The sequence below is a fragment of the Ruditapes philippinarum genome, unplaced genomic scaffold (assembly GCF_026571515.1).
Source record: "Ruditapes philippinarum isolate M1 unplaced genomic scaffold, ASM2657151v2 ctg6519_1_1_1_1, whole genome shotgun sequence".
NCBI lineage: Eukaryota > Metazoa > Mollusca > Bivalvia > Venerida > Veneridae > Ruditapes > Ruditapes philippinarum.
The window spans coordinates 1-52,265 of record NW_026864032.1 but is presented as its reverse complement, the minus strand read 5'-3'; the positions used below and the strand labels follow the sequence as shown (position 1 = coordinate 52,265).

Below are 52,265 nucleotides of genomic sequence, written 5' to 3'. Positions count from 1 at the left end.
TTAGTTGATATTTTACTTGAAAAAAGATATATGACCGGCGATGTACCCTATTTGGACAGCTTGTCTCTAGCGAAAATTAAGTACAAAATAAAAGGATATATCGTCAATTTGAAGAAGTTTCTCATAGTACCCAAAGTAAATTGATGGTTTATCTTTGAAAATTAAGCAGTCATTGCTTAAATCATGTGGTGGGATCATCAGCAAGCTTGAGTATCGGGCAAATGATAATTAATGTCGCGGCGTCTTCAATTAATTAATTAAAGCAATTCAGTTCCATATGATGTTTTCATAAATAATGTATAATGTACGCAATTGAATTAATAAGTTCTTCATCAAGATATATTTCAGTTGTAGCAGCGTGTACAACTATACCGGAAGTGGGTATTACACGTCACAATCTCGGTCTCGTCTGTCTCGCGAGAATGACAGAACGCCAAAATGGCGGCGCCCATGAACTTATTTCTCAAGTAAAAAATAGTGTCTTTAAACACGAATTTCTCTCTTATAGGGTTGATGTCAATAGGGAAACTGTCATGGTTCCTCTTTTTAAATGATGAATACTTATATTAGACAGACATCAATCCACCCATTCTTATTCCTTTAAAGTCAAAAATCTAAAACACTACAGTTACATATAGCTACATACATTTTGAAAAACTGTAAAAAAACAATTGCATATTACAAATGGTGAAGCTTACAAAAAGGGAGGTAATTTGCAGTACTAAGATATATAAATTTTACCAGCACGGGATTAAATATGACTCATTCATTCATCATACACACCTATGCTCTATGTATTTGACCAGGAAAAATACTAATGCCTGTCAAGCTCTATCATTTTCAAATCAAAATCTCTAAAACTTATTTTAAAATGCACAGTTTCAAATAAGTAACAACATTTGTATTTGGTACGCAAATTAAACAACCATTCTACCATGGAGCTTTATATTATCTGTAATAAAAGTTTCTGATTCTACTTAAATACTTAATATACAAATAAGATAAACTTAACTTTTGAGATAATCCCTTTCTCCTAAATTACTTAATATGCAAATGAGATAAACTTAACTTTTGAGATAATCCCTTTTTTCCTAAATTACTTAATATGCAAATTAGATAAACTTAACTTTTCAGATAATCAATTTTTTCCATTATCATTTTCGTTGTATATTTGTATATATTGCATATATCTTTTTAACCTTTTAAGTTTTAAAACATTATGAGATTAAGTGAACACATTACATTTTTAAACTGATAAATGTATAATATCATATGCCCTATAAAGAAATGACAAAGGTGTGCCCTAATATACCCAATGATTAGAACTTAAAACAAAATCACATAAAAATTAACATAATAATTTCAAATAGTCTTCTTTGAGCACTTTTTTTCTCACTTTTACACTAAACTACCAAAATCCTTTTCTGTTTATAACAGGTCGTGTACATGTATATACATAGCAAATGTATCACAAAAAGTTATCACATAAACTGCATACACATGTTCTAAATTTAGAATCAGAACATGTTCTATATTTAGTAACTGAACACTCGCACAGAGCCGCCATTGAAGCTGCTACCTTAAAGCCTAGCTAGTTTTTCTGTTTCCGCAAGCAGGGCTCCGGTCTCGTTAAGACACTCTTGAATCATATTGCCGAACTCTACAGCGTCAGTCTGAATACAAGACTTCCACGCCGACACAAACATTGAAATACTGAAAAAAAAAAAAACAACAACAAATAAACCAAAATTTACAGTTATATTGACTAAAATATTTCCTATAGAACAAGAGGTATCTTTTCAAAGCACAAATGACTTCAACACTTTATAAGCTAAATAATACAGCCAAACTTATTCTGTACTGTATTTCATGGATTTCAGCCATATACCTGCGTATCCTCTTTGCTCCGAGCGAGCATAACGTCAAATTTCAGCCATATACATGGAAGTAAACAGTACTTATTCTTAAAGTAGACTGGTCTACAATGGGCACATTTTCCATAAGTATTACAAATATTGATAAAAACAATACAATGCTGAATACATAATTACATGTGTACAAATGTTATCAATATACATATTAACCTTAATACTAGATTGTAACTAACACCTAATAAATACACATTAAACAATTCATAATTACTTTTGATATTTAGAGTACGTGTATATTTTGCTCATTCTGTTTCATGTCTTTACAAATATTTCCATGTAACCTAATGCATAAATATTGACACCTGTATTGTTATTGGTAAATAATCAATAGTAATGTTACTGTAAATCTTGTATTTTTACTGATGTTTCAATTTTGCTATTACATGTAGTCACGAATTGGTTGTGTTGCGAATTTGTAATGGCACTTATACACACTATGATGCCCATAGCGATGAAGTTAAGATGTGAAAATATTATTAAAACCATACCAGTCTTGCTCTATCTTATAGAACGTGCCATAACCATGTTCAACCATGGGTACGACACCACCATACACTGGTGTGTAGCCAACAAAACTAGTTGACAACACAAAATTCCCACCACTGCCACTGAAATGAAGAAAAAAAATCTGATAAATTAAAGTTAACTTTTAACAAAGTCATTAAATTCAGGATGTCAAAAGAATAGGGGAGCGGTGGCCAAATGCTTAGGGTGTCTGCCTCTCGGCCTAGGGATAATGGGTTTACCCTAATTTGATCATGATCATATTTCTTCATATGACACAAGTACTGGTTGGTTTCAGGGAGCTGACTCAAAAGTGATTAATATAAGTTGTAAGAACTTGCTTTGCAATTGAGCTTTATAAATATGTTTAAACCAAAAAAATGCCAAATAAACCTTTTTAAAATTTACTGAATTTAATTAAACAGTATGCAAATACTTGGGAAATTGACTTTTGACTGCATTTACGCATTGTTGCTAGAAGTAAAAATTTATTTCATAACTCTCTGAATTCTAACAGTTATATATGAAGCAAATTGTCATTGCTGACAGAATATAGCTGAACCAGTCTGCAGATAGTGGCCTGACACAGTACTGGTGTTAGCACAGGCCTGTTATTCTTGTAACTAATGCTAAATAAGTAGAATAATTTTAAAGGGACTCCACTGAGGAAATATTTTTCCTAGATTTGAACACATTTGATTGAGGTTTGGACCAATAACTTGTCTGATCATTCCCTCATCCCGTTTTTCCAGAATAATCTTTTTCATTGTGTAAAATGACCAAAAATGAAAAGTGTTCAATTGTTTTTCACGAGAATTAGGCTAAGAATTGCACAAACATCAATATTTCATTCTGAGTATATTTCCTGCATATCAGACTGGTTTTCCGTTAGTTTTACTCATGCTGGAAATTTTATAAGATATTCCAATCTAAACCACAACATAGGGCAAATATTATTCTTTATCATGCTATTTGTCCTTATTAAGTGCTTCAGTTGAACTATGTAAGAACGTCAAATTTCATGTTTTTAGGCTTTTTGACCTCATTGAAACTCCTATAATAAGTTGAGTACTATTAACACACAATTTTACCTTTTAGTATATGCTGGATCTGTAAATATCTGGGGCATTGGTAGTCCACCTTCAACTGCTAGAATTTGAAGGCCAAACAAGTGTCGGTCACAACCTGTCAAAATAAATATACTTGATAAAATGAGACAAAAGTCACAAAACTTGTAATGAAGGTACATGTATGTTTTTTTAAATGTACATGTACCGTTATAGTTATATAAGATAAATTATAGAAGATAAATGCATATCATCATATGATAATGAAAAGATGGTATTGTCATAGAAAGGCATTAGATAAACAGTAAAGTGAAACTTAATCAACACAGATATGAAATTGCACACAAAAATTTTATCCACTAAATCAATATTTAGCTGACACCAAAACCAAGGTGAGTAGGTTAGTCCTACCATTCTGTGAATAGATGAACTTAACCCTTACTATGCAAAATATCTGAAAGAGACTTGTCAATGTTCGATCTCAACTCTGCTATCGGTTGGTTTCTAGGGGAAAATTTCAAAATTTACACTGACTGAATAGGGAATAGTGCAGACAAAGAGCAGATGGTGTGGATGCTCACAGATCCTGGTCTGCACTGGTTGCACGAATAAATTTGAAGCTGCCAGCAGGTTAACAGTTTAAAGGCATACAAAATTTACCAAATACAAAATATATACCTTGATTTTCTGTAGCCTCTGCCATTAATTTGTTGTGCTTATCAGCTGCTTGTCTATATAACGCAACTTTTGTTCTGTTCTGTAAGAAAAATAAAATAAAACATTTGTAAATGAAGATTTTATCTGAAAAAATAAAGAATATAAAATCATTTATCAAGTGAAAGGAACTAGAAAGAGGACACTTTCAAAATTTAATGTTTTACAAAGCGATACTCAAATATAAAATCTTTAGCAAGGGTTTGTGCTAATTTTGCATATAAACAAATTATTCACTATATTTTAAATAATATCAAGGTTATAAGGTAAAATTTAAATTTTACATTTATATCTGGATTAAGCATAGCTTTTGCCCATTCTATAGCCTCTGGTGAACATGATCGAACAGTTTCCGTTCTTGCATTATAATACTTCCTGGTTGTGCCTGTCTGGTAGGTCGGAGCTGGTCTGTAACAAAAACATGACATGAAAACGAGTTATACAAACATTTGAGCCGCGTCACGACAAAACCAACATAGTGGGTATGCGACCATACTGTTCGCTTACAAACCCTATAACAAGTAGTAAAACTGATAGCGAACAGCATGGATCCTGATCAGACTGCGCGGATGCGCAGGCTGGTCTGGATCCATGCTGGTCGCAAACCCATTATGTTGGTTTTGTCGTGACGTGGCTCATTTTTGCATAAGGGTCATACTTTGAAATATGGTAAATAGCTTTATGCAAAGTCAACAATAGAAACTGAACTGAGGCAATCTGTGAGAAGAAGGGTATCAAAATAACACCAAATTGAAACACAATTTAAGCAAATAAGTCTATTATTTCATATAAAGGAAAATCATTATTTGTCATACTATTTCTTAATATTTTGCTGAGGCACAAAGAGTGTAAATATGTCTGTTTTGTATTTTTATGTTATGGAAAATCATTATTTGTCATACTATTTCTTAATATTTTGCTGAGGCACAAAAAGTGTAAATATGTCTGTTTTGTATTTTTATGTTATGGAAAATCATTATTTGTCATACTATTTCTTAATATTTTGCAGAGGCACAAAGGGTGTAAATATGTCTGTTTTGTATTTTTATGTTATGGAAAATCATTATTTGTCATACTATTTCTTAATATTTTGCTGAGGCACAAAAAGTGTAAATATGTCTGTTTTGTATTTTTATGTTATGGAAAATCATTATTTGTCATACTATTTCTTAATATTTTGCAGAGGCACAAAGGGTGTAAATATGTCTGTTTTGTATTTTTATGTTATGGAAAATCATTATTTGTCATACTATTTCTTAATATTTTGCTGAGGCACAAAAAGTGTAAATATGTCTGTTTTGTATTTTTATGTTATGGAAAATCATTATTTGTCATACTATTTCTTAATATTTTGCTGTTAAATTTAACTACTAAATTTTCCCTGCTTTAAGTTTTGAATGCAAGATCAGTAGTAACAGGGATTTCCATATCAAAACATTAAAACTAAAGAATTGACAGTAACCTGCCATATCAAAACATTATCAAAACTCAACTAGAACTATCACTAAATGTGATTAATACCCCCGCAAGACTGCTTCGGAAATGAGGATGTTACTAGTAACAGAATACCTTGTAAAACAATTGAAATACAGTTATGGTTGTGGGCAAATAAAGATAGTTGTGGTTCTTGTATGTTGCATTTCCTTTCAATGTGGTTGGCCATTGATGAAATTTTATTGATTTACTCTGTAATAAGGACAAGGAAAAGGAACAAAGGGCAATAACTCTATAAATACTGAAGATGGAGTAATGGTTTTTGTACACTGTACTTCCTCTCATTGTGCTTGACCATTGTATAAAGTTGTATTGAATTTCAACTACCAGTTTTCAAGTTATGCACTGGACAAAAAAAAGTAACAAAGGGCAATAACTGTAATTAGTCCAAATAGAGTTATAGTTCTTTTGCACTGCACTTCATCTCACTGCCCTTGATCATTGTATATAGTTTCATTGAATTCCAACCATTAATTTTCAAGTTATGCACTGGACAATAAAAAGTAACAAAGGGCAAAAACTTTTAAATAAGTCAAGAAAAGAGTTATAGTTTCTGTGCACTGCACTTCCTCTCAATATACTTAACCATTGTATGAAATAGTATTGAATTCCAACTAGCAGTTTTCAAGTTATGCTCTGGACAAGAAAAAAGCAATGGAAAAGTAACAAAGGGCAATAACTCTATAATTACTCTGGACAGAGTTATAGTTCTTGTGCACTGCACTTCCTCCTATTATGCTTGACCATTGTATGAAGTTGTTTTGAATTCCAATCAGTATGTTTTAAGTTATGCTCTGGACAATGATAAGTATCAAAGGGCAATAACTCTGTAATTTGTCAAAATGGAGTTATGGTCCTTGTGCACTGCACTTCCTCTTAATGTGCTTGACAAATGTATGAAGTTGTATTGAATTCCAACAAGTAGTTCTCAAGTTATGCTCCAGACAAGGAAAAGTAACAAAGGGCAATCACTCTGTAATTAGTCAAGATGCAGTTATGGCTCATGTGCACTGCACTTCCTCTCAATGTCCATAACCATTGTATGAAGTTATATTGAATTCCAACCATTAGTCTTCAAGTAATGCTCCGGACAAAAAAGCAATGAAAAAGTAACAAAGGGCAATAATTAGTCAAGATAGAGTTATGGTTCTTGTGCAACCCCTTATTATGCTTGACCATTGTATGAAATTGTTTTGAATTCCAACCAGTAGTTTTCAAGTTATGCTCCGGACAAGGAAAATAAACAAAGGGCAGTAACTCTGTAATTAGTCAAGACGGAGTTATGGTTCTTGTGCACTGCACTTTCTCTCAATGTGCTTGACCATTGTATGAAGTTATTTTGAATTCCAACTATTAGTCTTCAAGTTATGGCCCGGACAAAAGAAAGCAATGGAAAAGTAACAAAGGGCAATAACTCTGTAATTACTTTAGATAGAGTTATGGTTCTTGTGCACTGCACTTACCCTTATTGTGCTTGATAATTGTATGAAGTTGTTTTGAATTCCAACCAGTACTTTTTAAGTTATGCTCCAGACAAGGAAAAGTAACAAAGGGCAATAACTCTTTGGGTAATAAGTCAAGATGGAGTTATGGTTCTTGTGCACTGCACTTCCTCTCAATGTGCTTGACCATTGTATGAACTTGTATTGAATTCCAACCATTAGTCTTCAAGTTATGCTCCGGACAAGGAAAATGCAACGGACCAATGGACCGACCGACCAACCAACCGACCACCGAGTGACTCCTATATACCCCCCCAAACTTCGTTTCCATATCAAAACATTAAAACTGAATAACCAACAAACAGTTGCTTTCCATATCAAAACATTAAAACTGAATAACCAACCAACAGTTGCTTTTCATATCAAAACATTAAAACTGAATAAGCAACAGTCAATTTCTGCATCAAAACATTACACTGAATAAACAACAGTCAAATTGCATTAAAGAACATTAAAACTGAATAGCCATCTAAAATTCCATATCAAAACATTAAATCTGAATAAACAACTGGCAATTTCCATTTCAAAACATTAAAAGTGGAAAATTGAATAACCACCATTCAATAGTCTGGCCATACTGCAATGGTCTGGATATTTACTAGTGACATAAACCATTTATTAATTGAACATTCACTCCATGTTACATGGTATTCATGACTGTTTTTTGTCAATTTTCAGCCCCCTCTTTAACAACAACATATAATACAGTTAGCCTAAACAATGTTTTGCTTTGTTTTTTGAAAATTTTACTTCTTATACAGTTCATAGAAGTAGTGAAAAACTTACTTCTTATTCAGTTTATAGAAGTAGTGAAAAGCTTACTTCTTATACAGTTTATAAAAGTAGTGAAAAGCTTACTTCTTATACAGTTTATAGAAGGCGTATTGGAGCATCATTTGAACATGTGTGTCTGGGTGGAGTTTGAACTGGCGCAGAAATTTCTTACCATACTTATTGTAGTTGACAACATTACTCTGTAAATTGTTGGCCTGAGGGGAAAAAAAACAACATACTTTAATGGAAGAAATGCTTTAACTCTAATTTCAGAAATATCATAGCATCTTGCACAATAATCTTCAAGATCTAGTTATAAATGACTTATACAGAATTTATATTACCAAAGTAAGTTCAAGCTAAAAGAGTAATACACGTCAACACATGGTCAGGTTTACAATACTTTATCAGTGTCCAATAATATTTATTTTCGTTTGATAATGTAGGAAGATATAAGCTTATAGACACATTTTTCAAATTCATTCCTGGAACCAACCAGTACAGAGCAATGAGTGTAAAGTTTCTTGCTCAAGGAAACAACAACTTGCCGATTACTAGTCTGATGCCATAACAACTTGGCCATGTCACCACTAAATGATTTGGAAACTTAATTATAGTGTAAAGTTTTAAATAAACTGATTAGATATTCATATTTAGTTTTCAATATTTCTTTCTGTGAAAGAACAGTGTATAAAAAATTAATGTCATGAATTTAATAAGAGGACAGGAAAGTTGTATCAGTTTAGGACATATACCATCTGGCACAAAAACCTTCTTGTCCTGAATTTGGAGAAATCCGTAAGCAGTTAAAGGGATTACAATATCAAAATACATTGTACTGACACTGAACAATAATCAGTATCAAGAATGGTCCAAAAGCACACCGGTAATATTGGCCTAACAGAACCCAGGCACTCTGGCCTAACAGCACTCAGGCATACTGCCCTAACAGCATGCAAGGGATTCTGTCCTTACAGCATGCAAGAGATTATGTCCTAACAATACTAAAGGATTCTGTCCTAACAGCACTCAGGGATTCTGTCCTAACAGCACATATGAATTGTGGCCTTACAGCATGCAAGGACAAGATTGCCTGGCTCTATACTGGTAGCATAGGTCTGTTATATTCCCCATGCATTTAAATGGTAAATAACATGTATACTTACAATTTCATTGTAGACACGTTTTGCACTGACAATTCCTCTTTCAATGACATCATCTAGCTTAAACACAAGCTCCTGTGGAGTTTCTAATTTCCTTACTTCTTTTGTTCCCTAAAATCACAAAGCAAAATGCAGTTTTGCTAAATAGTAAATTTCTAAATTGATTTTATGAATATTTCAACCACTATGATACAGAAATATTGGTCATATCTATGGATGTTCCGAGATGTGGCTTGGACATAGCTAGAATTTTATGGTCTTGCTGCGACAAAAAGTAGGAAAATCTATTTTTACCCACTGAGACCGCGACATCGACCCAAATTACCTTGAAACAACCACCTATGGGTGTTATGAGAAATGTTAAATAATGTGATGGCTGGATATACAGATTAAACCAGTACATACGAAGTTTTCAATGGCATAAAAAGCCTAACTATGTTTAAGGAGAAAATATTTCCACGTGTTTTGCTATTAAGGAAATTATCACTACAGTGCAACCTATACAAAGGGCCCTCTTTATTTCATTTTTAAAAATTCCTCCCAAAGTATAACTTCATAATACCAGTAAATTCAACCTCTATAAAGCAAAACCTCTCCGCAGCAACCAATTGTTTTGTCTCCTAAAGGGTGTTCCTTTGCAGAGGTGGTACTGTATTTGAATATCCAAAGGAAACAATCATAGCTAACAAGAAAATCAAATTTCTATAATAAATAGCGACAAATCCATTCAAATAAACAATAAATCTTCAGACAGGGGATTCTGAACTAACAGCACTCAAGGGATTCTGTCCTTATCACATTCAGGGATGCTGTCCTAACAACACCCAAGGGATTCTGTTTAACAGCACACAAAGGATTCTGTCCTAACAGTACTCAAGGGATTCTGACCTAACAGCACTCAAGAGATTCTGTCCTAACAGACTCAATGAATTCTGTCCTAACAGCATTCAGGGATTGTATTCTAAAAGCACTCAAGGGATTCTGTCCTAACAGCACTCAAGGGATTCTGTCCTAACAGCACTCAATGAATTCTGTCCTAACAGCATTCAGGGATTCTGTTTTAACAGCACACAAAGGATTCTGTCCTAACAGTACTGAAGGGATTCTGGCCTAACAGCACTCACGGGATTCTGGCCTAACAACACCCAAGAGAGTCTAACATAACAGCACTCAAGGGATTCCATCAATAAATCTTCATCTGAACTACAGTCTAACTTGCCCATGCGACCACATGTATTAAGCGACTTTTGTCTTATGCGGCCACTTTCAATTCCCCCAATCATTTTCTCTCTATATCTTTACTGTATTAAGTGACTTTTGCTCAACGCGACCAACGACCGCTAATTAGTCAGCCAATTGAGATCAATCTTTTCATTAAACAACCACTTTTATCTGTCAAGTAATTGTGTTTTTAGAGAATGCCGCCTAGTATTGTTACAAGTGTCAACAATCAAAACACAATTTATAAATGTGTGAAATGTTTGCCAAACTGTTTTAGCGTATGCAAATGAAAGTATACGTGTGATGTGTATCATCCAATACTATCGATTAAACAATGCAACGCTCCGCCCCTACTAAGATGGTGTATACACTTCTCTGTTGATATTTAGACTGCATTGAATTGACCTTGAACTTGATCAGCAATTAAATTAATCGTTACAATCAGATGTAGTTTGTTTATTTCAAATGAAAAATGCAACAGAAAAAAGCTTCACTTATTAGGGTTTTCGTGTTAGAGACAAGGAAATACAAAGGAGAAGTTTTAATGAAACGGTCTGTTTCTGGAAAAATGTCAAACATGTACATAATGGATCAAAACTGTTTTGTCAATAAATATCAGAAAGTTATTTTTTTGACATTTTTAGCATCCATTAAGATTATGGGAGCGTTCTAATTATTAAACATTTATATAAATGAAGTTGAAAAACATTCTCACCGCAAGAAAGATGTCATATATTTTGACTTTTTAATAAGACAGACCGTTTCATTAAAATCCGTTTTGGGTGTTTCCCTTGTGCAGTGGCTTAATACAAGTTTGACTGTATTTAGATTAGCACCAATCCAATGATCTATGAAATGACTTTACACTAGCAGTGAATAACCCAGGAAAAAATTTAACATGATAATGTAAGAAAAGAACAAACCTGCCATTTCCCTTTACATTTTAACACACATTGATCAACATAGTATGTGGTGGTAACCAATGTCATGGCATCCATAGGTGAGTGCTAAAATAAATATCAAATCTGGGTATAATTTGTTCATATAAAATGTGTTCGTATCACTGCTTAAAAGAAGAATATGAATCTGTAAGAATAGTACAGCAGGCCCAACATAAGTAGTCTCAATCTCTGAGAAAGAACTAAATTATTATTTCAATTTGTTTGTTTGTTTGTTTCATTTTACGCCTTTTCCCAACAGAATTTCAGTCATATAGGCAGGTAGTTTCCTCACCATCGTTCCTGGGGAGTTATACCAGTACCTTCCTCTGATTATTTCAATAACACTTCTCACTACTATCTGTTTTTGTTTCAGGTTCATAAATCTCATTATGATATCATTATAAATTCTGTATCAAGTTGAAAAGATTTTAGTTTCTTATCTGTTTTGTATCAAGTTCAAAGATTTCACTTTCTTATCCGTTTGTATCAGGAAATTCTGAACCAAAAGCACTGATAAATAAATATACATGTAATTTGAATTGCAATCATATCTGACTGCTTTATAAAAACATTTTCCATAGAAAACTGTTACACAAAAAAAAAACACCATCAAAAATCTTACATCACAGTTCGAGGCAGCCAGTCCATTCTTAAAGAAAATCATGGTCAAAGATTTGTCAAACCATCTGTTTGTAGAATCACCAGCTAAACCTAACTGGAACACCTAAAAACATTACAAAAAGTCAAGTTTAAACAAACATAAATTAATTCAAATTTTTATGAAATTACTGTATATTTATTTACCAAAGTTTTCTAAGATTCCATTGTATAAGTTACCTTTTAAAGAAAAATATATCAAAACTTAATATTGGAGATAAGCATAACATTCTATATAAAATTTTACAAAGGATTTAACATTTTACTGTCATGGTGACAAAGGGAGACGCTGACCACATTTTGTCACGTATGAGACTAAAAAAGTGTTGGAACACTAAATACCGTATATACCAAACAAAGCACTTTAATGATGGAATCCTTTACACCTGCTGATTTATATATGATCAAGAATGAAAAATGTAAGAATCACCGAATATAGAAATATTTTTCTACTTTGTGATCATGATTTCTGCAAGCGTCTAGAGGTTCTGCTCCAACACTGTAGTGAGTTAAATCCTATTTTCACTATGTGTATAGCTCATTTAGCACTAACTATGATTTCATTTCAAGTTACGTTTCGAGGTCATGGCAAACATGGAAGATAGGAAACCGAATGTGTGTTAGCCTCATTAAAATTAATAAAGTCTTTACTTACTTACTTACTTTGTTGAATGAACACATGAAACAAAACTTGACCAGAATGATCAATTACTTATAGAATATAAATTAATAAATAGCCGTGAGGTGGATGTTGCTGTTATTTTTCAATCTGGAATACAGATATAAACCACATGTAATACTGACCTCAGTTTCATTAGCAGGACAGTTGTCATCAAACACTACACACATTATACTTTGTTGGATAATTTCCAGGTTAGTAAAGTTCTGTGGGTGTAAGGCCACAAGATGGCTTCTTATCTGTGAGAATATATAAAATATGTGGGTGACAAATCGTATCCATAATATCTACTGGGAGTTAAATTATTAACCCTTAGCCTGCTGGTGACAACAGATTCTGCCTATGTAACTATATAACTATGTATCATGGTCATGCACCAGGAATACATTCTAATGTTTCAATGTACAAAGTTTAATAATTAACTAACAGCAAACATTTATGACTTTAAACCAAATAAATTCTGTACTTAATTCACTTAATCAACAAAATATTTGAAACATTCGAAAAAACAATGCATTTTCAAAGCAATCACGTGGATTAAATTTTACCTGTGCCCACGTTGTTCTATTGTCCCCTGTAAGAGCCCCCAGACCTGGCCCCTCCCGCTCATTCGCACATTTATCGGTGATATACTGGAATTGTTGTTGTAGTTCCGGAGGTGTTAGGGGAACCTCGTTCTCGTCCAGACATTTCGTAATAAATATACGTCCACGACAAAATACTGTCAGGTGCAACGGCATTGATCCTTCAGATTCTGGTAATAAAACAATATTTTTGGTTATAACAAATCTTTTTTTTTTATGGTTCAGGCTGACAAGCAGGAAACCCCATTCATTTTGTTCTTCTTTCATACATATTGTCGAATAAAACATTTTTTTAAGCTTCAGGTCCTTAAGCAGGAAACCCATTTGTTTTGTTCTTTAGCATGCATACAAACATACGTATGGTACAAAGTACATAGTTAATTCTGATATACATCTTAAGAAATAAACAAGATTTCATTTGTAAAAAATGCTATGCCACCACATTAATACAACACTAAATAGTAATGTAGGAACAGAATTTTATTGTTTTTATACAAATAAATATTGCCATAATGCATAGATCACTGACCTATCTAATTCTTATTATTAGATTAGTGGTTAAATCTATTGTTATTCAAAAAATGATCAGAGTAGGAATCTATCAATGCAGTTGAGTTAAGTGAATTTGGTGGTGAAGGTTATATTTCACATGGCCAAAATTCCATGACTGTACATCAAAGGACAACACAGTAAGACACAATCTAGGCCAGCTGATATCAAAGTTCACGTTACATCTTAATCTGTGCACATGGTTCAAATTTCATAGCTGCACATTAAAGGATAAAAAAGTAGGTCACATCATCAAAATCTAGGTCACCTGATATCAAAGTTCAATTTTACAAATAAAAATGTGCACATAGTCCTAATTTCATGGCTGTACATCAAAGGACAAGAAAGTAGGTCACTGTCCCCTTGGGCAAGGCAAATTTTTACCCAAGGGTTTAATTCAAACAATGTTGATAAAGGTCCACCAAACAACATTTCATGTCAAATATCTAAGCTGTAGCTTTCTCCAATTCAGAAAACATTTGTTTAAGTTTCTGTTTTTACAATTTGTATATAACAAAAATCAATGCCCCCGGGCAGGGCCAATTTTGACACCAGGGGCAAAATTTGAACAACTTTGGTAGAGGTCCTATGGATGATATTATAAAGCAAACATCAAAGCTCTAAGCCTTGTACCTTCAGACAATAAGATTTTTTAATTTTTTACTATATGTATATAGTGAAAATCTATGACCCCGGGGAGGGGCCAATTTTGACCCCAGGGCTATAATTTGAACAATCTTGGTAGAGGTTCACTACACAAAGTCTCATGCCAAATATCTAACCTCTAGCCTTTGTCAATTCAGAGGAAAAGGTTTTTTCTAAGTTTTTACAATATACAATATAAGGAAAACTCATGACCCCCGGGACGGGACCAATTTTGGTAGAGGACCTATTAATATTATTATATACTAAATATCTAAGCTCTAAGCCTTGTACCTTCAAACAAGGAGATTTTTTAAGTTTTTACTATATACATATAAGGAAACCTATGACCCCCTGGGGCGGGGCCAATTTTGATCCCAGGGCTATAATTTGTAGACAAGTAGATTTTTTAAAGTTTTTACTAATTATACAATTATAAATTTATAAGGAAAACCTATGACCCCTGGGTGGGGCCAATTTTGACCTTAGGGCTATAATTAAACAATCTTGGTAGAGTTCCATTACATAATTCTTCATGCCAAATATCTAACCTCTAGCCTTTGTCAATTCAGAGGAGAAGGTTTTTTCTTAGGTTTTACTATATACATATAAGGAAAACCTATGACACCCGCAGCGGGGCCAATTTTGACCCCAGGGCTATAATTTGAACAACTTTGGTAGAGGACCTATAGATGATATTATATACCAAATATCTAGGCTCTAAGCCTTGTACCTTCAAACAAGGAGATTTTTTAACTTTTTACTTTATACATATAAGGAAAACCTATGATTCCCTGGGACGGGGCCAATTTTGACCCCAGGGCTATAGTTTGAATAACTTTGGTAGAGGACCTATAGGTGATATCATATACCAAATATCAAAGCTCTTGGCCTTTCACTTTCAGACAAGAGGATTATTTAAGTTTGCATTTTTTAAAATCCTTTTCTAGCCCCGTGACCTACTTATGCAACAGACCGGAACCATTTGAACAACTTTTGCAGGGGACCACCCAAGGATCATTCCTGTAAAGTTTGGTTACTGTGCAGTCATTGATTTTTGAGGAGATGTTGTTTAAGAAATTGTTGACGATGGATGACGGGGGATCACAATAGCTCACACTCAGGTGAGTTAAAAAGTATTTCATCAGTGTGATATACCATATATCACACTCCTTCATAAAAACTTATTGTTTCTCCATACAGGTTTTAACTTAAATATGATATGTATCAATGTAAAAACCTTAAACAGTATTCTTACTATGCTGAACTTGCCATCTCTTGAATTTGTAACTGTCAGTTAAATATTTCAGTATTTATGTATCAGTAACACCACCATTGCAAATAGGGGACATAAATATACACTCGAATGGAAACTTGTTTCAGACATAAAAAATAACCTTTCAACTTGTGGAGAGACATATTCAGGAAATTTATCTGAAACATGTTAACTAACAGAGACATTATAGTGTTGCAACTTCTTCATGAACTGATAGTAACGTTATGGAAAAAAAAAAACTATCTCATGCACAAAGTTTATCAATCGTCTACATTTCGAGGGGTTCAAGCCCTCTTTATCAAGGAGTTTGCTGTTTATTTTAGGAATCACATATCAATCTTCTTTTTTCTTACATTTAGTTATTTATAAAAATTACAGGAAATGACATCATTGATGTCAACAATAGAAATTCTGCAAAAAGTGATGATTCAAATTTGCAAATCTGCATAATGAAGGAGTCAAGTACATATCACTAACAGCGAGTGAAATTTCATTCTGAAAATAATTGTTTTTCTTTGAAAAATATGATGTTTTAACACATTCTATATTATTTAAATAGACATAATTATCCTATATTATCATGTTTTTATAGAATACATTGAAAAATGTAAAAAGGGACATTATTCAATTAACACTCATAACAACTGTTAGGAAAAGGAAATGAGTTATTTCCCTTTCATTTCATTCAAAACCAAAAGAGGAAGTAAAAATAGCAAAATTTCCACCTAGCTGGTCAAAAGGAAAGAAACAGTTTTTGTTGATTATTTCTATGAAATACCATTAAATACAACCTTCAAAGTAAGTTTAAAACTCTATTCTAAATACACAGTTTCTCATTTATATAGAATGAATTATGTAAGAAAGTAGTTCAGGCAATATTTTAGACAGTGTTTTTAATTTTTTTGTCTCCCTTTCATCAATCTCAAAAAAATAAAATACTTGTTAAAATAAATTATGTATTTTAATTAAATAGAAATATACATAATTATATTTAACATTATCATGTACTTTTTACAATATATTGTGGCGTTATATAAATCTAAATTTTCACATATCTGGTCAAATGACAAGAAATATTTTCTCTTGATTATTTTCAAGAAATTTAAATCCAGAATTCAAATTAAATTTAAAACATTATATTATGTACACAGTTTCTCATTTGTATTAAATGAATTATATAAGAAAGTGTAACATGAATATTTAAATGAGTGTTTAATTTAAGTGTCTACCATAACCAAATAGAGAAAAATATGCAATATTCTTGATCAATTGATATCTACCTCAACTTATTTATTTTATGTTTCATAATGTCCAGATTCAGGGTCTCCTGTTCTGTACTGTTCTAAGACACAAAGGACAAATAAATAACAAGTAGAAGTATGTGATAAAATTAATTAAAACTGCTGACTGATATATTTTTTTTCTGTATCAATATATTACAGAATGTTTCAAGAACCTGACTACAGAGAAAACTTATCATTGATGTTATCAGGGGTTTTACATGACATTGGTGTCAATGAAAGAAATGTGATGAGACGGAGAAGAGAAAGCATGCTGGAAGAGACTATGAGTAATATCAGGAGCAGGTTTACTGATCAAAATGTAACTTACTATCATCTAGGGAGTCAAAGTGAAGGTACAACTACTATAGGACTTCAGTCAGATATTGATATACTGGGCTGTCCTCATGATTTCAATATAATACAAAACTGGTCAGAGTGGGAACATGGCAAGATAAACTACCTCCTGATACAGGATGAGAACACTACCCAGGGGTATTGTTTCTTACAAATGCTCAGAGATGATGAACCTCTTCCTGTTACTGTCATTCCTGATGAAAATCATATTACTGATAGAAGAGGAAGAATATTGTATAAAAACACAGTGATAGATTATTATCTTCAGGGTGCTGAGCAGCAGCATGGACCATCTATTGCTGAGCAAGGACAACCTGGATTATGTGATTCAGACAAAGTAATTGCTTATCCATGTAAATCATGGCCTCAATCAGCATCAGGTTGGTTAGATAGACAAGGTATTGGCAGATGGCCAACACAAGAGATGAGAAGATATGCAGCAAGTACTGGGTTTTTAGTTGTTCCAACTGGAAGTAAGGTCAGTGAATATCCTGAATTGGAATGGAGAATATCTACATCATTGACAGAAAGATGTATAATGTTTAATTTAAATATAACACAAATAAGGTGCTATGTACTATTGAAAATAATTCTTAAGTCCTTCCTCAACCCTCAAGATGAAATCAACATATCAAGTTTCATGTGCAAAACAGTTTTATTAAATTGTGTAGAAAACACAGAGTCAGGAATATGGAAAGATAACAATTTATTTACATGTTTAACATACTGCTTATTGGAATTACACAGTTGTGTACAGAATGACTGTTGTTCACATTTCATTATACCGGAAAATAATTTGATGGCAGGGCAATTTACAGCTGAGACAAAACATGAACTTTCAAAAAATATTTGTGATTTTATACAGAATGATAGACAACGGTTACTTAGTATTGATATTGATGATGTTGGTCATAGACTTTAAGTTAAACTGAACAGGGTACAACATGGAGTTTACTATTTTCCTTCTCCTCTTGAAATATATGAAAATGTTTTGACCTTTGGATATCTAAACATTGCAAACAACATAAGTATACAGCATAAGCTTGTTTTAAGACATTTTCACAATGAAAACATTAGAACAATGAAGCAACAAAAGCAACAAATAGTTAAATTGATGACCTTCAGTGATAATGGTAATAGATTTGAACAAGTTGCATTCAATTTTTTAGCACCTTTTTTTTTCACCACATATGGTTCTACCCTAGCATCATCCAGCATTGGTGAAAATAATCAAGTGTCACCTCAAGCATTGGTCTGGCTATCAGCTGGTTTAAATTCAGATATCTCATCTAGCAGACTTAAACTGGCTTCAGTGTTCTACAGTACAGGAGATATGGAGAAAGCTGAACTAATTCTGAGACACACAGAACAACAATATTATTCTCATCCTGTTTTACCTATCTGTGGCTGCTGCGTAATGCCTTCACCTAGAGTAACAGCAGAGTTCAAGAGAATATGTTGTGAACAAAGTGAGGACTGTATTAAATATATGATAACATTTTGTGTCAGATTTATACAGGGAGAGATCAACTGTATTCCTCATGAACTACAATATGAAATGTTTAGATCTACACAAGATGACATGATACACAGAGATCAGTATAGAGACTTTTGGATGGACTGGGCTGTAGTTGATTCTCTAGCTTTCTTATACTTCCTACAATACAAGATCTATCGTCATCTACAAAGACATCAAGATCAACAACAAGCACTTTGTAAACTTATAAGAACCATAGAAACTTATAAAAACCTCCGGCATAGAGAAACAGCTCTCAACATTTTAGGACAATGTATGGAACAAGAAAACAGACCTCAACAAGCATTAAAATGCTACATGCTTTCTCTTCAACAAAGGGCAAGGAACAATGCAGCAAACTTCCATATATGTAAGCTCCTTTCTGGCTTAATGGTTAGCCAATAAAATGTGATCAAAAAAAGAAAGTATAAAGACTTTAGTTTTCAATGATATCAAAAAGCTAAAATGACAAAATATAGGCCTGCCATTACACTTTTTATTGCATATTATTTTGAAACACAATTAAACATGTTAAATTGAAAGAATGATTCCAACTTCATTGACTTTGAATATCTGACTTTACATTTGAGAAGTAAGAGCATCTTGTGTAGAGGACCAGTTTTGCTTGTGAAAATGTATTTTAAATTTTGGTTTATAAGGTGAAGTTTTTTTTCCAAGCTTTTTTTATACAGTAGTCAAAACAGTTTTAGCTAGTCTTCTATTGTCGGCAATATTGATACTGTTGGCAATATTTATTAAAAGTCTTGTTCTATAAATGTACCTTGTATATAAAAGTATTGTTCTTATTTTTTATTCTGTACCCTGTACAATACAAAACAATACAAGCAAATTCATTCAATTCCAGGAACATCACATCTTCCATGTCTCATTAATAACTTTGTCAGAAAAAAGCCTTGGTGTGAGTCACTTGTTAGGGACATTGACCTTGGTCAGCAGATGACCCCTATTGTTTTTGAGGTCAGTAGGTTAAAATCAACATGACAATGTATACTTTAACGCTTTCAGTGCTTTGATTTAAATTTATTCTTATAATTCCTTTTGGTTGCCATGGCAACCATATTTCTGCATGGAATGAAATTCTTGGAACAACTTTGGAAGCCCTTCATCCAAGGATCAATCCTGCCAAGTTTGGTTGAAATTGGACTAGTGGTTTTTCACAAGAAGATTTTTTAAGTTCACAATATAAACTATATAACACACAAACACACACGCACGCACGCACGCACGCACACACACACGCACGCACACACACACACACACACAAAGGTGAATCGCTAAATGCCACCGCATCGCAGACGCTGCGGTGGCATAAAAATACAAGAGGGCCATGATGGCCCTGAGTCGCTCACCAGAAACAACTGCTTTTCAGTGTTCGAATGTCAATATTTTCTTATATTAAATTTGAGCTTAAACAATAATTTGAAGAAATGCCATGACCTGGGGCATTTAAGCTTTAGCTTAAACGGGGCTAATCAAATTAATATGAGCAAACTTGATAAAAGACTACCTAAGAATGCTACAAAATTTAGTGATTATCCATCCAAATAGACATTTAAAGGTATTTCTATTTTTATCAAATATTTCAGCAGGAAATGATGTTCGAAGGTTTTTTCTATTTTTAGCTTTAGTTGCCCCTAAAAAGGGCTAATCAAATTAATATAAGCAAACTTGATAAAAGAGTACCTAAGAATGCTACAGACAAAGTTTGGTGATCATCCATCAATTGGTTCTGAAGTAGAAGATGTTAAAAGGTTTTTCTATTTTTAGCTTTAGCGGCCCCTACAAGGGGCCAATCAAATTAATGTGAGCAAACTTGATAAAAGATTACCCAAAAATGATACAGACAAAGTTTAGTGATCATCCATCAATTACTTCTGTAGGAGAAGATGTTTAAACGTATTTCTATTTTTAATTTTAGGGGCCCCTAAAAGGGGCTAATCAAATTAATATGAGCAAACTTAATAAAAACTACCAAATAATGCTACAGACAAAGTTTGGTGATCATCCATCAATTTGTTCTGTAGAAGAAGATGTTTAAAGGTTTTTTTATTTTTAGCTTAACCAGCCCCTAAAAGGGGCTAATCAAATTAATATGAGCAAACTTGATAAAAGACTACCCAACAATGCTACAGACAAAGTTTGGTGATCATCCATCCAAATAGACATTTAAAGGTATTTCTAATTTTTAGCTTTTGCGGCCCCTAAAAGGGGCCAATCAAAATAATATGAGCAAACTTGATAAAAGTCTACCTAAGAATGCTACAGACAAAGTTTGGTGATCATCCATCAATTAGTTCTCTAGAAATAGACATTTAACGGTATTTCAATTTTTAGCTTTAGTAGCTCATAAAAGGGGCCAATCAAATCAATATGATCAAACTTGATAAAACACTACCCAAGAATGTTACCGACACAGTTTGGTGATCATCCATCAATTAGTTCTGTAGGAGATGTTTAAAGGTTTTTCTATTTTTAGCTTTAGCGGCCCCTAAAAGGGGCCAATCAAAATAATATTAGCAAACTTGATAAAAGACTACCCGTAATGCTGCAGACAAAGTTTGGTGATCATCCATCAATTAGTTCTCTAGAAATAGACATTTAACGGTATTTCAATTTTTAGCTTTAGCGGCCCCTAAAGGGGCCAATCAAATTATTATGAGCAGACTTGATAAAACACTTCCCGAGAATGCTACAGACAAAGTTTGGTGATCATCCATCAATTAGTTCTGTAGGAGAATATGTTTAAAGGTTTTTCTATTTTTAGCCCTAGAGACCCCTAAAAGGGGCCAATCAAAATAATATTAGCAAACTTGATAAAAGACTACCTAAGAATGCTACAGACAAAGTTTGGTGATCATCCATCAGTTAGTTCTGTAAAAGAAGATATCTAAAGGATTTTCTATTTTTAGCTATAGCGCCAATCACATTTATATGAGCAAAATTGATAAAAGACTACCCAAAAATGCTACAGACAAAGTTTGGTGATCATCCATCAATTAGTTCTGTAGAAATAGACATTTAAAGGAATTTCTATTTTTAGCTTTTGCGGCCCCTAAAAGGGGCCAATCAAAATAATATTAGCAAACTTGATAAAAGACTACCCAAGAATGCTACAGACATAGTTTGGTGATCATCCATCAATTAGCTCTCTAGAAATAGACATTTAACGTTATTTCTATTTTTAGCTTTAGTGGCCCCTAAAAGGGGCCAATCAAATTAATATGAGCAAACTTTATAAAACACTACCCGAGAATGTTACTGACACAGTTCGGTGATCATCCATCAATTAGTTCTGTAGGAGAAGATGTTAAAAGATTTTTCTATTTTTAGCCCTAGAGACCCCTAAAAGGGGCCAATCAAAATAATGTTAGCAAACTTGATAAAAGACTACCCAAGAATGCTACAGACAAAGTTTGGTGATCATCCATCAATTAGTTCTCTAGAAATAGACATTTAACGGTTTTTCAATTTTTAGCTTTAGCGGCCTCTAAAAGGGGCCAATCAAATTAATATGACCAAACTTGATAAAAGACTACCCGAGAATGCTACAGACAAAGTTTGGTGATCATCCATCAATAAGTTCTGTTGAAATAGACGTTTAAAGGTTTTTCTATTTTTAGCTTTAGCGGTCCCTAAAAGGGGTCAATCAAATTCATATGAGCAAACTTGATAAAAGACTACCCAAGAATGCTACAGACAAAGTTTGGTGATCATCCATCAATTAGTTCTGTAGAAGAAGATGTCTAAATGTTTTCTATTTTTAGCCCTAGAGACCCCTTAAAGGGGCCAATCAAATTAATATGACCAAACTTGATTAAAGACTAACCAAGAATGCTACAGACAAAGTTTGGTGATCATCCATCAATTAGTTCTGTAGAAGAAGATGTTTAAAGGTTTTTCTATTTTTAGCTTTGCTAACCCCTAAAAGGGGCCAATTGGAATGACATGAGCAAATTCAATTGTGACTGTCACAAGGATGCTACAGACCAAATTTGAAGTAAATCTGTTTCGTAGTTTCAGAAAAGAAGACGATTGTTGACGCATGACGACAGGCACCTGGGCATCCCCCTTTGATACTTATAGCTCACCCTGCGCCTTCGGCTCTGGTGAGCTAATCAGCACATCGTGTAGAATGACAAATATAGCACAATGGGTTAAAAACCTAGGGAATTCATCATAGTGGCTTTTGATTTATAAAATTATAAAAACATTAAGAACAATTAAATTTAAATTATTCAATGAGTAAATAAATCTATTTAAATTTAATATTTTCAACAATATAAAACTGTATGTTGATATGGTCAATTTATGATATGACCATGAATAAAAAATATAAGAATAGGTGAAAAAAAGGGGTATTTTTCTACTTTGTGATCATGATTTCTGCAAGTGTCTAGAGGTACTGCTGCAACACTGTAGTGAGTTAAATCTTTAAGAAAGTAGGCTTTGAGATGACCCCTTGAAAACTTACCAGTTTGAAAGTAGGTTTTGAGATGGTCCCTTTGTGGTGCCGGGATTCTACATGTGTTGAAAAGACGTCTGAACTGGTTCATTGAAAGCCTGTTACCTTTACTGTCCTTATCTGGTCTAATTTGTTCTCTAATAGATTAACGAAAAATTAAACAAAATATTAAAATATTTCCTCATTATCTGAATAGAAGTGAACTTAAATACCTTTTTATGAAAACTTAGAAATTCTCTTTAAAAATACTTAAAATAACGTACGATTAGATATTTTTCCTCATTTTTTTAAATTTCATTAAATTTGCAAAAACAATTCCTTTAAGAATACATTTATCCACCACAAAGAAACTGGTTCACAATTATGATACAATATGGTTGACATTTAAAATTCAATTGTTAAATTTTTGTTATAAGTTAAATCCTTACGCTTTTTTTCAAAATACACAAACAATACATTTTAAAAAAAATTTCTTTACATATTAATGACGTAAAATACATAGAATAATTTCAAAATATATACTTTTAACAACAAGAAATTAAAACCATATATAGCAAACATAAATGTTAGTACAACAAGAAGTAACCAGCAAAATGAAACAGAAGTGAAAAAATTAAATATTAAAGATCATGCCTGCAGATTTTAAGCGTATATATTTATGTTAATAAAAACGTAATTTACACAGTAGAAATAGCAAACAAGAAACATGGCAATGCCATGAAACCAGGTTTTCAATTATCACCATTGTAGATAAATATGTTGTATTTGAAATACAAATACAAGCAACAAACAATGTAACTATGTGCAATGTAAAACATGAATAATGTAGGAGGAATTGCCACTGAAGAAGTGTTCACTATAATATTATGTATAAGGAAAAAAACAAAGGGCCATAATTAGGTCAAAAACTATCCAATCACAAAACCCCGACAATATGTGCCAGGGTGCTTGATGACAAAGCTTCTGTGAAAGTTTGAACAAAATCCGTTGAGAAATGTAGGACGAGTTCAGCACAGAAGAATTTGTTCACTATAATTATATTGATAATTCTGTATAATGAAAAACAAGTTACAAAGTAGACATGAAATAATATATCATATCTTTTTTAAATTACCTTCAAAGATGATATGACCTTTGACTGCCAAATCAAGTTAAAATCATGTAAACAGGATTTTCAATGTTAATGTCACTGTGACCTTGACCTTAGAACCAGCCATGCGGAACATGCGTTCTGCACGTCATCTTGATGTGGTAAACATTTGTCTGAAGTTTCATCAAAATTCTTCAAAGGGTTGAAGAGTTACAGAGCGGACAGGATTTTCAATGTTAATGTCACTGTGACCTTGACCTTGGAGCCAGCCATGCGGAACATGCGTTCTGCACGTCATCTTGATGTGGTAAACATTTGTCTGAAGTTTCATCAAAATTCTTCAAAGGGTTGAAGAGTTACAGAGCGGACAGGATTTTCAATGTTAATGTCACTGTGACCTTGACCTTGGAGCCAGCCATGCGGAACATGCGTTCTGCACGTCATCTTGATGTGGTAAACATTTGTCTGAAGTTTCATCAAAATTCTTCAAAGGGTTGAAGAGTTACAGAGCGGACACAATTTCGTTTGACGCCCGCCGATTTTCAATGTTAATGTCACTGTGACCTTGACCTTTGAGCCAGCCATGCGGAACATGCGTTCTGCACGTCATCTTGATGTGGTAAACATTTGTCTGAAGTTTCATCAAAATTCTTCAAAGGGTTGAAGAGTTACAGAGCGGACACGATTTTCAATGTTAATGTCACTGTGACCTTGACCTTGGAGCCAGCCATGCGGAACATGCGTTCTGCACGTCATCTTGATGTGGTAAACATTTGTCTGAAGTTTCATCAAAATTCTTCAAAGGGTTGAAGAGTTACAGAGCGGACACAATTTCGTTTGACGCCCGCCCATCCGCCCATCCGCCCATCCGCCCATCTGCCCATCCGCCCATCCGCCCATCCGCCCGCCATACCCCAATCTAATAACCAGGATTTTCAAAATTGAAAACCTGGTTAAAAATGGGTCAAAGACAGAAAAGGCCGGGTTGCATTTGTATACCAAATATCATGAGGCTGTGATGTTACAAAAAATGTTTACCATTGACCATTATTGTCAAAAATTTAAATAAGTCGGTAAATAGGAAGTGGATGAGCGACAGACCTGAAATCGAATCCCACAGAATGGGACCATGAGGCAATGCTGTATGCTAAATATCAAGAAGCTGTGATAAGTAGTTGCTGCGAAAACTGTTACAAAAATTTCCTCCTACCATTGTCCATTAATGTCGGAAATTTAACTTAAAGTAGATAAACAGGAAAAGGATGAGCGACAGACCTGAAATCTAATCCCACCGTATGCAACCCTGTGTCAATGCTGTATGCCAAATATCAAGAGGCTGTGATCAGTAGTTGCTGAGAAAACTGTTACGAAAATTTCCTACCACTGACCATTAATGTCGAAAATTTAACTAAGTTGTTAAACAGGAAGTGGATGAGCGACAGACCTGAAACCAAATCCCACAGTATGGGACCATGTGTCAATGCTGTATGCCAAATATCAAGAGGCTGTGATAAGTACTTACTGAGAAATGTGACGAAAATTTCCTACCATTGACCATTAATGTTGAAAATTTAACTAAGTCGATAAACAGGAAGTGGATGAGCGACAGACCTGAAATCAAATCCCATGGTATAGGACAATGTGTTGATGCTGTATGCCAAATATCAAGAGGCTGTGATCAGTAGTTGCTGAGAAAACTGTTACGAAAATTTCCTACCATTGACCATTAATGTTGAAAATTTAACTAAGTCGATAAACAGGAAGTGGATGAGCGACAAACCTGAAATCAAATCCCATGGTATGGAACCATGTGTTGATGCTGTATGCCAAATATCAAGAGGCTGTGATCAGTAGTTGCTGAGAAAACTGTTACGAAAATTTCCTACCATTGACCATTAATGCTGAAAATTTAACTAAGTCGATAAACAGGAAGTGGATGAGCGACAGCCCTGAAATTGAATCTCACAGTATGGAACCACGTGTCAATGCTGTATGCCAAATATTAAGTGGCTGTTATGAGTAGTTGCTGAGAAAACTGTTAAAACTGTTGAGCGACAGACCTGAAATCAAATCCCACGGTATGGGACCATGTGTTGATGCTGTATACCAAATATCAAGAGGCTGTGATAAGTAGTTGCTGAGAAAAATGTTATGAAAGTTTTTCCCCGCCCGCCCGCCGCCCGACATTCACCATACTATAACCCGGGTTTGCACCAGTGCAACCCGGCCAAAAAAACTGCAAATTCAGTCATTGATCGCACATAACATGTCAATAATTACTTGAATATTAAATCTTTTTACTTTTCTTAAAATCTTAGTACATTGTCCTCAAGTTAGATCTTCTTGAAATATTTTGGCTTATCTGGAGGCATGCAGATTAAGCTTTAAAATTATATCACTATAATTATTATATTAATTGTATTTTAAGATATTTCAAAAGTGAATTTTGTTCTTTTTAGCAATCTATTATACAGATATATAATTTCAGGATTACTATTCTTAGACTACAGGCATAATCTTTAATTAAAGACCCATCATGCCTCAGAGATGCTATAACTTTATGGCACATTAAAATTTTTTATGCACATTCAGGGCTACTGCCTTTAGTTGTTAAACATTTAATTTGCTCTAAAACAATTATTCAAGCATTAAAAAACTCATAGTTGCCCTTTCTAAAGAAGGAAAAATATATTCATTTCTGAGGCATAATGTGCCTTTAATTAATTAAAGAGTAAATATAGCAAAAAGTGAAATAAGGTACAATTGCATCAACAGTAATGCAAGAAAAATAATTATGCATTATTATATGAATATAAAACTAGAACTGTGTCCAAAGGACACGGATGCCCCCACTGACAACATGTATATCATGTATATAGTGAAAAAATCAACAAAGGGCCATAATTCTGTTAAATTTGGTCACAGCAAAAATTCCTTCCTTAACTACCATCTACACATTAAGGTTGTTTATCCCTGGAAGTTTAAGCAAAATCTGTCATCTGGTTTAAGAGGAGTTGCGTTCACAAAATTTCTACATAGTATATAGTGAAAAAATCAACAAAGGGCCATAATTCTGTTAAATTTGGTCGCAGCAAAAATTCCTTCCTTTACTATCATCTACACATTTAGGTTGTTCATCCCTGCAGGTTTAAGCAAAATCTGCCATCCGGTTTAAGAGGAGTTGCGTTCACAAGATTTTGGGACGTACGGACGGACTGACAGACGTACAGACGGACTGACAGACGGACGGACAAGTGCAACGCATATGCTCCCACTTTGTGGGGGCATAACAAGCCTTGGATATTCTTAGTTGTAAATGTTGAACACTAAATGAAACTATATTTTCAATCTATTTCTCCTGTTGTTTTTTTAAAGCTTTTTGGCACAATTTATGTTCAGTGTCTGACTAATTTATGGCTAAAAGGTTCTAGTACATGTTAACAGTGTCAAATATGGCAAAAAGCTTTCTTGCACATGTTGTATGTGAAGTATGTGATTGATTTATGGCTTAACAAAAATCTTCTTGTTCATGTTTACATAGTAATTTATGGCCAAAAACTCTCTTGAACATGTTTTATGTAAAGTGTGTGACCAATTTATGGCTTAAAAGGTTCTTGTGCATGTTTACAGTGTGTTATATGGCTACAATCTTCTTGCACATTTTTATGTCCAGTTTGTGACATATTTACTACCAAAGTGTTCTTGAACATGTTCACCAAGTGATTTATGGCTAAAAGCTTTCTTGCCCATGTTTTATGTTCAGTGTGTCACTGATTTATAATCAAAGAGTTCCTATACATGCTGACAGTAATATTGCAAAAAGCTTTCCTTTACATGTTTAATGTTTACTGTTTAACTGATATATGGCTTAAAAGCTTCTTGTATTTGTTGACAATGTATTATATGGCCAAAAGCTTTCTTGCACAAGTTTTATGTTTACTATGACTGATTTATGGCTAAAATGCTTTTTCTACATTTTTACAGTGCATGGATGGAAGCAAGTTAAAAATATCAGAAAACCTGTAAACTCTGAATTTAGTATTATTTCAATTGGTTTTATATAGAAAAAGTGAGCTTTAAGGATTAGAAACAACCTGAACTTCAGGCAAATGCTTGAAATCATGTTCCCATGACTGATCTATGGCTAAAAGCCTTCTTGTACATTTGACCATTAGTGGGGGATGGGAAGTTTACAGACTACAATTTGAAAGCTAAAAAACAAGTGATATAAAAGAGCAAGAGAATAGAAAACTCATGTACTAGTACAGTGCAAAATGTATTGCTATCTTTAGCAAACAATAAAAAAGAAGCCTTTTTTTCCTACTGATAAAAAATTACTTTCTCAGACGATGCCAAAAACCGAGGCCCAAATGGGTCAAAAGGGACGCCCTTTCTATCAAAACACCATCGGCTTTAGGTAAAAAGTGATTGTAAATATGGTCCAGGGACCAGCAAAATTAACATATGGGCAGATTGGTAATTGGAAATCTAGGTAAGCATAATCTCTCCACCACGCCTCAAGCTGAAATGACACAAGTAGAGAAGTTGTCATTCACAATTGCTTTGATAATGCCATTGACTTCACTTGTTAGAAAGTGATGAAATTTCCAGCCTTTGATTGTATAACAACAACCACCAAGGTTAAGGAAACTCAGGTTTTCCTACAAATGCACTAAATGAACTTTACTGATATAAAATGCACACTTAGGCGATGCCAATGATACATGTATATCAACAGCTGCTGAAATGAGAAATAAATTGAAAATATCTGCTCCAGCTGAAATGGCATAAATTTCCTATGTTCAAAATTGGTATATCTGGTACATCTGAAATGGTATAAAATTGTAAATATTTTAACCACAGTGAAATTTATGCTGCAGCCAAAATTGAATAAATTTGTTATGTTCAAAAATGGTATGTCAGCCACATATGAAACGGTATAAATTTGTAATGTTTTTAACCACATTCAGGTATCTGGTGCAGCTGAAATTGTATAGAAATTTAAATATGTTAAAAATGGCAAAACAGGTACATCTGGAATGGCATGAATTTGTAAACTGCTTCTGAAATGGAAAACATACTTTTTTATGTACAATACTTACATTGGGTCTATCACAGGCATATATACTTTAGCATTAATATTTAATGTATATAATATGTAGAACTGCGCATAAACAATTTCATAAAGCTAAATATCTTTACAAACTACGAAAAATTTTTGTTACATGATACCATTTTAGACAAACAATAAGCTAGCAGTAATTACATCAATTAATTCCATATACAGAGGGACAGTAGCTTCTGGATTATTATATCATACGGAACTTCGGAAGTAGGAAGGAATATGAAAGGTCCATGAAAGAATTTACCAAAGGCAGCTGGCTGGGTGGCCTATTACATATTGCAGGGGATTTTTAGCCGGCTAAAATGTATTTTATGAACCAATGTTATGCTATAACCAGATTACTTTGAACCAACCAATGGTCTTTGAATCACAGGTAAATACAGAACAAAGCAGACAAATGAATTTTCAGTCAGCTCTGAGACAAAAAAACTCTGACAAAAGCAACGCAGCCTATAGCTAACACAGGATGACATGACACAAAATTGGTACACACAAGCTGTCCGCCTTTGTTCTGTCAGCAAGAGCAAAGCATTCAGCACAATACATGCATGGTAAAATTTTACAACAGATAGGCCAAAAAATAATACATTTTAGTTTTTTATAAGAATTCTTAACTTTAACTGAACTTGTCATGTATGAGGAGGTATGTTTAAAATTAGATTTCTCCAAAAAGGAAAGTCTAAGCAAGTATTACAGTCAAACTGCGCGCGAGATGGCCACGCCAAAGTAGATACGCAAAGCAGGTGGACGGTATAGGTAGAGGAAGTGGTCTTTATTTTGGAGCGTTTATATAATAATGTTATATTTTAATCAATGAAGGTAGTGTGGAAGGCCTGTTTATTTACAGGAGGTGATCTTGGTAGTTGAGAGTGGTCTTTAGATACAGGGTTAGACTGATAATGGTGAAGAGCCTTTGAAATTTTACTGGTGACCTGTTTTTTGCTGGTCTGTTTTTCAGAACACGAGACTCAAGCTCAATTCCATTTCAGGTAGGTTAAAACCTAAAATGCATTATTTCAGCAGCGCAAAGAACAATTATTGATGGTTTCTGTGAGCTTTGAAATAAATAACAATTGTGGTAATATGTAATAGGTCCAACGATTTTTACACCACTTCGTGCAAGATGCCAGTTACTTGCGTTGTCTCGCTTTAGGCTGTTTGAGCATGTTAGCAACAGTTCGTTCTTAATTTCAAGCAAAAAAAATGAAGGCATTTCAAGCTGGTAAAATCGGGGAATAATAAAGGTAGGCTGTTTTTTTTTGTATGATAACAAAATCGTTTCTACGGAGTACGAGATAAGAAATGAAGTTTTGCAGCTGGATTTGCGAGGTGTTTTTCATGTAACCAGAAAACACGACCACTTTTTTTTGGCCTTTTTGTTAAGATAGTTGGTCATAAAGCATGAGTAGTTGTTCAGAACGAGAAAATCGGCCTGACTTTCTGGGATGTCATATGCCGGAGTGTTTTTAGAATTGGGGTATATAAAGAAGGCCAGCCCTTTCGTAAAACTGGGTTTCCATCTTTACGAGGATAGATAGTGATGAGTATAGGGTCCCGGGCCCGCAAAGTTCACAACGGGGCCAGAGGTAGTCTGAAGTCCGGTGTAGGCATAATCTAGCCACCATTTCTCCAGCTGTTAAGAGAAGAAAATGAAAATCAAGAATGTAACGCCGATGATGATGTTTCAATGAGTAGTAAAGAAAACTGGTGATACAGTTTAAACCAGTTAATCACGACCATCTTGAAAGTTACGTATGTGCTTTAATGCCAGTCTAGGGCTGTAGTTTAGCTGATTATAAGATGCTATGGAGAATATTGAATTTAAAATAAAATAAAAGTTACACTGTATGTTTAGATGTGCTTATTTTGGTGTTTTTGTTGGTTTTTTTATTGGGGTATTTTAATACTGAGTCATACTGTATTTTAAAGACGTCTGAGAGGTCTTGATTTAAGGTTGCTTGTATATATAAATAGAGTATGTGACCTCAAGCCCCTATCCACTGCGCTGTTTCAAAGTAGTCTGAAAAATTGACAGACAGAGATTACTAAATCAATGACAGTCACAGAAACTAGACTATTGATGAAATAAAGAACTTTCGAAAATTTTCGATTTTTAATACGATGTATAACCACTAGTTCTTTCAGTGGTTTTCAAAAATGGGCTGGTTTGAGAAAAAAGAAATATCGTTAAGAGTGAGAAGACCCTGATGTTAACATTTTAACCCTTAGCTTTCTAGCAGTGACAGCTTCGATGGTGCGAGCAAGTGTTCACTGATCAGTCTGAGTTCGTGGCACTGCTGGCTAGTCCGATCATGAGTCTGCATACTCAGTTATTATTCTGATGGTCTGGCCACTACTCCCTTTTGGCTTTATCAGTGGTCTGCAGGTGGCTTGCCGCGTGATTGGCTATTTCGATGGTCGGTGCTCACGTACTTCATTGGCTGATTATGATGGTGCTGCACTCTCCTGATTGGCTTATCATGGTCTGACTGCTCCATCATTGGGCTGTTACTTGTTCTGCACTGACTCGCCTATAGGGCTATTATCATGGTCTGCACGTAGCTCCCTAATTGAACTATTATCTGATGGTCTGGCACTACTTGTTATTACTTTTGGTCGTGCACTACTCCCTATTGGCTTTTATTCATGATCTGCACTTGCTTCGCGTAATGGGCTTTATCATTGGTGCTGCACTGCTCGCCTGATTGGGCGTATTATCATGCGTCGTGCGAGCTACTCCCTTAGTTGGCTATGATAGTCGATTGGTCTGCACTGTCGCCTATAGGCTATTATTCAGTGATGCTGCACTACTCCCTACTTGGCTCTTAGTCGAGTTGGTCGTGCACTACTTGTTGATTATTTTTGTCTGCGGAACTACTCCCTTTTGGCTTTTATCATGGGATCTGCACTGGGCTCGCCTATTGGCATATTATCATGGTCGTGCACGTGGCTCCTGCTGTATGCAGTGGTCATGCACTCTTAGGCTATTTCGATGGTCAACACTGTACACTATTATCTGGTCTTATTACTGTTTCCACTATTATTTAAGTTTCTTTTCCCTAAAATGATGATAGTTTGTTCAGACTGAAGATGGGACAAGTCCGGTTTAAGAGAATTATAAAAAGTTTTAAGGTTTGAAACACTGCGGTATGTGGTTTAAAGTAGAGAGTGAAAAATGTCGATGTGCCAGATTGATATAGTTATGAGACAATTGCTTTTTTGAGAATAAGTTACTATGTTTATGTCTTAATTCTGTTGAAGATGCTTATTGTCAAGAAGAGAAAAAATTTCAGCCATTACATTTGAATTGGGTAACACTGTCATTCCTTACAATGTATGAGTACCTTTAAAATCTTGTGTCATACAGAAGTTACCTCCCTGTCAGAAATAAGCTGTGATATATGCTGATCAAATGGCGCCAAGGTATGCATAAGGTGGAAATGTGTAGCACGTTTTTGAATTTGCACGGGTATATCTTATTTTTCGTTGAGCATAGTGCCGTAACCAATTACTAATGTACATGAATATTACTTTCCTTTTTCGAATAAACCTACCATTCAATGAAAGTGATTTATTGAGTAAAATAAACATAACAAAATTAACCAAGCCATGCACAGTGGATAACAGTAACAATAAACGTTAGCAAAACATTTTAACCATTTAGCTGAGTAGAAAGAATGTGTCCATTCTGTCACTTTGGTCAAATAAGCCTTTAAACATAAAATTTGAGAATCCTTACAATAGATAAAGAGACGCGATTTAAATTTGGCAAAGCAAAAATGCAGGGAAATATGCACAGGGAATTGAATTTTAAATCATTTTGTTTTTTAGATGTCGTTAGGTAGCCGCAATTTGAGGTGAAAAGCATTGCCATTTGATGTTAGGTCTGGACTATACAGATAATTTTATTCAGATCATCTTTTTCAGAATAATTAGTTTTGAATTTGTGAAAAAATGGTTCCAAGAATGAAAAACCTTTCAATGCTTTTAACTTAAATCCGACTAAGGAATTTTGTGAAAAATGGTCATTCTCAATTTTAGACCTATTTCTGAGTATTATTTTTTTATTAATGGTTGACATATATTTCTGTTTTAAAACACTGTGTTAATCTTATGTGAGGAAATTCAAATTTTTAAATGTTTTTTTTTTATTTTTTTATTTTTTTTTTGGCTTTTAGGGACCTCAGAGGACAATATATATTTACAGGACCATATATTTTCAGCAAATATTAAGATATATCGCTTTTCAGTGATGAAATATTTACAGAGTAAATTGAGTTCAAGAAGACAATTAAGAAATGAAGTTGGGCCAATGATGAAGGATGAACCACATTTTTTATGCCCTCGGAGAAAAAATAACACTTTCAATGCTGTAGATTTAGGAGAATGGACTTGCTTAGCTTTGAATTCTGGAAACAGATCCATTGTTACTAAGGGGGATATAATAAAGTAGATGCAATAAAGCAGCTATCAGTATCAAGCTGGATAAGAATGCACAGAAAAAACAGCCTGGCAGTGCTCTCCTTTTACCGAATTGGCTGGCAAATTTTGCCTGCTTCTTTAAAAATCAAATTCAAAGAGAGCACTGACCTGGCCTAACTTTTATATTTGCAGCATGGGCAAGTCATTGTCTCCACACCTAAGTGCAGTAAAGGGTTCACTTCTTATATAAGTTTTAATTTGAGTTTAACCCCGTGTACGTGCACTAGAGGTAAAAAAAATTGATTATTATTGATAACCAGCTTTGCATTCAAAGAGTTTGCGTTGTATACAGAGTGGACTTCTTACGAGTCGTAGATATTTTCCAGGTATTTGAACGTGATTTGGTGACACATCGATTGGCTGCCCTGTTGGCAGCTTGTGTTTTCGTATTCTATTTTCCATAATGGATACATTAGTGGGCAGTGACACTAAAATTTGATCGATAGGGCCAGGATAGTGAGGCCTGTAATCCAGGTGAAGCATAATCTAACCGACAGACATTTTTGCAAAGCTGGAAAATAATTTTAATAAGCACATAAAACGACGAACAAAGTAATGTTGACACTAAGCAAATTTATCAGTCATAGTCACAGGAACTGGAAAGTATATTTTTACAAACAATAAAGAGTCCAAAGTAACTTATCATGTTTCTTCTTGAAAAAAAAAAACACAACAAAAAACAGAATTAATTCTATATTATCATGTATGTTTTTGATAAGAATATATATTACAAACCAGTGTCAGGTTTCAGCCTTCTTATTGATACTTGGATACAATTTCAAGCTTCTGTGTTAAATAAATTACAAAATGTAATGATTTCTATATAAATGATCATGACAAACGTGATTTTAAAGTCACAGCTCTACACACTAGTAACTAATGTTGCTGAAAAACTGTGACTTTGATTTGAGATCCCTGCCCCTCAAAAAATAAACAGTTGGTATATCAGGTCACCTGCTCTAGCCCTGGACATTCCAGCTTATATCACATCAAAGATATAAGTACACATTTTAACAGTTTTACTTCATCTTTTTAAGATAACATTTTTTACCAAGTATAATGAATGAAATAGTTATATGATATTTCCCTCCTATATGCACTAGCCCAGACTTTGAAACAAACCCCCAAAATTTCAATATTATCTATGAAATCACACCAGCAACAATTGAATAAAGGCAAGTTAGACATAGCACATTCCCCTCTCTCTCTATTCAATGCACTCCCTCCTGAAGAGCCTGAGTAACTGATGACTGTGGCATTAAACCCAGTCAATGGCAACTATGTGGCAAATTTGAAAATCTAACTTACTTTAAGAACAGAACTTAAGCAACAAAAAAATCCAACTGAACGATTGTGAAACGCGTATTTGTTGTTTATTAGAGAAGAAAGGACAGCTTAAATACAGAAGTGTTGAGGTAATGTTTTGCCCATTAAGAGAATAGTGCAACACTCTTACAATTTTTTGAAACAGAATTAAATATTCAAGCGGGGATTGTCTACGAGACAGTCAGGGTTCTCATCAGCATTTGAATGAGTTTGTTATTAAAATAAAATGACATTTACAAATATTACTGACAGAGGTAAACTTACCCAGTTTTTGCTCTGTCCTGGCGTTTATCAAGGCAGATTTCCGTATGGAGCTCTTTCCTTACACCAGAAGCAAAAGCTGTTGCACAATGAATTCTGTTTGCCTATACTCATCATCACTGACATGTGGTTTAACTAAGAGATATAAAAACAATGTATTCAATTTGTGGCACTGGGCTGTAATTGAGTATCACGACACCAATATGTCCTCAATTTTCAAGGTTCGATTCAATATTAATTCACAATTAGCGAATTTGTGGTACAAGCTTCTAGTCATCCAGTAAAGCAAAATTGTACAATTCAGTTTAGTTCTGATACTTTATTGACAATACAGTAAAACCGGTGTTAAAGACCACCTTTAAATAAAGATCAACCTGTAAGTAGATAACACTTTTTGACAACCTGTCATTGATTATATAGAACAGCATAACCTCTAAATAAAAACCACTTGTCCTTAAGGCCATATTTGGTCTCTCCTTTCCATGATCTCTGTTCATAGGTTTAATGGTAAACGAGAAGGTCCAGTGGTCTAGTAGAAACACTGTCTGACTACAAATACAAGTCTAAAACCCCAATACAGCATTGAACTACATTTACTAATATTAACCTTTTAATATTAACCTTTTTTCTTTTGGACAAGGCTTAAATATGCTACAAAAAACATATATCACATAATGTCAGAATCAGATGGCTGCATTAAACAGTTCAAATTATTCAAAGTCTCAAGACTTTTATGTTTTAAGTTGTTTTCACATCAATTGATTTAAACACCTAAAATTTTGTTAGATAATTTAGAACTAAATAAGACACAATTTAGTGTCATAAAATGCTAACCAGAGTCAAGGTATCTATCAAGTGTATGTTGTAATGTGGGAACAGGCAGACTTGGCAGCTGTTCGTCAAACTGGAACGTCTTCTCCGTTTTTGATGTAAATATTGCATCTACATCTTTGGTTTCCATGTTGACGATGTCTGGAATAAATTCAACAACCTGTATGATTAAATGTAACACAGCTTTTAAACATTTTCATACACATAATTGAACACATGCAGTCTTCTGCTATACTAATAGACTTTAATATCAAATGTTTTAAAATGATAATTAATTGACATTATGCCAGAGAAGAGATTGGTCCGCCCACTGATTCATGTGACCCGGTCATTCAGAACCTTAGACAAAAGACGGTACCAACATTTACGCAATACTGTCATGCCACTTAAGTGACTAATGAATTTACCTTATATAATTTGCTATATACATGTATAAAATTTTAATGTTTTAATTGAATAGTTCAATGTTTTATGATATTTAATAAAGTAACAAATAACTGCATTCACGCATTAATTGTATGATAAAACGTTTGGCAAAGATCTTGTTATATTGCTCGCTGACCTTCAAGGAAGATGTTACTGACAAAATATCATTTTAGTTTTACAAATTCAAAGATAGTTAAAATGGGTTGTAGCAAGAAACTATATAATAGTAAATTATATCATTTCATTTTATTTATTTTGATTGGCAAATCTGGGCATTTAAATGCCTTTGACCATTTCTACAACAAAAGACATACAGTTTACATAAGTTGGCATAAAAAAACTAAACATTTAATCTTTAAATATAAATAATCAGTAAATATCAAACATTAAGAAATTTTAAACTCACAAATGAAATAAATCCTACAAATCAATGAAACAGAAACATTTACAAATGTTTTTTGGGTTTTATGTGTGAAATCACTTGTATGTAATGCATTAAGTTTGTGCATAAATTGTCAAAATTAAATGAGAAAATTGCCCTTGCGTAAACTTTGTTGTATGATATAAGATTATATGTATATTTGTACATTAGATATTATCTTGATAAAAATGCAATATTATTCACTTCAATATAAGGTTTCGCATATACCAGACCTCGGCTTTAAATTAAAACCGTGATCAGATATGATTTTATTGAAGCAGATGTATTTAAATATTTAATCTAAATTCATTGAGCTTTAATAGAAATATTTAGGTAGGATAATTTTGCCTAAATTATTTATTGCATATTTTCTCAATTTATTTGCAAGTACTTTTTTCTACTGCAGCATTTTATTGACACTATGTCAGGCCCGTCGTCACGATTTTATGATTCGTGCGGCCAATTCAGTGGTTCTAGGGGGTGTACCGGGGCATGTGCCCCTGGAAATTTTTTATTCTAGGATGCTCTCTGAAGCGTTTTCCCGTGTATTTGGCACAGTTTACAGTCTGTTGCTAGAACATGTTATTTTGGCATATGTCAGTCATTTTTTACAAAGATCTGTGCGTTGTAAGTATGACTACTCATCGCATAACGTACGGACAATTGTACACGTAATATGAATAAATAATATTGACAAAAATGAAAAATAAACAATAATTGGTGTTGTTATATTTCGTCAGTTGCAATTTTATCTGATGATTATAAATAAACAAATAAAGAAAAATTACATTCAAGAACAGTAGTACCCAAATGGTGTTCACAATGATTCCATACGCAGATTGTGTTCACAATGATTTAAGTTTGATAATCAATAGCTCATTGTCTCAATTATGAGAATTTTTCCAAAACACATTGCCGTCGTTCGTTTTTGAAACAAAATAATATTGGTTGATTTGGTTCTGATGGAACTGTGTCACATGTCATGATATCTTGATATTTTAAACTATTTGTTATGTGAATAGCAATACTAGAATTTAAAGAATTTTGATGTTATATTTTAAATATACAATTGAATTCAAATTTAAATAGTTTATTTTCGTCTCATCACATGTACAACATATACATCACAATAAAAATGAATAATATACATAATATAAACTGTCCGAGGCCATGTCGATGTCAATTTATGCCAACTGAGATAACTTCACACTTGACTTCGTAGTACCCCTACATGTACCTGGTCAATTAACAGTGTCCAGCTGTTTAAGCGTCATGTTTGTATAGCTTGCATAAGGGGCCAGTTATTGTGTCAAATTGCTAATCAGTGACCCATGTTTTTATTTTATTTTATTTCAATTTTTGTTGTTGTTTTTTTACCCGTTAAGGACCAGGCATTTTGGACTAAACCGGCTGGACCGTAGACGACGGCCTTGTATGTTATAAACGAACAAAAAATGACATATCATCTGGATATTCTGAGACCTTATAATATATTATGTGATTATGAATAGACATAATTGTAATGAAGGAATTAAGGAGTAGAGTATTTGTTTAAATTTTTTCCTTGTTTATTGCAATGTGGTATAGCCAGTTTTAACTTTCGTACCTGCTATATAACTTATTATCTTAATATATAGAAAGTTACTGATATTTTTGTCTTTGTAAAATGAACTAACTGACTCCATCTGTCAATATGTCAGGATATTTTGTAATTTAGATATACCCCTTTAATAGCTTTAAATTGACAAAAAATCAAAATAACAGAGCAACAGAATAAGCTTTAAAAGTGAATTGGGTATTACTCCATCATTTCCTTTGGAATTGGGTATTGGCTCCATGTAATTGGGTATTCCAAAACTCGATACCCTATGATTTCAAGATCAATTGGGTATTCAATTATGAAGATATGAATTTTATGGTTTCAATATCAATAAAATTAAATTTAGATATCTTAACTGTTTTAAAAAGAAAATAGGATTAACAATTTACTAGAACTTTTCACAATTGTTTTTTTTTTTAAAAATAAAATGCTTATGTTACATTTCATAATATTTTTAACAAGTTCGTTTTCTGACTGATTTTTGATTATTTGCAACTGTTTTGTTTCAAATCATTTTCCCTTTTGTTCGACGCCATATTGCTTTTCAAAGCGTCTATTGATACAGCTGGCACCTACTTATTGACGGTCTTCGCAAAATCAACGGTCTCTGTCGGTCTGTAAAGACCGTCAACCTGAGTAGACAAATCGACAGTCTCATGCTTAGTCTGTCTTTGGAGACCGGGGACCGTCGAAGACCGGAGACCGTTGATTAGCTAAAGCATTGATTCGGGAATATTCGGATATCATACATATCGATATAATTTGTCCAAAACTACGAGTGTACGACAGATTAATTTTGCGGTGATGAAAATGACAATACGCACGGGTTTTTAAGACAATTGCGTATTTTATTTTTTTTAATGGGTTTTGATACGCATTCTTAAAAAATCAATTGCGTATTTTATAAAATTAATTGCGTAAATACGCAAATACGCACCTTATCTGTTGCTCTGAAAATAATTTCAATATAAATACTGCTGCACCATTGTCATATACAAATAGCTTGTCTAAGGAAAATGGTAGACATCTAAGTGTGAAACTGATAACGATCGCCTACTGGCTTATCTGTAAGACCCCTGCTAGTCAAAATATATTGACGTGCCCAAAGCTTGATTCTGAAATATTTTCGTTCTGGTGCAAATTTCACCACAGAAAAGTAGTCCAATATATTAGACGTTACAGGCTTGTTATAGTTTTTGTCGGTCAAGCCTGACGTCTAATAGTTATTGCTCAAAAACGCATAGCATCATAAAAAATTCCAAAAATGTCTATTGTCTTGCCTTTCAAGCTTTATTCAAAAGCTTATCATATTTTCTTTCAATTTCATGCTCAATCATACACAAAAACTTTCAAACGATGTACTTATCAATTTAAAATAAAATATAAACATCAATCTATTTTTGTCTATCAGCCATACTGGTTAAGCAAGGTGCTTTACAGATTGATTCCAAATTTTTGAACGGAAAAATATATTCGAACACACTGACGGTGCATGGGCAATTATTTCGTTAAAAAAAATTCCGTTAGATTGTTCTGACTCAGTTAAACGCTTGCATTTGAATTAGCCAATCAGATTTCGCGCACTTTACGGCCGCCATTTGTTTATCGGCTGTAAAAGGAATTGAAATACATTAGAGGATTTAATCATGATTTTTCGGATGTGACAGTTTAATTATTTTGACAAAAGGTATTTATTTTTTAGTTTTGTTCATAAATAGGTCAAAAATTATGTAAATACACGCTGTCTTCATTGTTTTTCGTTCCGCCCGATTTTCTGGCGGAACATGCTATGGGTTTTTGAGCAATTTCGATATGACGTTGCTTTGCCCAGAAGCAAAAATATCTCAAAGCGACGTCATATTTATAGGACTACACAGAAAAGGTACTTCTTATGTTGTACGTAGAGGCGAGATATTGCCCAGACACGAAAATAGCACAATATCTGGTCGCGCAGTACAATTACATGTAGTTGGACTAGACCCCTGCCAGCTTGATTGACAGGCGGCATAATGTCAATTAAACAAAAATTAAATTGTAAATAAACCAAATAAAAACCGATTGATAAGCAGACCATAATTATGCATAAAATGATTTTTTTGCCGTCTAAAACATAGTGTCAATTTCAAGAAGCCTTTATTTATTTTAATTATGATTAATATTTACATATCCGAAAATATTTGTCCGATTACTAAGCCAATGGGACCTTACAAATATCTTTTATCAGTGAATCGCCTTTGATAATTGAAAACAGCCACTGGAAAGCGTAAGAATAATTTATAATTTCAAGTGTATTCCAAAATCTGGCAAGCTTTTAGGATGTTAAAAAATGTCAACGAACCTTGCAAGTCCAAATTCCGTAAAATCTCCCAGACGCTTGCATCAAACATCAACAAACGTTTCAATGACTAGGAGATTTCCTGTACGTTTGTCCATCATTATTTGAGAAATAATTTTTACAAAATGGACTTAGTTAAAGTTTGTAGCAAGGCATTGGTGGTAGCCAAGCCAAAAGGAAGTCTTGGACCAGAGAAAAAGAAAGTCAATGTTCTGGATGAAGAGAAATACACAGAGGTATGTTACAAATTATTTGACAGACCCTAAAAGCTTTGGGAAAAAAATCACAAGTAATGTTGTACACAGAGAAGTGAAGTAACTGTAGATGTAAGGTTCAGAAGTGTTCACTGTTTAGGTGAGAGAATGTGTAAGCAGCCAGATAGCTCAGTAAGTAGAGCACGGGTATGGTTTTCCAAGGGTCCTGGGTTCAAGGGATAGACCCCGGGGTCTAAACCAGGAGTATATATAAGGTTCATTCCGTTTTATTTAGTGTATTATATACAGGTTTTACTTCTGAAATATATATAGGGGTCTAATCCAAGAGATTGCCAGTTCAAGTCCTGGTCAGGCTGCATTTTTTCTCATCCTGTGACATTTGGTGACCAACACTGTGGACCGTGACTGGGTAGCTCGAGTTTAATTAGCATTGCTCTGTAAAACTGAGAAATTTGAGGACGAATTTCAATGTAGCGGGGAGTATTTCACTGTTCAGAACTGTTCACCATCAGGGCTTTTTTTCCTTCTATACCAGGGGCCGGTAAAGGGCTGCTTCCCCAAAGAAAAATTCTTTAAAATCATGCAGTTTTCCCCAAAAATTGAATTTACATCAAGTTTTTCTTCTCCTTTTTGCAAATATACCGTGTAATTTTCCTCCAAAATTGAGGACAGGGCTGCTTCCCCAACCTGTGAAAAAAAGCCCTGACCATTTAGGGGAGAGGATGTGTAAGGGGTCGGATGGCTCAGTCAATAGAGCTGCAGTATGGTATTCTGAGGATTCTGGGTTCGAGTTCCGGTCAGGCTGCACATTTTTCTCACCCTGTGATATGGAACAAAATAAAATTCCTGTTTCATTGGGACAATAAGTCAAACAGTTTGGACTTGTCAAAGAAACATCAAGATATTTATATCTACTGTATTGTATTATTTACATCAAGTTGTCATGTATATATTGTGTATGTCTTGAGAGGAATAAAGTTGTTGTATGGTATCGATAATTTTGTATAGGCAATATATTTTCCAATTGTTGAAAGTCAGTGAAAATGGGTCAAACCATTCACATCAAGTTAAACAGACTAAGGGTCTGACAATTTAAGCAGCACTCCACAAGAAGGTAAAAAATCTACAGCAGAATTCTTTAACTGTTTAATTCAGGGACTGTGTTCAGGGCGAAGTCAGGCGAAAACTTCGCCATAAATATTTTCACTTCGCCCTATATGATCTGAAAAGCAAAATTCTAGTCGCCCTAAAATCTCTATGAAATGTCTGACATGTATATTCCTCCACTCGATAATACTGCCTGGAGGCAGATTTAATTGTGTAATCTGACGTAATTAGCACACGTGCTGAAGCGCGGCCATAGCGACATTTGGAATTCACACTTGGAAATCGACATCGCTAAAAATAGCGCATTGATTATAATTATGGTAAATTAAAGCTGTGAAAGACCCTGATATGAATGCAGCAGATGATAAAAACATGAAAAAGCAAGCTAATTGATAATTAAGTTACCTCAAAGGTATATTTGTGTCTTATTTACAATATCCCCTGTATTTACAGTATTCCCTAAACATTTTGTTTGATTTACAATTTCCCCTATATGTCCTGTTTGATTTACTAGTTCCCCTATATGTCCTTTTTGATTTACTAGTTCCACTATATGTCCTGTTTGATTTACTAGTTCCCATATATGTCCTGTTTGATTTACAATATATCCCATATACGTTTGTTATCACCATTACACTTATGATAGTAATATTCATCATTAAAACTGATGTAAATTGATAGAATTTGGATAATTGTTATGAATTAAAGAACTTTTCTTCTTAATAAATTGCATTTAAAAGTTAGAGTCAGAAACAGTTGAACCTAAAAAAAAAAATTAAAAAATGTTGTGTTGATGTAAATCAAATGCTTAAATAAACTTACCCGTACGAAAAAGTAAGACGGAATCCGCCTTATATAAGGCGGATTCCATCTAAAATATTGAGAAAATCCACATTTTCCTGCTAGGTTAAGGCGGACATGGAATTTCTAGCAAAGTCCGCCTAAGTTTCTGAAATTTCCGCCTAAATTCTCAAACAGATTCCGCCTAGAGCTTAGGCAGAAAGGATAAATGTAAAGTCTTAGGCGAAAAATTCAACTTAGTCTTATTTTCTTAGGCGTAAACTTCGACTTAGTCATTCAAGGAAACCTTGTGTGTTATGCGGCCAAACTCTATTTAAAGCGGAATTTCTGACTTCATCATATTTTGAATATTAGTACACACTGTCAAACAAAAAATAACATAATTATGTATATTTACATATTCTAATGATTTAATCATTATTTTTACATAAGTATTTCCATTATTGTTTAATGGTAGGCCTGATTTTTACAGTGACTGTTAGTATTAGCTTTTGAGTATTAAAATGTGTGTCAGTTGAATAACAGTATTTAATTCTTATCACTGAAACTTGTCTTATTTGACACCATTTTGTGTCGATTGTGACCACCCTCCCAAACCAAAAGAAAAGCTTGCGGTAAGCTTGATGCAAGCTTACATTGGCTATTTATTGCTTGCTGTAAGCTTGCCAGTTAAATTTCATACAGAATTCTTTAACTTGCGCACTAAGCTTACAAGAACAATTTTTGTCACATTAGCTTGCGAAGCTTCTTTGAAAATTTGGACTTAGAAAATTCTGGTGATTAAAGCAGTCTGGGAAATAAAAAGTAGTGAATATTTTTTAAGCACAAAAAACTTTAAAATGTTTTATAAAAATCATTTCACTCAACTAATAAGCATTTATATAATATAATGGGATTAAAATGATAACATTTCTTGCAATTAGTTTTTATCTGCCTGTCTAATACATTCTGTTTTTAAGATTCTTATAACTTTATCAAATTTTTTAATTACTGTTATTCAAATCTTGTTACTTTCTCAAAATTATTAATTAATGCCATGTCAAAAATTAGAGAACACCACAATGTGGCATCTGCATGATGTGACAGTAAAAAAAAGAAAATCACCCAAAATCAAAATGAGAGAGGAAATCATACAAATTTTTAATAAAAGTTTTCAACACAATTACACTAAGATAAAGTCAGTATTTTAAATAATTATTATGAAAGTTACACAAAATTTACATTTCTTAACAACTGTGAACAATTACAATCAAATATAATGTCAACCTTATATATTGTCTATAATGACTAATTGTTTTTTTTTTCTTTCAATCACTTGTTAATTTGTTTTATTTATGTCTAATTTTTAATTCATTTGCACATTCAGTATATCCCTTCTTTTAATTAAACATTAACTATCTTGTGCAATAGTTATTGATAGCATAATCATGGTCTCCCATGATGAGTATTAATTGTAGACTGTTGTTACACATACTGTAGCATGCCATAACATTTGTAACTGGTCAGAGTGAGTGGTTGGTCAAGTGCAACTAATTACTTTCTCCCTGCTGTTTACATAATAGCCCAGTGTAAACTCACCTATCTAATATAAAGGAAAGTGTGAGATAAGTGGGGTTTACAACATGTAATCTAATATCCTGAACAAGTCTCGGTATCAGGATCTGATCTCAGAAAATTCAATATTACTCAGGAAGTTCATTTGGACCTCAGTGCTTATAACATTAGGAGTAGAGTTAAACATGTGACTTAAGTGCCATTTAGATGAAACAACTTAAAAAATGTGAACTTTAATAATTATAATGGGACATTAAAATGAGTTCTTCATTCAGATGGAAATGGAAATTTTACTAAGTTCAATGGAATAATGGTAAGTTATTTACACTATTTTCATACAACCAGTCTTTTCAAATTACCTTGTAAATGATTTACACTTTTTATTTTAGTTTTTCTTCATAAATTTACATATGAGCTGGTGTTTAAATCTTTTTCACTTAGTGTTATTGAGTGGGAATTTTCAAATCTGCGCCCTTTTTACCAATAAATTTCATTCCTGGTCATGATTTTTCATTAATAAACATTTACATTCTTGGGATATTTCAGTAAATTATGGGTTTATATTAACTGAGTACTTGAAACTTTTTTACTATCAGAAAAGCATTTTGATTACTCAATTTAATATAATATATGTATTCAGTAGTGATTTTTTTTTTTTTTACAGGAAAACTACAATGCCCACAGGTACCATAGAAGTTTCAAATTATAATGATGATGAAGAAGAAGAAAATTGAGTTGATAACAGAAATAATTGATGGTTAGTTTTGTTATTCAATAAGGTTAGATAACTGATAAAAATAATGAAATAAATAATAATCATTGATTTGAACAATTTTCAATCTTAGTTAAACAACTTTCAATGTAGTATATTATTTCCATTTAAACAAAATGATTGTATAGATTTAATTTTTTGTATATTAAAGATTTACTTACTTAATTACAATATTATTTATCTTAAAGGTTTGTAAAATACTTAAATGCATGTATTACTTTCACTAGTTAAATTCAACAGTTGTCAATTTAAAGCAAAAGTTCTAATAAAGATTCATGATCAATTCTGATGTAGCAGTCATTTAACCAGTAGAATGCAAATAATTTTTCAATGATTTTTTATAAAAAAATTTTATAAAAAATTTTGCTTGCTAATATAGATTTTTACATTTGTTAACTTTAATTTATGAAAATATTTAAAAAAATTTAAAACTTTGAGCTTGAAAAAAAATTTTAAAAATTCAAAATTTATTAACTGGAAAGTTCCCAAAAATAAAAATTTTTACAAATTCCCTAAAAAAAAATTTTACTTTCCCTGTGCTTTAAAATTTTTGATTTTTTTTAATTACTGTTTAATTTAAAACCAATCTTTTTGAAAAAAACAAAAATAATTTTTTTATACAAAATTTTTCATTTGGGGTCACGGTTTTAAAATTGTTGGTATTTGGGGTTTCCCACAGGGGAACCCATTTGAAAGACTGCTCTGAAAAGGACTGATTTATCATATTACAACATGGATACTTATTTGGAAAAAAACAAACAGTTATCTTAAATAAATTTTTGTTTTATATTTCTCAGCTTGGTAGACATTTATTTATTTTTGTATTTGTGCAATAGAATAATGTTTGTTAAGATCTAGAAATATTATTTGAAATGAATAAATTAATTTTTATATATTAGTTTATTAAAATATTATACCCTTATTACATGACAATTAAATTTTTTTATTTGTTACAAGGCGGAATTTTTTCCGCCTAGATTTTTCCTGCGGAATCCGCTTAGTAGGCGGATCGCTAAGGTAGGCGGAATCGCCTAGGTAGCGGAATTTGCCTTTAAGGTAGGCGGATCCGCTGACCATAGCCAGACTTTAAGCGAATTTTAATGAGGCTAAAGGAGGTTTCCGTCTGATAGGCGGATTCCACATTGCTCATTTAAATATTTCGCCCCAAATTTTCCCGTTAAAGGTCCCCCCTAAAAAGCAATTTCAACTCTATTTCAAAGGGCGGAATCCGCTTTACTACTAGGGGGTTCCCCCTACGTCAGGGGGGGAAGTTTTCGAAAGGGGCATTGAGAAACTAATCTTCTTTAAATTATCATCGGCGATTTTAAAAATAAAATTTTGTTTTTTTTTTCATCCCATTACATGTAAAATTTATATGATGTCATAAAAAGGTGTACATGTATTTTTTTGTGAATAAAATTAAAAAAAAAATCCAAGTATAACTCAAATTTTGATGCCCTTCCCCCAAAATTTTTAAACTTCTCCTTTTTTTCCCTAAGGGAAAATCATTTCCCCCTAATTTTCGCCCAAAGGTTTCCCCTTTAATCCGGCTATTTAAAGTTCATAAACGTGTTGGGAAAAACCCCCGGATAGGGGTCGGGGGCCCCCGGATCCAGGTATTTCCACTCCCCTTTGTTGGGGCCTGTTCCTTGGTTTTTAAAACCTTATTTTTTGTCACTTTAAAACTATATTGGAAAATTTAAATGTTTTTATTTAAAAATCTAACGGGGAAAGAAAATTAAAAACCTTTAAATGAAAAAAAACCCCAACTTTTGTATTTACTGAATTTTTTGCCCACTTTTCCTTCTATGTTTTGTAGGTCACAAATAATGGTTTTTAAACATTAATTTTTAAAGTTAAAGTAAATTTTTTTTTTTGTTTTGCAAAAATTTCTTTGAAAAAATTAAATGTTTTTTAACCAATTAAATGCCCTGATTTGGGGGGCTTAAAAAGACATTGAGAAATTTTTTACCCCGATTTCCCAAAGTTTGAAGGCCCATCTAAATATTTTGGCACTTGAAAAAAATGTTTTTGGTTTAAAATTGGGGGTTTTGGGGATGAGTACTCTAAAAAGACGGCGAACTGTCAACCCTTGTGTGTAATAAGTTTAATTTATACATGTCTTTCCCAGTGATTTTCCTCCTTATATAACAGATGCCTATAAAAGGCCTCTTCCCAATTTAAATTTTTTATAAATTCATGCAGTTTCCCAAAAATCTTAACTACCCTAGCATTTTTTCCCAAATTAGCAATTTAGCAATAATTGTTCCAAAAATGAATAGGCAGGCCTCTACCCAATCAAGTAGAAAAAAAACACTGGTCTTTACCTGCTGGGAATTTGAAAAAATAGCGTTTGCCAACAGTAATGAGCCAGGCCAGGCCTGCATAATCTTTACATGTAACTAGCTTTGAGGTTTACTCATGGTTTTCTTCTTTAAATATTATATATGAAATATTAAGTTAAGGATGGGAAAAAAAAAAAAAAAAAAAAAAAAAAAAAATAAAATATCAAAATCTTTTTATATTGTGTAAAATATTACTTGTGAGTTACAAAAGTTTTTTAACTCAACTATTCGGAACATCACTACTATTCAAGGATAGCGACGCTATTGTTTTCCCACCTAGCCCAAGGGTGTCACATTTATTTATTAAGTTTTTTTTCCCCAAGTTGGTATTTCTAACTACCTAAAAGGGAAATGGGGGGGAAAAGAATTTCCCCTTTGGGGAAAAATTAAAAAGTCTTTACTTTCGGGCCCATCTGTCAGGGCCTAAAATTATTTGGGTCTTATTGAACTAAGAAACTTTTTTTTTCCCCCCCCCCCCCCCCCCCATTTCCCAAGGCCCCCCCTTTTTTTTTTTTTTTTTTTTTGGTTTTCCCCCCCCCCACCTTTTTTTTTTTTTTTTTGTTTTTTTTTTTTTTTGAAGCCACAGAAAAAATAGTAAAGCACATTGCCCTACTGTATTTGGGTTGGGGCGAAACGTTAAGTGATATGCCGTGCAACCAGTATATATATAAGTCTTTTTTTTTTTTCAGTTTTCCTCCCAGCAAATTTTGATACACCAGACAGAGGGAAAGACCTCGAACAAGACGACCAGACACAGGCAGAGCCAAATGTATCACACAGTAGAGGTGAAAGAAAAACTACAAATGGTTGAGTTACCAAGTGAATGATTCATCCAAGTTTTTATGTTTCCTTTGTAGCTTGAAATTTGGTATTATTTAACTTTTTCAGGTCTTCAAAAGTTTTGATATATATGGCCCACTTAATATATTATTTGATCAGTGCCAGATTTTGTCAGGAGGGAGAGCGTAGTTCACAGTAAACATTGAAAGATATCACTCAGTTAAGGGTGTAACGTTTTTGATTTTCCACTGATGAAACTTTATAAAATTATTTTTCTGGCACATGTTCTTAAACGTTATAAAAAAATTTTTTAAAAAGGGTATATTTTTCCCTTGTATTTATCTTTTTAATAAAAATTTCACATTAATAAAAATTTTTCATTTTTCCCTGTTAATCAAAGTTTAAAATTTAAATTTTTTTTTAATTTTTTATTAAATATTTTAAAGATAAAAGGGGCCAAGGTAAAGTTCACCTGGGATTCTTTTTTCTTCAAAAACAAAAGTAAAGGGAAAAGATTTTTTTAAAAAAATTTAAAAGGGAGGCGCCCGCAAAAAAGAAAAAAAATGCAGGCTTTTTTGAGAATAAAGTAACAAAACAGGGGTTTAAAGGGACTATATTTGATAAAAAACCATTTTTGTTTTTTTGTGTCTAAAATAAAAAAAACTGATAAGAGGAGTGGGGTTTGTTTCTAAACCAGAGATCATGGGTTGGGCCCTGTTTAGGTTTCCCTTGGGCCCAAAATTTTAAAAGCCCTTAAACTTAAAATTGTATTGTTTAAAATAAAAACTCGCCCTTGTTTTTCAACCCAAAGCAAAAATCAATGTGTTAAACAAATTTAAATTTAAAGAAGATGAGGGATTGATTGTTTAAATATTTTTAACTTTTTTTTTTAAATAGGGAAAAAAAAATTAAAATAGGGCGGGAAAAAAATTTTTTTGGGGGTTTACAATGTCATTGGCCAAATTACGAATCTCGATTAAAAATTTAAAATTGACCCAAATACAATGTAAACCTTAAATGAGCTTTTTTGTTGTTTGTTTTTTGGGGACTTATAAATACTAGGGGAAAACTTAAACTTTGTGTAGTGTAAAAAAAATTTTTAAATTTTTGTTTCAGTGAAATATAAAAATGCAAAATATGATTTTATTAAACTTTTTCAAAAATTTTGTATTAAACCAAATTTCTTTAATATCCTTTATTTTTTTTAAATTTTTAAAATTCCCTTTATCAGGAAAAAAGGGGATAGACTGGCATTCCCAAATAAACAAAAAGCTGCTATTACAGGGGAAAAGGGGGGGTTGAAAACTTTGGATAAAAAACTGGAAAACCCGTCTGTTTCCAAAAGGGGAAAATTTCCAGTAAATTGAACTCTTAAAAATTGAAAAAAAAAAAATCAAAAAATTTTAAAATGAAAACCCCTTTTTAAAAAATCCAGGGAAACATTTCAAAAAAAAAAGAAATAAATTAAATTTAAGCCGTTCAGAGAAAAGGGCGGGTTTTCTGGGGAATGGGGCATGAGGAAAGGGAAAGGGAAAATTGGGCAGGGCCCCAAAAAAGTAAATGGGTAGGGGTTTTGGGAGCCAGCCCCCCCCGGGCCCCAAAGGGTTGACGAGTCCCCAAATGCGGGGGGGAAGATTAAAGGGGCCCTCCTTTTGGGTTTGGCCCCGTAAAAACTCCAGGGTTTCCCTAAAGATCCCCCACCTTTTAAACGGTATTTTACTTCCGATAAAAAAAATTCTTAAATTTTTTTAGATGTATGTATTTTGATTTTAAACAAATTTTAAAAAGGGTTTATTTTCTGTTTAATTTAAATTATTATTTATTTCAAAAAATTATTGTATATGAAATTAAAAAAATGTTACACTTTTTTTTTTAAAAAGGGCGTATAGAAGATTTGTAAATAAACGCCCCTGAAAATAATTTAGGAAAAAATAGGCCCCCTTTTAAAGCTAAAATTCGGTGGGGCGCTGTATTTTTTTTGAGTCGTGTTAAAACCCAATATTAAAAAATTGGGTTTTTAAATCGCTAAAATAAATCACTTTTTTGTCGTTCAGTAAAAATCATTGTATCATTTGGGGGCTACCGTCTGTAAAATTCCGTGCATCAATTCCAAACGTGTTTTATTGAGCGAAAAAAATCACTTTTTGGGATATATTATTTTTAAATTAAAAAAAAAATTTTGCCAAAAAAAAATTTTTTTTTTTTAACTTAACGGGGAATCTTATCGTATTTTTTTTTTTGTTTGGGAAAAGGTAAAAATCGGGAATTATAGTGTTGAAAATATTGAATCGTTTAAAAACCCTACAAACCCCCCCCAAATAAAAATGGTTATAGGGGGGTTTGAAAAAAAAAGATTTTTTGCCACGGCCCCTACTTCTTTTTCAGTTTTAATATTAAAAACCCCCATTTCTGTATAAAACAAGCAATAAACGGGGTTTCAGAGTAAAGGGCCGAAAAAATGGCGATTTTTTTAACATTTAAATGGGATAAACGGGTTCATGTATTATTATTATTTTGCCCTAAATCTAAAAAGTAATGATGATTTTTTCTAAAATTCAATTATGAAATTTTTTAAATTAGAAAGATTTTTACGAATTTAAAACAAGTTTTTTATGTTTTCACATTGGATTGTTTTTTTTGCCCCTTGAAACCTTTAATTTCTCCTATAATATGTTGAAATATGTTAAAACAAAAAATTGTTTTTTTAATCAATAAATTTTATGAGCTTGAATTTTATTTTTATATTTAGAATCCAAAATTTTCCCAAAAGGGAAGAGCCCGGGTTTGCAATTAAATTAGCGGAAAAGTCTAGTCAAAATAGAAAAGAAAAAAAACCCGTTTAAAAATGCCTTGGCCCAGACGGGGTTTTTGGGTATACAGTCCCTTACTTGAAAACTTTAACCCATTTTTATTTTTTAAACGGGCCCTTTTCCTGGCCTTTTTTTGGAAAAAGCCTTGCCCCATTTTGGGAAATTTTGCATTGTTAAAATTGCTTAATTGGGAAAAAATATTTGGAAACCTTTTTTAACCCCTCATTTTTTTGGGCATAGTCCATTTTTTAATTTTTTTTTTGGGGAAATTTTGGATCTTAAAAGGGGGGTTTGGAAACTTGCTCTTTTTTGATACAAAAATAGGGGGTCATTTCTAAGCCCAAAACCCTCAAACAAAATTTTGACCTTAAAACCCCTTTTTTTGGACTTAGAAAATTTTTCTTTCAAGGCTCTTTTTTTTACATCCCCTTGAATAGGCAAAACGTTGTCATTTGAAGTTTCTTGTTTTATATGTAAAAAATTTACCTGTTGTTACACACCCTGGATGAAAATTTTGTCACGGACCAAAAAATGAAACCCCGGGCCCCAATTTCAGGAAATTTATTTGCAAAATATTTTTGTTTAAAACGCAAAGCATAAAAATAAAAATGACAGTAGGCCCGTGTAAATTAAGTTTTTTTTTATGGGGA

The 52,265-nt window shown here is 33.1% G+C and overlaps 1 protein-coding gene and 1 pseudogene across 1 annotated transcript; one reads left to right on the top strand and one right to left on the bottom strand.

Annotated features, from left to right (window-relative positions):
• Positions 1–1,403: 1,403 nt before the first annotated feature.
• Positions 1,404–41,447, bottom strand: LOC132724204 (peroxisomal carnitine O-octanoyltransferase-like; annotated as a pseudogene).
• On the top strand, positions 16,391–19,706 carry LOC132724206 (protein male abnormal 21-like). The gene is made up of 2 exons (XM_060709027.1): positions 16,391–16,496; positions 17,141–19,706. Exon 2 carries the CDS (start codon positions 17,142–17,144, stop codon positions 18,255–18,257), a length of 1,116 nt encoding a protein of 371 aa, XP_060565010.1. The 5' UTR covers positions 16,391–16,496; position 17,141; the 3' UTR covers positions 18,258–19,706.
• Positions 41,448–52,265: the final 10,818 nt, after the last annotated feature.

Coding starts and splice junctions, on each gene's coding strand:
- LOC132724206 (XM_060709027.1), top strand. CDS start 17,142: ATGTTTCAAGAACCTGACTACAGAGAAAACTTATCATTGATGTTATCA.